This window comes from Cyrtonyx montezumae, unplaced genomic scaffold (genome assembly GCF_038088225.1).
Source record: "Cyrtonyx montezumae isolate F1298 unplaced genomic scaffold, pur_monq_1.0 scaffold_13, whole genome shotgun sequence".
NCBI classification, from domain to species: Eukaryota; Metazoa; Chordata; class Aves; order Galliformes; family Odontophoridae; genus Cyrtonyx; species Cyrtonyx montezumae.
This window is the reverse complement of record NW_027071859.1, coordinates 30,556,598-30,616,429: the sequence shown is the minus strand read 5'-3', so window position 1 is coordinate 30,616,429 and position 59,832 is coordinate 30,556,598. Positions and strand designations below refer to the sequence as shown.

Here is a 59,832-nt window from a genome sequence, read left to right as displayed (position 1 = left end):
CTTCAGCAAAGGGAAGCATTCTTGATTCATAGAGTAACAGACTTCTGATTTATTGAGATTTCCTCTCCCTCTCTTTAATTAAGATGAACAAAACATCATCTAGCAAAGAGAAGAGCATGACTAGTCACTTACTAGACAGTCTAAATTTGCTTAGTATTCCTTTAAATATTTTAATGAGAAGAGTGGGAGGGGGGAGCTTGCTCTCACTAATCAGTACGCTGAAAACGTTCGTGGATAAGCTCCTGAGGGAAGAATTGCTGGATGTAGGTTATTTTAAGCAGCATTTGTCTGTCTATGCAGCTCTGAAAATGTGTGTGATCTACTACAGTTGACAAAAATTTGGCAATTATGTGAAGCCAAGGAAATATCTCTGTGCTGGTTTTGTCACGGGTGCTCTGATCGTGCTCCTCTGTGACTAACGGCTGCTGAGCTTCATCCAAATGCAGGTCTGCTTCATATTTCTTTCTCTACTAGTCAGGGAAGCAGGATGCCATCTCCTGCCATCAGTAACTTACCTCACTGCACTCATGGTTGTGACAGTTACAGCTGTGTGCTGCAGGAGCTACACGGACGCCGATGTCCTGGAGGGTTAGGGCAGTGAGTCCCGGGGTACACCAAGAGCAGTGCTCCAGGTCCAGGAAGTTTGTGGTGGATTTCAGGCACTATAACACCTTCCCCACCATCAGTCCAGACTACAGAGCTCTGGCAGCCATCCCGTTATCATCCATGAAGCCAGCTCATGCTATCTGTGATGTTAATATCAGCCCATGGGTAGAACAGAGGTAACAATTCTTTCTTTTTTTTTTTTTTAAATAACCTCATCACACCATATATCCCGGGTAACCATAAAGGAAAAGCTTTCTGAACATAGTGATGATTAATAGTAGGCAGGAATGCATTATGCATTTTCCCACTATAACAATATACGTCCAAACATAAATACTCTGTTCATAAAATGAAGTGTTAACATTATTCCAACAAATAATTTATTTTATTTCTGTGGGGATTAGTGCCTGTAAAAGCACCCAAAGCAAAAACAATTCTGTTCTATCCCCAGGGAGTGAGGAAATGCTCACCCATGCCTCCCAGCCCCTGCTTCCCTCACCCCTGCTTTCCTGCGCAGCTGTGCCTCCCTGGGGGAGCCTGGCACTGCTCAACCGCTCTGAGCTTTATCTCCTGACTCATCCGCAGGAGGATTTTCCAGCCAGGCATCTCCCACCTGCTGTGCCTGCAAGGTTCTGCCGACCTGAGAGTGTTCTCAGAGCCTGCCTGCTGAGCCAGGCAGAAGGCACAGGTGCTCTCCCAAATCATGCAAGTATGATTTTAAAACCCTAGCTTCCCCAGTTCAATATTAAACATTTGTCCTTGAAAAATACCATCCTCAGGTCTCTAGCTGGCGTGTGCATCCCCATCTTATGATCTGCAATGCACAAGTGACCATTGGCTTAAGGGATATCTGATGGGGGCCAGCTCCATGCCCCTGATACTGTCATTCAGACTGTCTCCTGAAAAAAATAATTCTACTGCATATGTCCACTCAAGTAAGGCAGCTTATGTTCTTATCCTTCTCATTCATTGCTTAAATTCTGCTTTGCAAGCAGATGTATTTTCAGATTCTCTCAGGGCTATCATCCCTCAAGCAACTCACAAACACAATGAGCACAGTATGTCTCCCAAAACAGTACCTAAGTCTGTGTGGCCAGCTCAGGCACCTCCCTTCAGGCTGAGCCCTTGTCCCTGGAAGCTGCCCTGATCTGGATCCAGAGAAGTATCTGGCAGAGTTTATTGGACAGTTTGGAGGTTCAACCAAAGGCATCATTTACATTTTCAGATGCATAATTCTCGTTAGAAATACTGCCCCAAAGTAGGCAGTGGATGGCAGGGCCTAGGTGGAAGTTCAAAGCTGTAGGTGGGGAAAATAAAGCCAGCTATGTCATGTTATCTAAGGATTCTGAGAGAATCAGAGATGAGATCAGATATTGTCAAATATTTCATGTATCACACAAGCTCAGATTGCTCACATAAACCATTAGATACCGTTGCAATTCCAAATAACACTCAAGAACAGTACACATTTCTTCTAGGATTCACATCAGAATAAAACAGCATTAATATTGTTGCAGTAGGAAGCAGGGCCACCCTCAACGTGACAGTGAAACTTAGAGGCACTTGCTCCTAGAACTGCAGTGTGACTTGCAGTTCTGCCTTTTGCATCACCAAGTCTCCTGCTAATTCAAAGGTCTTGGCAGGACAAACAAGGCAGGTTGGTAATGATATAAGCAAAAATAGCAGCAAGCGCTGCCTGCTCTTATTTTCAGCACTCCCTCATTCCCTTTATTGGCTCTCAGAAGAGTCTATGCTGAAAAACAAACACCACCAGCTATCACATCTGCATCTAAGATTGTAATACCTCACATCCCCCTTACAATGGCAGGGTTGTCGTGAGCCCCCAGGCGCTGCGCTGATGCTCCTCATTCTGCCATCATGTCCCTGAAGAGAGGATGGGACTTTGGAGCCCACTGAGCTGCCTTCTGCTGCACCAGCTCCATGCCAGTGTAGGAGGACTGTGGCAGGGGCCAGACTGTCCTGCAGTTCCCAACTTATATTATTAAAGCTCCCTTATCACATATCTTACTGTTATGGAAATAGAAAAATAGTTCCAGATAGTTTGCTTTTTCCATGCAACCATGTCATTCAACTCTGGGCTCTGCAGTGAGGATGAGGCACTATTGCAGTCTAAGAGAAAATGCACTTGTTTTCATTCACCAGTGGCAGAATCTGCAGGCACAGGACACAGTTGCACAAGGGGATGCTCAGATCAGACAGCAGGAAAAACATCTTTACTATGAGCGTGGTCAAACACTGCAGCAGGCTTCCTAGTGAGGTGTTTGATGAACCACATCTGTCAGTGTTCAAGAGGCATTCAGACAATACCTCCATTATGTGCTGTAACTTTTGGTTAGCCCTGAAAAGGTCAGACAGTTCAACTTAATTATATTTGTGGTCCTTTCCAACTAAATAATTCTGTTCTAATTCCAACTTGGCTGGTAAGTGCAGGAGGATTTGGCTGCAAGTCTTCCAGGCTAAAGAAGGCTGACATTCCTCTAAAGTTCTCAGATCCTGCTTTTACTTCCCTGACTAGAAAAGAAATGCAAAAGAAAATGCAGGAATTCAAAAGTGCACCTAAAACCCCAGAGAAATGGGATGCAGATCTCATAATATAGGGCTGACCACAGGAAATATATGAAACATAAGCATTTTGAGTTAAAACAGAAGTTGGTTTAGGAGTAGGCACTGTGGAGTAAACTTTTTCATACTACCTACTTCAGAACTAAGATATTTTACTTGAAATAAGGTGCTTTTGCTCATTGTCCTTCAATGAAAAGCAAGCTCCAGCCTTGCCGTTTCTTTGTGACTGCATTAAGAAATCCTCACGGGGCAAATCACCCAGAGAAGCAATGTGACTGTTTTCCAGCAGAGATAACACATGCTAATAGAGCAGAGCTTTCAGTGAAATGCTGGGAGCAGGTTGCATCCCTCGGCTTTATAAAAGATGCCTTTCAATCACATAGCTTACTTTCCTGCTGCTTTATCTGTGGCAGTCAACTAAAAATCATGCAAAATGGATTAGAAGTATGGCATAGACTCCATCTGAGAAGCTACTTTTTGAGTTACTTGCCAGAAAATGGAAGATAGAAGGAACTGTAAATGACAACTGGATTTAGGATTTCAAAGCTGTAATTATAAAAGATGGATGCACTTGGAAAATCGAGAAGTCTTTTAAAGAAGCCTCTCAGAAGAGGAGAGAGGAATGATCAGCAAGTCTGCAGGTCTGCAAGTGTTACCCAAAGATGAGTGCAGAAGGACAGGACGAGGAATGTATAAAAGTCTATCAAAAAGAGAAAGAGAATCATCCATTCTCGTGTCTACTGTGAAAAGGATGAAGAGCACACACCTTAGCCATAGGGATCTGGGAAGCCACAGCTGAGAGATCGATCAGCAGCTCTCCAGCCTGAGGATGACAAAGCCCTGGCACCTAGGGAGCAGGAGGGGTTTCCACCAAGGAAAGAGATATCTGTCAAAGATACTTTAGGCTGGAGGGTGTGTTAAATGGTCTCCCGGGAGAAGATTTTTGTAGCTGTATATTCTTAATCTTCACCAGCTACAGTAAATCTGAGTACATCACTGGAAATAAAAAGAACAAAATATATCACTAATTTTAGCCATCTTAGCTGGTACTTGGTCATTCAGGCATCCTTGGCACTTAGGCATGAGAGACAGGACTGAGCTAGAATATACCATACTGTCCTTGCAAAAGACTCATGGTAACAATTACCAGCAGCACAGATCAGTCCTGGTGATCAGCCCATGCTGTGCCGCCCAGGCCACAGCCAGATTCCATCCCCACACAGAGTGCAGGCCACTCACTTAACCTCTGTGGTCAAATTTAAATTGTAATAGTGACACAAAATTCTTACACATGGTTCTTACGCTGCATTAATCATGAAATATCTTCCCATGCTGTCGAGACGTTGAACTCACAGTTCTCATTCTCACATGGCCATTACTATCTGAAGAGAAGGAATTATGTACCTAAGTCCTACTAAAGCAGAGTATGTTTTTTGACATTATAGCAATCACTATGGAGAGCAAATGAGAGAAAGGAGACAGGATGTAAATCACGATGTAAATCATATATTTAATTTTCACTATTTTACATTTTTTTTTATTAAACTGTGAAATCTTCTTTGCAAGTTGAATAAAGTGGCCAGGACTAAATGAATTTCATTGTCTTCTAAAGATGTCCAAATTGATTTTTGAAATTGATTTATGCTGTAACAGCTTTGAAGTAATAAGTCATCTGCACTGCTCTATTAGTAGTATCTTGATACAGAAAATCAATCCTGTTTTTAAACTAAAGTTCATCTAATTTAGAACTTGAAGCAACCATTTATTTATAAATGTATATCTGATTGTGCTTATCTAGTCCAGAAACTCATTATGATTTGAAAAAAAATGTGCAGTGATCTCCATTTGCAAATGCAGTCAGTGACACTCGCTTTTGGGACACTCACTTTCTGGGACACTCACTTTTACCAGCAGCCAGGTTTTTAACACCTTTGCCCACAAGGTTTCCTCAGTTTGGGAGGAGCAGGCCTGGCTGCCTGAGCAATATAACACAAATAACTTCTTTGCCCCTTCACTTTGAACTCTTTCATCAATTACATAAACAACGTTGAGAGGCAAAACAGAAATTTTGTGGAAACTGTCTGGTCAAAGGCAAGAGAGTCACCCTTTATCCTCTGGACTCACCCTTTATCCTCTCCCTGAAAGACTTGGCAGGGGATAGGCTGAAACATACATGTGTGGCATTGAGGAGCTGGGAGCAAGATTGTTGTGTTAGTTCTGCCACAACAACATAGTTTCAGTATAAATAAGAGATTTCTACAGAAGATGGGAAAGGAAACTAGAGGCATATTTCTAAAAGTTAAAAACAACTACAGTTATAGCCAGCATTGTCAAGTGCAACCTGACACAGAAAACTGCTTGAAATGCTTACTTCAGCTTTAAGACCTGTATCATTTATAAACCAGAAATTAAAATTCTGTCTATAAATGAGATATTATTATATAGAGGAGAAACACAAGTGTTGTATGATTTACAACAGTTCCACACACACCTCTCACCTAATGAATATCTTTGTGTCTGTGCAAAGAGAAACTGAAAGAGATGTCATTACATAGGATGGTGGAAAGCCCCTGTTGTTAGTTAATAAATTGTAAATTAATAATAACAAAATATATAATAATTATACAATATTATTATATTTATTAATAATAAAATAATAAGAAACTGTTCATTAATGAACAACAGAGTGCCATCAGGAATTCAACCAAGCTCAGAAGACTTTCACAAGTCTTGCAGAAACTGTTTTGGACATTGCCTATGGGAGATTTCCTTGTGCTCTTTTTGTTCTGTTTTGTTCTGTTCTAATAATTGATCTGAATGCTATTGGAGACTGAAGCTTTCTACCTCTGGAGAAATGTAATTAGACATTACATACACCAGGTTTTAGATATTGAATTCACTACACTGAATGTCATTTCCTCTTGATGCCAGGGAAATGAAGCACAAGAATATAAATCATAGAAACACAGAATGGTTTACTTTGAAAGGGAGCTTAGAGACCATCTAGTTCCAGCTCCCCTGGCATGGGCTCTGACACCTTCCACTAGACCAGGTTGCCCAAAGCCCCATTCAGCCTGGTCTTGCACACCTCCAGGGATGAGACATCCTCAGCTTCTTCATACAGCCTGCTTCTGTGCCACATCACCTTCATAGTGAAGGATTTCTTCCTGATATCTAACCTAAGTCTACTCCCTTTTAGTTTAAAACCTTTGCCCTGTCACCATGCTCCCTGATATAGAATCTCTCTCCAGCTTTCTTTCAGAGATCCTTTAAATATTGTAAGGTTGCTGTTGTCTCCTTGGAGCCCTCTCCAGGCTAAACAACCCCAGCTCTCTCAGCCTGTCTTTCAACATCTCCACATTTTTCTTGTTCTGGGAGCCCAAGAGCTGACCACAGTACTCTAGGTGAAGTCCCACAAGAGCAGAGGGTAAGAATCATCTCCCTTGACCTGATGGCTTATAATGCATGTCAGGATATGATTGGCTTTCTGGGTTGCAAGATCTCACCATTGACTCATATAGAATTTTTCAACCACTAATATCCCCAAGTCCTTCTCCACGTGTCTAGACTTCATCCATTAATCCCCAGCGCAAACTGATGTTTGGGATTGCCCCACATCAAGGTGCAGTACTTTGTACTTGGTCTTGTTGAACTTCCTGTGTGGGCCAAGATTACTAAAATCAAAGTGGAAATATCAACGTGATAAATAGTCTAATGAGGGCTAGAAATGTAGTGAAAGCACAAACATTACTGGAGAAAATATATTAAAAGTAGTCATCAGTGTGTAGCTTTGGTCATTAACTGCAGGAAAAAAAAAATTGAAATGAAGATGTAAGCAGAATTCAAAGGAACTAGATTTACACATGTACAACACTTCCTTCCCTGTGGATATTTAGGAAGAGGAGTGTGGGCTGTCTGCAAGCAAAAGCATATTTACCATGTCAAGACATAGAATATCAGAACATGTAGAGTTAGTAAAAACTAAGTGATTAAAAGGAATTAATCCATATGCTTCTGTTCAAGTATGAGCCTTAAGTTAACTTAGGGTCTGTATACAGACAATTAATAAGAGATTCCCATCATGCTGTTTTGGCTGGGGGGTTTTTTAGAGCAAATCTGTGTGGGACTCCTCAGAGAGCTACATGGAGTACACCTTTGCAATGTCTGATCCACCTCCAGCCTCTCAGCAGAGAAGGTACAAAGAACAATGGGCCATCAGGCAGAGCCCCCAAAATGATGAAAGTAATACCGTTTGTTTTCCCACATAGCAATGTCTCGTATTGTTCAAGATATCACAGGATGTCTGAGGCACTGTGTGGTGTTGATGGCAGTGGCCCAGGACCAGGGCAGGTAGATGTCTGGAGCATCCTGACACACCACACATATGTTTGTGAGCAACCAGACAAAGGACAATCCGACCTGTCAAGCCAGAATAGCACAGACTTGAGAAAAATGTCTGTTCTTTCTAGAGAAGTGAGGATTCTTCAGGAAAAAATCCAGTAAGTATTTTTAATAAAGGAATGCATCCAAAGGCAGCAAGGCAGTCCGGTTTCCTTGGCTTCTCAACAGCTTTCAGTATTTCTGCTGTGAAGACACTGGAAGAATAGAAATACAATTTCAGAATGGCCAGGGGGCTGTTGAAACATCAGGAATCGTAGCAGGTGCCTGCCCCTGCATCTCAGGATGTCTTGAACTTTTCTGATGGAGTACGTACAGGTTTTCCCCCACAGGAACCTGTAAGGAGCAATGTGTTACATCTGGGCAAGCCAGCAGAGAGAGAATGGATGAAGTTTGCTATGAGCAAAAATAATTCAATCTATTTTCAGAGCTGAATGGCTAAGATACAACGCTTTGAAGTTAGGAATGGAGTTATAATTCTTGTAAAACCGTGAATAAATCTTGCCCAAATCTTTGTCAAATACAGCTTAAAAAAAAAACAGAAATCAGAAAATAGAACAAATATCACTCCTGTCCTCAAGAAGAGCAAGAGTGAACATCCAGGGACCTGTAGGCTCGTCAGTCCCCATGATGGTGATGAAAATGATGAAGCAATCAATGTCTTCTCTTCTTTACTTGAGCTTTATTAGTAAAACTGGCCTTCAAGGACCCCTGGGATTAAAGGCAGCTTCCTTTATCCATATCCTGTATCCATTCAATGGATAGGAGACCTTATGTTGATACGTTAGTCAGCTTTATCAACCTCCTCAAGTTAACAGCACAACTTACTATGGCAGGGAAGTACCTGCTTTAGCAGGGGGGCTGGTTGTGAAGATCTCCAAGAGTCCCTTCTGACCTGTGACCATACACAGACTTCTTCTAAATACTTATGCAAGCCAGAGAATCTCTGATTGACACACTAGTAGCAGTTCTGAGTGAGGCCAGCATGCCACATCTGTGCAGTGTGAGACTCTCCGAAAGTGGTGTGTGGACTGAGATGACCCACTTGGCAAGGTCAGCAGGAACTTGTCTGCCTGATTCCAGACCAGCTTAATCAGTAAGCAGATTATGGGCAAGCTTGGAGAGTTACGGATTGCTTAACCCAATGAGAGCCCTGCAGCATTTTGCACTCTCAGATACACTTTGATGTGAAAGACTTCAGGGACATTTGTGTTGTCGATAAGATGATGTTGAGTGTCAAACCATTATCTGCCAGAGCAGCAGGTAAATAAGGAACATGCTATGTTATTTGTTTACCAGCCAGCTTAGAAATAATAGATGCTGCTTCCATGCTTTCTAAACGTATCCATGTTTCACCATCATTCATGGTAAAGAGAAAAATACAAATTAACTGTGTATCTGTCAACGAATGTTTCACCTTAACTGTCTATGCATTAAGAATTCTGTGCTGAATGACAAGATGGCTTTTTAACAGCAAAAAGGATCTTCAAAACCCTATATTTTTTTTAAATAAGTGATATGCTTTTTTAGATTTTTCTTATTAGAACAGGTGATAGCATGATGATTCTGCAGGGCCTGACTATGGTTTTATTTATGAGACTGGAAGTTCTAGAGGGAAGCTGTTACTGTCTGGCAGATAATACCTTAGCCACTTCCATTGCAGCCTGCTCAGGCACTTGAGACTCACCTGCTACTTCTGAGTAGCACTGGTCTCCCTGTTCTCAGATTCGTTTTATCATTGTATCCCCATCTCACCTGCCTCCACCCTGCTGGTGCAAAACTGCTTTTGCTTTGAAATAAAGAAATAAATATCTTGTCTTTACTGCTGACTAGTTTGTTTTTTGTGGGTTTTTTTTTTGTTTGTTTTTGTTTTGAAGGGATGCTTTACAAACACTGGGCTTGCTGCCCTACCACTGCCTCAAGGGCCAACTCTCCCAACTATTTTGCAGGCTTGAGAGGGAGATTTCTGAGAGACTATAATGCTTATTGACTAACCAACACAGTACTAATAATCTAATAAACCAATTACCTGATCAATAAACTAATTAAATAGGAGCCCAGCACTTTCACTGATTTACAGTTCTCATTCTTTACAGTGGTACATGTAATTTCTGAGTTACAGTTTATCACCTTCATACTTGCTCATTAAACACAGTGGCCACTGAATACCCACTCTGCTTTCTACACCAGGCTGCTATGCAGTCCTACTCCCTTCTCTGCCCTTCCACACTCAAACATATACCTGATGAAGAGTCCAGCAGTTCATTCAGGGTTTTCCTCTGGTGTCCCAGAGGGCTTTGGATGTGCCCAATAGCTTCGGTCCACACTCCCACCGTGATCTGTCATGCCTCTTGCTCTACAGCTGATTTAGAATCATAGAAACACAGAATCATTTCAGTTGTAAGAGACATTTAAAGGCCATCTAGTCCAACTCCCCTACCAATGGACAGGGACACCCACAGCTACGTCAGGTTGCTCAGAGCCCCATCCAGCCTGGTCTTGAATGTCTCCAGGGATGGAGCTCCCAACATCTCTCTGGACAGCCTGGTCCAGTACCTCACCATCCTTACTGTAATAAATTTTTCATTATCTAGTCTAAATCTCCTCTCATTTAATTTGAAATCATTTCCCCTTACTCTATCACAGCAGACCCTGCTGACGATTCTGTCCCCTTCTTTCTTACAGCACTCACTTTAGTTACTGAAAGGCCACTTTCACGTCTCCCTGAAGCCTTCTCCAGAACACACAGCTCCAGCTCTATCAGTGCTTTTTTGTAACATTTGCCTCCTTGTCTCCACTCAAGCTCTTTCTAAAAAAGCAACCTTTTAAAGCTTATTTTGCCATACTATTTACAAATTCAGTATTTCTGATAGTATTACTTATGCAAACTCAGCATTACATGACATTAAAGATTTGGTTTCCCAGGCACTCATCAAAAGAGCCTCTAAATTCCCCCTGGCTGGTTTCTCATTGCTTGTGTTACATGTTTTCTGGGATGTAACATGCTACTACAGCCTTGATGCCCCTGGTTGGTTCCAGTTAAATTCCAGCACAGTCTTTCCTCTTGTGCAAACCAGTCATGTGTCAAAGCTCATCTAGTAGTATGTTTTCCATTCTTCTTGTGCTCACATTACATCCTGCTCTCCCTTAGCTTCTCCATCTCGAATTGTTGCCTCAGATAGGCTAATGGGATACCATCCCACCTCCTGCAGATTCACCATCTTGTCTGGGTTTGACTAAAGGGAGGAGTGAAAAGTGAAACATTTTCCTATATTATTTGCCATCTGATGGGAGCAATACAATTTCCCTTTGTAAGCATCTGAGAAACGTATGTTCTATTTGCAGTTATTTTCCTCAGGTTTTAAATAATTTATTATAGCAATTTCAGGAGTATAAGCTTTGGGTGCCCTCTCTCATCCCTGCAGATCAGCAGTGGTCTTCTTAGAGGCCACTTAGAGGGTGATGCCTCTGATAGCAAATCTGAGACCAGCAGTTACGTGAAGCTGAAAATATCATTTGGTTATTACCAGGATCACCAATGGGAGAGTAGAGAGAAATGTGGGTGAAATTGGGCCTCCTTTGAAGCAAAAGTGAACTGAGAAAAATAACAGAAGGCAGTGATATTTCATTTCCCAGGTGTGGGTGGGAAGAACTTTGCTTGACTGCTCTTATGGAGAAACTTTATTCCTATGCATCATCGTTTATAAAGCATTTTATGAAAGCAATTGGTCACTGGGAAGGAGTGCTTGCTCCATATGCTTGATCTTCCTTCCTACCAGGAAAAGCAGGTGAAATGCCAGCTCTGCCCACATCAGACTTCTTTAGTGTTGGTGTTATTTCTGTTGGTCTCCTGCTCCTTCCTGCTGCTACTGATGCACTGTGGAGAGGCAGCTCCATCCCCAGCAATCTCATCCAAAAGAAGGTCGTTCTGCATTGTTTATAGTTCAGTAATTCCCTGTGATAAAAAGACACAGACAATGGCAGTATCTATAGAGGCATTTAGAAAAGGGAGACTAATTAAAGGTCATTTTGAAATGATGGTCCCACTGCTTTGAAAATAAACCAAACACCATGCAGCTGTAACTGCTCAGAATGGTCTGCTTTCACTTTTAAGGCAGATACATCTGATGTCATTTAATTATGAATAAACCAGAATGGCTGGATGCTATGGGGAATCTGCTGTCAAGGCAGATGTCAGCTGGATTGTTTCAGTTCCTACAAAGCATTTGTAAACTCCATAGGGCTGTGGTCTCTTTTAGTTGAACCACAGAGGCAGTAGCAGATGCTGCTTGCTGTCCATTATACAGCTTGTTAAAAAGGAACTGCTAAAGGAATGCTGGCTCTGCTCTTTTCCCTGGCTCTCCAATCTTTCCATCAAGAACAACTCAAAGACATTCTGCATTTCTTCAGTATGTGAAGTCAGGTACAACTCTGTTAGTGCTTTGTTGGAAGCAAGTCACATAGAAATTCAGCTCTGTGCAGAACCACGTGTTTTTATTACATAGCTTTTAGGTTCTGCTTTAGGAACCAAGTGCTGGGAACTTCACTGCCTGCAAATGGTGCCACAGCTCATATTTTGCTCACGTTCATGCATTGCTTATTTTGGTGTAAGGACAGCAAGGGGGTGAAAGTCGGAGTCTTTCACAAGTGTTATGGGGAGGTACTTTTGCATCTGGTATTGGTGGAAGGGTATTGAGCAGCAAAATCCAAAGGCCACGTTTGGTTCTTAAAGATGCTTATTTGAAGAAAAGGATGATGGATCCATTAAGTTTAAGGCAACTGTAGTGAAATAAGCAGAAAGAAAGTGTATTTCTGGAGGTCTGGGAGCTATGACAGTGGATGCACCAGAGCTGGACCTGGGATGGTGTACAGTGATAAGCTATCTTTCCTGTGTTAGATAAGATTTTGGACCAGGTTTAGGCATCTAGATTCAGGCAGCTAAACTGAGCATTCCTCAGAATGGCTGTGATGGGAACTTTGTTACCTTGCTCACACTTCAGAGCATGTATTTAGATACCTTAGTATCAAGCTAACAGGCATCCACATTTCTTGGCATGTATTTTTAACTGGATTAAAAAAGAGCCAAAGGGCACACTCAGCAGCTATTGACTACACTCTAGAGCGGTGAATATTTATTCAGTGATAGATTCTACTGATGAAATAAGGAGATCATAGAATCATAAAACGGCTTGGGTTGAAAGGAGCCTCAAGGATGTTCCAACCCCCAGACCTCAGGCAGGGCTGCTAACCTCTAGATCAAGTACTAGATCAGATTGCCCAGAGCTGCAATCAACCTAGCATTAAGCACCTCCAGGGACAGGGCATCCACAGCCTCTCTAGGCAACCTGTTCCAGCAGCTTACCACTCTCTCAGAGAAAAACTTCCCCCTGGCATCTAGTGTAAATCTTCCCTCCTTTAGTTTAAAGCCATTCCCCCTTGTCCTATCACTATCTCCCCTTGTAAAAAGCTGACTTCCCTCCTGTTTATAGTCTCCTTTTAAATACTGGAAAGTCACAACAAGGTATCCCCAGAGCCTTCTCTTCTCTAGAAGGAAGAAGCCCAGCTCCTTCAGCCGGTCTTCATAGAAGAGGTAATCCAGCCCTCTGATCATCTTTATTTTCCCCTCTAGACCCTCTCCAAAAGCTCCACATCTTTTCCACATTGGGGATCCCAGACCTGGATGCAGTTGGAGACTCACAAGGGCAGAACAGAGGGGGACAACGACATCCCTCATCCTACTGGCCACCCATCTTCTGATGCTGCCCAGGGTATGGGCTACAAATGCACAATACCAGATAGGTCAGGCATGATCTTCCCCTGGTGAAGCCATGCTGGTTGTCTTGGATCATCCGCTCAACCCTTGTGTTCTTTAATACTTCTTCTGGAAGGATCTACTCTGTGATCTTCACAGGCACGGGTCAGTTAGGACCCTGGGATTGGAATAGTATTTACAAATTTGCTACCATTAATGTTGGAGGAAGGTGACAAACATCTGAATATTTAAATAATTGAAAATGGTGCTGTTATCATGGTTCGCTTTAGAACAATTTCAGCCCTCAAATTCTGTTGAATTTTATATCCCTCAAGTGTCAGACTATGTAATTCTAGCCCAATGCATCTAGGAGAAGCAACTCTAATGTCAGCATAATCTGCTGCCTAACAACAGCAGCACTGAGATTCTCGGGGTGATCCCCATGTCTGTGTGCTGGTGCAAGGAAAGGTCTCTCATGCGTGCCTTTTCTTGGCTCTGTCAGGAGTTCAATTACAATTGCTCTAAAAATTTTATTAGCTTTCTGCAAAATGTTTTACTCATCTGTATGGGAACTGCTAAATCACGGCCTGAACGGCCTTTAAGGATCCCACCTAAATGCTGATGTTTCAGCTTTTGGCCTCTGAGATACCAGCACTGCTACTCTACCTGAGATGAGCACTGAGTCAGCTGCAGGAGCACAGGTGAAGGCAATGCACTGTGTGACCTGAAGGGGTGGAGTCTGGCTCCACATCTCCCAGACCCCATTTAAGGACTGACCACCACTAGGGAAGGAACTCTTGTTGGAGATTGCTCCTTTGGGGTTTCGTATCTCAAGCCTAGGATACAGGTGAGTATTTTTTCTCTTTATTTCAATTGTCTCTTTTCTATAGTGATAATCTGTCTAACTATATAATCTATAACATATATTGGCTATAAAACTGAAGTAGCCACCGTTTAGCCTGATTTTCAGGTGGTGCTCTGTGGATCCCTCCCAACTCAGGATATTGTGTGGTTCTATGGTTCCATTTAATCTAATGGTTTCTTCTTGGTGGATTTAGAGGGAATCTGCAACGTTACTTTTCCTGGTTATTATTAACCATGAGGGATGTTTTTCCTGGGGGGGTTTGAAGAGGACAAACCCTGCAGCCCCCCACAGGCAGTGATGTATCTGCTCCGTGAAACATTAGCCAATGATCAGTGAGAGATGGTTGTGGTGGATGGTGCTCTGAAATGGTCACCAATACTTCCAGGACAATGTGTTCTGTACACTTCTGCATACTTCAGGTCTCCCCAAGATCTTCGTTTTAGCCCTACAGCTGGTGTAAGTTCAAGGAGCACATCCCTGTCTATTGATTTTTCTGGCACCTTGAATTAATCAAAGGTTAAAGTGTGTCAAGAGAATGTTTAATTCGTGCATTTAGCAAGTGCAGCTCTTTCATCTGCCCTCATGGTATGCCTGGGAAATATGCTAAACTGGAGCATTAGCTCAGTCAGTGCTAAAATGAGAAACTAAGTGACGAGGCTTCTGCCAAACACTGAAAGCAAAAACTGACACCATCTCTGCCTTTGTTTCATGTTGAAATTATGAGATCTGTACACTGCAGTAATTAAAGCACCCGTTAAGTCCTTCACGGTGCTACTGTTGTACAAATAACTCCTCACCCTGGGGATCTGATTTCCCCTGGACAGTGGTGGTGGCAGCAGCCTGCTGCAGGAACACCTCAGCCTTCTCCACCACCTTTTGATCTCCCACGTGCAGCGGTCCTATGGCACCACCAATGAGTTTTGGTGGTGGCTGCATGTTTTCTGGCTCTGGGGACAGAGTGTGTGACATCTGTACTGGGTTGAGCCACCAGAAGCAGAAGCAATTGCCTCCAGGTGGGCTGGTTAGCACAGCTGTGAGATGTCAGTCCCCCGAAGTGCAGTCACTTCTGCTTATGTCCATAGGTGTGTGATGAGTCCCCGAACTGCTCAGGGCTCTAAAGGACTGGAAATGGCTTTCTGAGGGCTGAAGTGTTTCAGTCCTACTGGAGCAGCACTGCTGCTGCAGCGAAGTGGTGGGAGTAGCCAGTCTCACCTTCAAGCCTTCTCACAACTTGAACCAAAACGTGTGCCACTCGCAGAGAACACCAAAAAGGGAAAGTGCAGTGAGAAAATCAGGAGGAAAATGGAAAGAATTTAAAGGCTGTGAAAACCCTGAGGAGAAAACATGGTGAAGGGAGCTTATATCAGTGGTGCTAGTGATTATAATGGTGGGCTTGAACACCTCTCTTATGAAATCAGGCTGATGGAGCTGAGCTTTTTCAGCCTGGAGAAGGCCCCAGGGGGATCTCAGTGCTACCTGGAATGCTGAGTGTTGGAAGTTCTTGAAGGGAGCTTGTAAGAGGAAGAAGGGGATTGACCTTTTATACCATCTGATAGTGATAGGACAAGGGGGAAAGGCTTTAAACTGAAAGAGGAGAGATGTGGGATCGATGTTAGGGTAAATTTTTCATTCAGAAGGCAGTGAGGCACTGGCACAGCCGCTCAGAGCTGGGGGTGCCCTATCCTTGGAGGTGCTTGAGGCCAGGTTGGATAGGTCCTGGGCAGCTGAGCTGGTGGGGGCAGCCCTGCCCACAGCAGGGGTGTTGGGACTGTGTGAGCTTTAAGGTCCCTTCCAATCCAAGTCATTGTGATTATAGCGTGCAGCCCATTCCAATGGGTCACAGGACTGGGGACAGCAGATCCCAAGGGGCACCTGAGAGCCTTCAGAATAGCAAGGGACTGGGGATAAGCCACAGGGAGAGTTCCATCACCAAGCAGCTCCCAAGCCTGCCTGCACTGACTCCCTGATCAGCTTTGCCACTCCATCTGGGTGCCAGGAATAACTCTGAAGTCTTCTCCTGCTGCCACTGCTGCTTTTTAAATCATTTTGTGACAAGTACTCACAAGCAGGTTGGTTCTGCCAGACTTGTTTCGTGTCTCGAGTTGTGTGAGCCTGGGCTTCCCCCATATGCAGAAAAAACATAGTGAGCAGAAAAGAGCTGTGCATCCTCTGCAGTGCTCATCCAAACAGAGTCACAGTGGTTAAAGAGAAAGGGAAGCTGAGGCAGAAAGTATTGATAGGACAAGGGGAAATGGTTTCAAACTGAAAGAAAGGAGATTTAAATTGGATATAAGGAAGAAGCTCTTTTACAGTGAGGGTGGTGGAGGCACAGGTTGCTCAGAGAGGCAGTGAATGCCCCATCCCTGGAGACACTCAAGGTCAGACTGGATGGGGTTCTGAGCAACCTGATGTAGCTGTGTCTGTTTGTTGCAGGAGAGCTGGACTACATGACCCTTAAGGTTCCCTTCCAACTCAAATGATTTTATTATTTATTATTATATACGTTTTATTGTGAAGTTATATCCTCTCCAGATATAATATTTATTTGGAAGTTTATAATTAAATGGTAGAAATTGTATATATGAGCATATTAGTATGCTGCTCATACCATGCTTAAAAGTAATTGAGCTGTGTTAGTTCTTGCAGCCAAGAAGCTGATGGGTACATCACCCACCTATGCCTCTTCACAACTATGTTCTTCCTTCCTCTTCTTGTTAGCATACAAATCAAGAGCAGCAAGAAGAAAACAAGCCTTCAGCCATATCTTCTCCAGGCACTGCGGCACAGGGAGGTGCTGCAGGTGCTCCCAGTAGACCTGCTGTCCCAGGCCACCCACATTTCCATAGCAAATATCAATCATCCCAAGTGGAAAAAGTAGAAGACGAGAAATGATCTTTTTTTATTTCCCTTCACTGCTGTGGACCGGGGGATGCCCAAGCCCATCCCCACAGGTGCCCTGCACGCTGCTGCTCATCCCCGATCACCAGGTCCCGAAGCAGAGCAGCACTTGGCAGCCCCAGGTCCCGCCCCGTGCTGTGTGCAGCTCTGCGAGGCCGCAGCAGCGGGCTGCCACCAGAGGGAGCTGCAGCGAGGACCAGGAGCTGCGTTTCGCCATTGCTTTCGTTGGCGCGTAGAGCACAGTGCAAACGCCTCTCCGAATCACATGTTTTATTAGACGAGCACGGTTTTAACACAATTTTAAACTCCACGTGTACACAGTCTAGGATGCAACGCGCTCCCTCCCGCACAGAGCTACAGAACAGCGAGGCCGTGTCGAGGTGAGCAGCAGCTCTGCTTTCGCAGTGTTACAAGCCGTGGGGAACGGGAGCTTTGCACGGAGGCCTGCGCAGGACGGGATGAAGCATATGAGGAGGAGGCAAAGAGCGGGAAGAAGGGAGCGAGGTGGATCTGCCCTGGCTGAAGGAATGCCCTCAAGAAGCTGCTCTCCATTTCCCCTCCCAAATTCCTCCAGGTGAGGGGCAGGCCGCCCTGCCCTGTGCAGGGTGAGCAGCGTGCTTCGCCCCGTGCTATGCACACCAAGCTCTGGTGAAACGGGTGGGGAAGTTGCTCAAGACTGATGGGTTTGGCACTACCGGGTGAAGATCCTGCTCTGGTGCTCCTGTGAAGGCAGTTCTCTTGCCACAAGGCACTGCCTAAAGTCTCAGGCTCCCACACTATCGTGGGATTTCAACAAGAACTGGACTCCCAGAATGAACGGCCTGACCGGGGTGGGGGGGACAACCAAGAAACCCACAGAGAGCTGGCAGCCTCTCTGTTTCAGTGGTAACACTTGAGCTGCTCGATGCTTCCATCAGAGAGTAATTTTAAAGCATCAGGATAGATCTAGGGGCTTTACTCCACGTCCACCTCCTTGGAAGGTTTGATTCTAGACAGCCAAAGCGTGTGCCTCTTGACTCAGGCCACAAAATCAATTTACTGCTTTATTACAAAAATAGCAATAGAAACTACCCCTTTGTGAGTTCATAGCTGAGCACACCTGAGAAGACTCTACAGTGACAGTCCCCTCTCTGGCAAGGCACTATCCAGCAGTGTGTGGCACAAGCAAAAACATCTCTATAAAGCCACTGATACAGTGAACGTGTGTGTGCACATAAGCCCACACAACAAGCTAGGTACAAAGATTTAAAGTTTAGCTCACACTACTCTCCCTAAAAAGGTAAGTACAAACTTTAGCTAAAAACTGGGATCATTTCATACCTTTATATGCAAAATATTTTAAACAAAACTAGGAATTTCTTCCTTCTTTCAACAAATGGATCGTTTCCACAGAACTCTTCCGTTATCCAATAGCTACATCTCATTATTACAAAACTGGTTTAAAAAATTTCAGATCATCTCGTGTAACAAACTAGAACTCTACTTGCTTTAATTACAAAAATAAGGCTGCTGCACAACAGACAAAACTCACATTCAAGCAACATATATACTTTCTGGCTTTTAGCTAGCCACTTGTAATTTGAAAGCAAATGTTCTAACTTACACTGCCAATCCATGCAAACAAGCAGGATATCTTTAGAGCTAGTGTTGTCCTCCGTACAACCACAGGGATGCTCTGAAATAAGCTACTTTCACCTTTTGGCTGCAATGGAACTTGTTCTCCATTGATGGAGATTTCTATTCCACCAAATTTTATTACCAAAGTTCAAGAGGAATTCTGTAAAACTAATCTAATCCCTGGAGAAAACAGTGAGATTTTGCCTTTTGCATCAGGCATCCAGGGACATCCCCGAGGATTATTCAAGTGGATTTACTCACTCGTGTGAATTCTTCAAAACTGGGACTTTGGGCAGTTTTGTAAGTTTACAACATATCAAGTACATGATAAATCCAGGATGGCTTCTCTGTAATTAACTGTATAATTATCTAAATTTAAATCCATATTCTTTTTCAAAGTTAAAGAATCTTCAACTTAAAAAAGTTATATAGAGCTTGTTTATGTACATCTACCTCATGTCACATTCCCTTAAAGTAAAGCTCAAGTCTTGTGAAAATATGGGATTGGTGACAAGAGTGAAAAAATAACTTACTACATACAACATAAATCCTAAAAATGCATGTACATACACTGGTATACACACATACATATGAATGTTATCAACTCCCCCATTAAGGGGTTCTCTAGAAAAGGTGCTCTAACCAGGACTTTGATAGTAAATACCACCATGGATGTGAAATCTGTGTGTGCTCTTGCTCCATCTAGCCCCTCTAGCTGAGCTGAGGAGGCACTCAAGGGTCCAAACAGGGTCCAAAGATTTATGGATGGATATCATTTTAAAGCTTAACATCTCCTTTTATAAAGCTTTCTTGCCTCTGCACTAAAGGGAAAAGTCACACAGCTGTGAGCAGCTTGTAGCTGAGACAACACCAAAAGGAAACTAACCTGTTCTTCACTCCAGAAAATGGTAGTCATGAACATTGTTCAAGTCATATCTCTATAGTCTTGAGTAGGCTCTTGTCCAAAATCTGAGAGGTTGAAGTTCTATCATTCAGCATCTTTGGCAGGGACTTGGGGAAATATCTAGTGTATGCTCTCAGTAAAACTGTGAACAACGTGGAACTTGGGAATTTCAGCAGATGGTAACAGCTGGCAGAGCTTAGGTCCTGGTGGATCCCAATAGCCATGGAGACTGGGCTAACTGAAAGCTCCTGAATTTTGAAAAGGAGGAAAGCAAAGTTCCGTCCTTGGGGTGGTAAAGCATCAGCACAGGCTGGGAACATCTGACTGAGAAATACACCTACTGAAAGAGACTGGGGGATTTGGTGAAAGGCAGGTTGGGCATAAGCCAGCAGTGCACTGTTCAGTACAGGGATGAGTGCTACTTCTGAAACATTTTACCCACTTTTTCTGTGGTTGAAGAAACTGGAGAGAATAACCCTCCACCAAACCAAAGCAGCCAGGGAGCTGAAGCACAGAGTCTAAGAACAGAGGTTAACATAGCTGTGTTTGTTTAGTCTAGCAAGAAGACCAAGAGGTGATCTAACAGTATCCTACAGCTATCTTGGGGGCACAAAAAGGTGGTGCCAAACTCTTCCTGTGAGAGCTGGAAAAGCAAGCATAGGAATAGCCACAAGTCACTACCTGGGAATGCAGGCTGGATGCTTGGAGATTAATGCGGCATCATCACTGGTTAAATAGAGGGTTAGGAGATCTCTATCTCTAGATGTTTTTAACACTGCTAAACAAACCCACATCTGACCTGAGCTAGTGGTGGTATTAGCCCTGGTTTATAGAAAGCTGGACTAAGTGACTGCTAGTTGTCCTTTCCAACTAGCTCATCTAGGATGCCATGGTTAATAATTTTACTAGAATGTGAGATTTGTTACACAAACAGGGCTCATTTCTGATAAGTTTTAGAAGATGTTGGGCTTCAGAGATTCTGTGATTGCAAAAAGGCTTCCCCACATGATTGGTTGTCCTTCATTTATGCAAAGACATGAGGATGTGTATTTGAGTAGCATTATCCCATCATTATGAAGTCACGAGAATAAGATACTTTACAGGACAGCTCTTATTTTAACAGCCAGATTGAATCAAAATGCAGAATGCAATTTGACTTCATTCCAGAACATGTTTTGTAATGGTTATTGGCGAGTCACTGGCCTTATTTCTGCTATGTTCATCAGCACAGTCCCACTGAAGTGATCTCTACCTGGCACCTGTTCCTCAGTTGAGCTGACTGCCATGGCCACGTCCAGCAAAGTGCATGCTCAACTTTCTCAATGACTTTGAGGCACATCCACATTTCCATACATGGGGGCATAAGTAGGACAACAGCCAGACAAGTTAGGTGTGCTGTTGGACAATGGCAGTGTGTTTAACAATATAGGAGACTGAGTGCTCTCTCTAAAAGTATCCCTTTGACTCTTACGTGGCTAATGGTGGAGCTGTGTTTAACTACAGATCAACTCAGTTTTGGTTAAATTTCATTTTTAGACAGTTCAACTATAGAGCCTCAATTTTGGGTGTTAAATTTTTCTCAGTAAAGAGATAACTATGTCATCTTTAGCTATGAGACTTCTTCTTTTGAACTAACCAGCACAGTTCCACCACATGATTTCACATGCACTTCACCTTCATTTGGAAAAGGAACCACATCAAAATATTTTGCTTTGGCACCCCAATGATGATAACAACTGTTTTTAAAGAACTGGTATCAAGAGGCAAATCAAGCTTTCATGAAAAAGGTTAGCAACTCATGTTTCTTCCAATACAAATGATCTAGCATAAACATAACAATAAATAAATGTAGAATAAAAATACAGCAGTTATTGGCTTGAACTGAGATCTTAAGATGTTAAGACCAACAGTTTTTAATTTCTGGATAGTAGTTAGCACATTCTAGTAACTACCAGCATTTTAACTTGCTGATGAGGTAATTTCAAAAACAGTAGTTGGTAGATTTAAAAACATAAGGAACCTGTCTGTATGAATTTATTCATGAATGACAGAAGCCCTGCACTTCCACTTATTATCTTTAAACCTATGGGACTACTAGAATATCAGTGCTAGTTGCAAAAGCAATTTGAAGATAAAAGTGATACCATCAATGAGTGTTTTTAAAAAGGTAGATGCGTAGCCCAGCCTTAATCCTATCTCATATACATCTTATTAACCTCACACTGGTGGGAGAGCATCCTCTTATAGCAAGCAGACTACTTCTAAGGATACATTTGCTCTATCACAGTGATCCATAAGTGAAGCTGTCGTGTGCTAAAGAACAGGGTCATTCATCCAGAAGATGCAGTTGTTGATACTTCAGAGAGGTTTTCTAGGGTTATGACTCCTATTTAAAAGAAAAGAGAGGGGGAAAAAAAAAGATTATTAATGCTATAAATACATACTCATTTCCTGTGTCTGTGACTCTCACATATAGGGTGTTCCTAACCCTGGTCCACAAAACAGCTAAGGACACATCCCTTTGAAACAAAACCAGACTGATACAGTGTTCCAGCCAAGCTTATAGTGATAATCCTCCAGGTTTAGAGCAGGTTCTTTCCCAAAAATGTAACTGCATACAAGCTGCTATTTCTGATTGCAGTAGAACATCTTTTCTTCTAGGGCTAACTCTTCAAGCTCCAAAGCAAAGCAGGCTGCCAAAATAACCTGCTTTGTGGTTCTCTGCTGAAGTTCCCTCCTACTCCTCTCTTCTAGGAGGTCCAGAAATAAATTCCTGACAGAAGTGTAACTCTGTATATACCCAAGAGCTACCATCCAGGCCTGAAGCAGCACTACTACCAAACACAGTAGAAGAAAATCCTCTCCTGTGTTTCTAATCTAATGCCTAAAGGGGCACTATGCAGCCATTTGAAAGTGTGTCCATTATCATTCAGGCTTCCAGTTGGCAATAAAATCTCATTTGTTATACTATCCTCAACAGAAATATGTTTATTTTAAATGCTTTACTTCCCTCTGCAACTCTTTCAATTACCTCATTAGCATGAATATCTACCATGATAACTGTGCATCTAGACGTAAAGTTCATTCAGTTTAAGGAAAGTTCAGTTTCAGTATTTCAAGAATTCCATGAAAAGTCTGCTATTTTACACTGACCTTTGATGCTAAACTAGGTTTCAGTCCAAGAAAGGAGAAGACAGTGTTGCTCTCCTTTGATTCAAAAAAGCCATCATAATCCTAGAGGGAAAGAAAAAATAAAAGATGAGTCAATATCTGTATTCCTGTTTTCCTTCTTGATCTTCCCACACTATATATGAGAGTAAAGGGTGATATGTAATAAAGCTCAGGAAAGTACTGATTCTTACCCATTTTCTCCTACTGAAACTTATTCTGAAAGGTAGTGACACCTCCAAGTCCAAAGGAAATGAAAAATGCATAGATCATCTAACTGAAACACCTTTCACTACTTTATTTGGTAGAGAAATATAAACATGGATTTGCATGAAAAGGAAATCCATTGCAGATATATTTTAAAAGTAGTTATGCACTTAACAGTGCAAAAAAAATTCTGATGAGGTTTCCAACTTGCATTTCAGCTAAATACTTACTAACATGGAAACCTCCAAGGAGAGGCAACTGACCTCCTCAGTTCTTCTGCGGTAGAAGAGATTTCACCACCACTCTCATCCTTTGAAGTCAGCAATCATATCTCAGATTTGGACACATCACATAGTTACAATGATACCATAAAGAATTTTGTTTTATAGAAAGGTTAAACAAAAAACAAAAAACACCAATTTTCATTATCATAAGTATGTTCCTTCTAGGTTTCAGCTGCTTAAAATCAGGTTCTGATCTCAAAGTCTTACTACTGCTTTTACTGTTACATTTATTGTGTAGGACAACTGCTACTCTTCTGTCATCAGATAGACTTCAGTTTTTATAGGAAAGAGTGAAGAACAGAGCACAATATAGTGAACTGATTTGGCAAATAGCAAGAAGCTGTAAAGTTTCAGGTTCTCCTAGCAGTTTAGTAAAGATTTTCTCTATGGGCACAGGCAAACAATAAAATCACCCAGTTCAGATCCCTCTCCTCCTCTACATGTCTGTAAAGTGGAAACATTAATCCCTACTTAACTACTTCTGACATGCTAAATACTATGTAAATGTCAGGAAGTTTCAGCTAGTTGAAATCATCAACTATTCATCATTAAATAGCAATCATCTCTAAATATCTAAAATCAGTAGTTACTCTTAAAAACATTCAGTAAGAGAAATCCCCTTAAATATTGACTGCGCACATACGCACTTTCAATACAGAATAGTGACAGGTTGTCTCTCTACCTCCACATACTTGCCATCTGTATAGTAGTGGTTTGCAATGCTCCTGACCTCAGAAGTTAGCACTCCTTTTGCTCCTATCCTCTGATCTTGTTAGTTTTTGAGACTGATTTCTCACTGTAACAGTTACAGGTGCTTTCTCTGGAATCAAACCTCAGTTTTTGCCTAGTAATACCTGCTTTGCCCACTTGTTTCCTTCCAATTCTGCCTTCTCTTGAACCTGTAACCTCACAAGCCACCCACAATCACAAGGGACCATGTAAGATAAGCAAAAGAAGTTCTAGTTGAAAAACAGAAATCTTTCTTTGACCTGGCTGTTGTTGGAAGGCCATAATGGGATGTGTAAGATTAGGAACCTTCCATCTTCCAACCAAAGTTTACTTAAGTCTACCCAACAGCCACTTGTGTTTACATTTTGGCTTCTCAACTCCTAAGTAGGAAGCAAAAAAAAATGTTTCTCCCAATGATAGCCACCTACTCACTTGGCCCTATGAGAAGAGCTAAGTTTATTTGCTTGCACTGCCAGAGGAATTAAGTGCCTGAACGAATAAAACCACTTTAGAGCATAGGAGGGTACAATCTCCTGCACTGATCAGCATCGTGGATTGGAACTTTGCAGACAGATGCTGCTTATCATTATGAGCACAGAACTATTACTGTTACATTTTAAAATGCTAACATATGAAGATTAGTGTTATAAATTGAGTTATAAGTCCCCTCTTTGTTATTTTTAGGTACGGTCTGTTCTATCTAACTTTGACATTAAACACACAATTAAACAGAGGAATTAGACACATTTCCATCAGTGAAAAAGCACTGAGGGCGATGAGCTGATGCTAATTTTTGATTTAACATGTATCTAAAATTAATAGGCAAACAGTAAACCCAGATAAAGTAGACAGATCTCACAACAATCGCATGAGCTGAAACATTATTGGAAGAAACCCCAACGATGCCATGGATGAAAAGAGAATAATGTAATCATTAAATACCTAGATGAGTAATAAGTAATACTGAAGCTCTGCCAAAAGATGATCCATTAAGCCCTTGACCTCTAAGAATAAAAGCAGAAAATTGCACGGATGCAGTTAAATCTGAAAAAGATCTAGCCTGGCTCTGCTAAAGCAGCTGAAAAGCCATGAGGAACATGAGCTGTATAAGCAAGTACATGTGAAGACAGCATCCAATCTGAGAACTAGCCTTTATTTTCACCCCGGGTTTATCCTCACATGTGTAGCTCTGTCTCTGGAGCCAAAGGTAGGTTAACAGTGGATGAATGCAACTCACAGTGAGAAAACTGATAGCACCCTTTTGGCATTCAGGCAGGTTTAAATTGGCTCAGTCTAGCCTTTACAAACCTGTAGACTACAAGCAGCAAACCTGCAGGCAAGCAGCTAAGGCAAGCACTTCTGCAGCTGCATAGCTCAAGGCAAACATCCCTTTCACTGCCCACCAGGAGTTTTCTTTCCTTTTAAGAGCACAAACAGTTTTCATGAGCCCCCAGTGGCCTGTTTGCCCCAGCAGTGCCCAGGAGAAGACTCTGCTCAGTTGAGTCATCAGCTTGCATCACCATTTTCAAGTTCTGTTTTTTTTTGGTTTTTTTTTTTTCCTAATCCTGATGTTTCAATTAGCTTAAAATCCATGACCACTCTAAGACCATGTTCTTTTCACATTTTCATAGGAAATGTGAAAGAGAAACAAGGTAGGGAAATAGTCACAGCCTGAAAATAGCATCATAAGAATTAGAGTTGCATTCCTTGCTCTTACAGTGACACTGTGACTGACTCAAGCATCAGTTTATACGAACGTTAACCTCCATAAACCAATCATCAAAAGATTTCTGCAAGTGCTAGTTATCAATTTTTACTTCTAGAAGAACCCATAAGTTCTTCCCACATTTTTGGTGACTACCTAATCTGGATTCACCCTCTGAAAGGAGCCTGAAGGTTAACCAATGAGCTCAACTAAGAGTATGATTGAAAGAGCACAAAATCCAATGCATTCATTCATTTTAAAATGAGCATAACATTGAACAACAAAAAGATGATCAGCTAGAAGACACTCCCTCCATGTTCTGAAATATCTGCATTACAAAGCTCACTATAATGCTACTGACACTTTCATGCTTTACTGGGGGGTTAGGAAGAAAAAGCATCATACTTCCAAATAAAACAGCAGTAAAATTTCAAACGGGAGTTTTCTTATTAATCTTTGCAATGGAAATATATGACCTCAAAATACTTTGGGAAAAAAATTATAAAAATTCATAACAATTCTATAAAATTTGACAGGAATCACTTTGGTAAGATAGTTTCTTAAGATATTTTTGAAAAACACTACAATCACAAGGACTCATCAGTTCTGCTTTACTCCTTTATGTGGCAAGAGTTCAAAGTGAGCATTGCTGGCTTTCCTGGTAATATATGCAAGGTGACGTGTTCCAAACACATTCCACCTTTTGCCTGATCTTTATAAGGAGAAAGCGTGGTTATTTGGGCCACATGGAAAGACAATGACTGGGGCTGAGGAAAAATGGTGCCAAGATCAGGCAGGAGCACAACACACTTGCAAGCTAAGGGGTTTTGCTTGAAAAATCTCCATGAGATGCGCTGCCTCCTACAGATGAAGTGACCCACCATCCACTATTTCTGGCAAGGCAATGGCTCCCAGCTCTGCACTGGGCTTCACTACCAGTGGCAGGTTGCTACCATGTCCTCACCACCACGCCCACAGGCACAGTGGCTTTGCTGGGGCCAGGAGAGCAATACTGTCTTGCCCTAGCACAAGGAAGTGGCTGCCACCCATGCCCCTGAAGATACCCAGAAATCAGCTGATAATCTAAAAAATGCACAGGTATAGCAAACTGGCACCCACTGCCCCAGCTGCAAAAGGCAGCTACATGCACAGACAGATAAGTGGCTGTATTATTCATTATGATCCTCAGTGCTTCCCAGAGCTGCTAATTACACTTTATTAACATCTAAAACCATTGCAAGTTTAGTAGCTAATAAAACAAAGGGGACAGTGGACATGAATAATCAGTGACATGGAGATGCTTGATCCCCCTGGAAAACCTGAAAAGACAAAAATATCAGTGATAAATCACAAAGATGAGGGCATGAAAGGTTGCAGAGAATGAGGAATGCCACACAGGATTAAAAAAAAAAATTCTGAATGGTTTTGGGGATAAGGAAGTGAAGGAACAACAAATGGGGTTGGTAAAAGGATATTTCAAGGCAGAAAATGCTTCTTAACATGATACCAACCATATGACTGCTTCAGACTTGGCTTCTCACCAGTAAAGGCAGCGGCAGCTTGACTACCAAGTAGTCTACCAGCAGAGCAGTTACAGCAGTAAAGATGCTGGAAGGTCTGCTGGAGAATAGATTAGCTGACCTAATGAGCTCTTGCTTCATTTAAAATAAACAAAGTTAATAACATTTAAGTTTCGACTGCTCACCTTCAGACCAATGCAAGACCTTGCTGGTATTTCATGACAGTAGCATATAGCCCATCTTTGCTTTCTCTGCTACTGCTGAGTGATTCCATACCAGGACAGAGGCAGACTGTGGCTGAAAAGGTCTTTAGGAGTAAAGTTGCCCGAGGTGGTCATGGAAGGAAGGCTGTGAAGCTCACCATGGTAGCAGGATGGTTGGTACTAGATGCAGAGCTCAGGGTACTCATGAGACTTGTTGATGAAACATGCTAACCATGCTAAATATGTACATGGCTTTACTGAATACAATAAGAATTACTAAATAAATTAAAGCAATATATTTGTTTCAGAAAAATGGGTATTCTCCCTGACTCTAGCTAACAGAAGTATTTATTTGACATCTTTGTAGCCTTTCCTAGGCACATGAAACTACCAGGACAGATCCAGGCTGGATACACCTTCAATCTCACACGGTTATAGTCACTGGTATTATCTTAGGCTGTATGTTGCATCAAGTTTTCTAACAATCAAAGTCAAGAGATGGGCTGGTAAAAGAGCAAGCCTTGCATTTTCACATAGCTTTGCTTTCAAACTATGAGTCCTTGTAGTTTATCTTGAAACTAAAAGATGTCACTGTTGCTTTGCAGCTCTTTAAAACCAGACTAGTCAAATGCAAGAAACTATTAATGTCTTAGAGCGTGCAGAAATCCCAACAACCAACCACTGCCTAAATGCTCCTGTAAAGCAAGAGCTGCTTAGTCTTTGACATGGTGGGCAGGCATTCTGGTAATTGAGATTTGATGCATTATTACAACACAAATACCTTACAGCATCCTGGCATTTATGTGGGTTTTCTGTCAAATTATTTTCATAGGAAAGCTGCTGGCCCTTGGGAATTCTCGGCTCTTTAGTAGTTCCACTTCCAGGATAGCTCTTCTTCTATCAACAGCAACCACCAAGTTGCTCAACCTGACTTCAGGGGCAGCTGCACCTTGATGATGCTGCAGACCCCTTATGTGTGCTGTATTCCTATTGCTACGAGTCCAGATCATTGCAGTTATGTGATTACAGACACTGCTATAAATAATGTGGCTGACCATTTGTTAAGCAGGTAAACTGAGACTTGTTTAAATAAGGCTATCATTATTGCTACAAACTATTTGCTGTACATCAAAGCAAAAACTGACAGTACTGTAGATCAGCATAAATAATTGTCCTTCAAGGACAAAAGAGTGGTGGCACTGGGCCAAACTAAAACTTTAACACAAAGCAGATTTTATCTACCGGTCAGCAATTGTACAGCTACTGTCTACACATTAATGCAACTGAAAGCAAAGAACATTTTACCTACTGCAGTTTCAAAGATGGTGAACAAAATTCCTCTCAGTAAGTTTTTTTTTAAAAGAGCAACTTGGTTTTGTTCATTCTTGCTTTTAACTTGCAAGAAGAGAAAGGAAAGAGGAAACCTGTTAAACATTTCAGACAGATTCTTATTGTTTATCAGGTGTTCACCACACAAAGAAGTAGAAAAGCAAGCAACCTGCCCAAATGTAGCCTGCACTGCTTTTTGAATTTGTTTAGCAATCATTTTTTATATATAATAATGACCTCTCTATTCTTATGAAAGGGGCAAGGTACTCCTATAAGAAATAATGGGTAATTCATAATTTAAATGCATTGAATGAGCACTCTGCTACTGACTGAGTGAATACTGTAAGCTGTTGAGAACAAACTGTTAGCATCCTTCCTGAAAAGGGCAGCTCAGTTCTCTGGGACAGATGACATTCATTCACTGATCTGATTAGGATTACAATGGAAAGCCTTACTCAGCACAGCTCTTCTTGGAGCATATGTGCATGTGTATTTTCAGTATTATACAAATACACAAAAAAAATAAGAATCTTGTTTGCACAACACAGGACAGTCTAAACATTAGTTTTCCATTAGCTAACATTCTGATAAGATCTCTGGACAGGATTTTTAAAGAGCTTAAATAATTGATTCTACAAAGCAATTTGTTAGTCCTCTCTAGTGAGCTAAATATTTATTTCTGTAATCTCTACAGTCATATGCTTCCAAAAACAAAGGCTTTTACAAAAAGGAGGCCCATGTCAGCTACAGCTCTATTATTTGGACAGTTACATGCCAAAATCAGGCTGTTGTTAGGTTTGCCATTCATTCAACAACCATGAAAAGATACACAACCATCAAATATCAAGAACTGATATCCCTCACCTCTGCATAGAAGTCCAATTGCAGAAGGGCTACTCAGAATTAAGAGATCAAAGTGGCACAATGCAAACCTGAGTAAGAAAATATTGGAGTGTACATCCAATGTCTGTGGATGACAACAGGTACCCCACTTTTGTTATCTTACGTCATCCAGCAGCTTTATAGATAATCTTGAATGAGATCACATGGCATGTGCAGGACAATGGGGATATCAGGCCTGGCCAGCACGTGTTCATGAAAGGCAGGTCCTGCTCAACCAACCTGATCTCCTACACGCAAGTGAGCCAACTGGTAGATGAGGGAAAGGCTGTTAATGTAGCCTACCTAGACTTCAGCAAAACCTTTGACTATTTCACCCACAGTATTCTCCTGAAGAAGCTGGCTGCTCAAGGCTTGGGCAGGTAAACTCTCTGCTGAGTAAAGAACTGGCTGGAAGGCTGGCCCCAGAGTGGCAGTGAATGGAGTTAAATCCAGCTGGCAACTGTTCATGAGCGGAGTTCTCCAGAGTCAGTACTGGGGCCCATCCTCTTTAATGCCTTTATTGACAATCTAGATGAGGGAATTATGTACACCCTCAACACTTGCAGATGACACCAAGCTGAGAGGAAGTGTCAACTTGCCTGAAGGTAGGAAGGCCCTTCAAGGGGAACTTAGCAGGCTGTTCTGGTGGGCTGAAGCCAATGGGATGAAGTTCAACATGATCTAGTGCTGAGTCCAGCACTTTGGCCACAACAACCCCAGACAACACTACAGGCTTGGGGTAAAATGGCTGGAAGACTGTGAAGGGAAAAAGCACCTGGGGATGCTGACTGACTCTTGGCTGAACATGAACCAGCAGTGAACCCGAGTGGCTAAGAAGGTCAATGGCATCCTGGCTTGTATCAGAAATAGTATTGCCAGCAGGAGCAGAGAGGTGATTGTCCTGTACTCAGATCTGGTGAAACAGCACCTTGTTTTGGGCCCCTAACTACAATAAATATACTGAGGCCCTGGAGTGTGTCCAGTGAAGTGTAACAAAGCTGGTGAGGGGACTAGAGCACAAGTGTTATGAGGAGTGGCCAAAGGAACTGGGATCGTTCAATCTGGAAAAGAGGAAGCTCAGAAGAGATCTTATTTCCCTCTACCTCTGAAAGGAGGTTTTGGTGAGGTAGAGGTCAGCCTCTTCTCCCACATAGACCAGAGGGAATGGCCTCAAGTTGCACCAGGAAAGGGTTCAGGTTGGAGAGTAGGAAAGAGTGGTCAGGTACCAGAATGGGCAGCCCAGGGAAGTGGTTAAGTCCCCATCCCTGGAGGTGTTCAAGGAAAGAGTAGATGTAGAGAGGGATCAGGTGACATCTCAGAGCACTGAAAGAAAAATAATGGATTCCCCTCTTCCATTTGTTTCTTTTGTGAATTAGAGTCTGTCAGAAGAATCTTTCAGCCCTTTCTTTGTTTTCTGTGGTCCCCTCACAGAAGAACAGAAATGGTGAGGTATTAAAGAAAATAGAAAGCCACGCAAATTGTAATGATACTGTGATGATTAGCATAATATTTTGCAATGAATTACCATAATGTTTACTTACAAGAGTACTATAACTGCTGCATTTTCAAAGTGCTTTTTGGAATTCAATTATACTAGCAAAATTACAAGTGGTACAATAGTGCAGTGAATTACTTCATTCTTGTTCTCTGACCACAGCCATGACATTCTGAAGGTACTGCTTCAGTACACTGCTACACCCATATCCTGCACTATACTATGTACTCTCAGTGTATTACTGCCACTTAATGAGCTTGCTCATCCTTTCCTCAGCATATTCTAGAAGCCTGGGTCTTTTACAAAAGTCAGTAGTCAAAATCGTTTTGATCCACTCTAGAATAAACCTCTTTTCTCCAAGAAAGCATATCACAATATGAAGTTTTGGTTTCATGAAAAAAGGAGAGCAAGGATCCCAAACAAAACTGCTAGTGACCTATGTCTTCAGAACATCAATGTAATTAAAACAACCAAAACAAACAACAACAAAAAAACCAACAGTATTTTTGCTATATTAATCTAACAGTTCTAATTTTACACTGGTCATGTTTAATTCCTTTAAACAACGTGAACACTCTATATTACTATATTTAAGTAATATCTGAAAATAGACTAAGATATCTCCAAAGATGTATCCAATCTTTGACAGCTATTACCTTTAAATTGTGGAATAATTTACAGGAACATACCTGTTTCTTTACCTTGAAACAACTATATGAAGTTTGGAAAGCAGAAAGTACAGGTAAAAACTGCAGTGCTCAGCAGGAATTTACTCTCTCCACTACAGTGAAGAAAATTTAAGCATCATTAATCTAAATAGACACTAAATGATGTCCAAGCTGTTCACTTTAACTTCTATCTGTTTAACTTCTATCTAGTGAGATTATCCCTCCTCTGAAAGCTAAACTGGACTACCAAGATACTGAGGTGGGTAAGATCCATGCAAGGAATCATATGTAGCTTTGCTGGATACCACATAAGCCTCACAACTGTCCTGGCTCCTGAACTGAACACTCTACAGCAGTCATGTTAGAAGGGCATTATGTCACTTTGCTTGAGGACCCGAAGAGACAGTGTTCAAGCTCTGCATAATGAGCTCCACAATGGCAGGCCAGGATAGAAATTCTGTTTCTTAAGCCAGTTTCCTTAAATCATCTCTTTTCTCCTTATCAGAAGGTAGTTACTGGTTTGTCATTTTGAACACATAAAAAAGACGAAAAAAGACGAAAAAGCACCTTTAAAAAAAAAAAAGAGGAATTTAACAGTGTGGAGAAATCACTGCAACAGTATTTGCCTGTGCACTGAATAGATTGTTGAGAACACCGTCCCCCTTTCAGTGACCTATTTTATTTCTTTCTTGTCTATAGGCCTTCACTGCTTTGATGGAGTTGATACTCACCTATTACATTTCAGGGAAGGACAATAAATATCAAATATCTGTCTCTACTGCTGTGCCCACTAGACAATCTATCAGTGCTTACCCTAACACTCTAAACCATCTGAGCAGCTTCCAAGAAAAAAAAAATAAATGAGAAAGAGTCAGTCTGCTATATAAATATTTTTCCTTCAACTCTAACTCCCACCTGGAATCAGATTTTCTTTTAATTTTGGTTTGCCTAAATTTCAGACAGTTTCACATCAGTGGCAGATTTTCTGTGTAGAAATTGTTTCAAAGTGCTAACTTGAAGCTTTATAAAGTTAAAATCAGAGTGCAGCTTCACTTGAAAAGAAGAGACTTCTGAATAGGTGCAGGATTTGCTTCTAGCCTTGATAACGCATCAATGGCTATTATCCAGCAGTGCTTGCACAGCATTAAGGTCTTTGTTTCTAACTCTGCTCTCCAATGCTACCTGCAGTGAAGTTGGAAAGGGACACAGCTGAGACTATTGCCCACACTGGTCATTGGGATATTCCATACCATATAAACTACGTGCCCAGCAATAAATGCCAGGGAGAGTTATCTTCTAAGGCAGACATTGTTCAGAGACTTGCTGGAGATTGGTCTGATTTTGGGATGTGGCGAGTGACTGCATTTGCATTATTTGGTGCTTTTTCACCTTTCCTTCAATTAACTACCTCCCACGTCCTACAAGTTCTTCTCACTCTTGCTCTTCCTGTTCTCTCCCCTGACCTGCTTGGAGTGTGAGATGAGCAAGCAGCTGTGTGGCTGTGGGGTCAACCCAGAGCAGTCCGCTTTGTCTCCTGAAGAGGGACTCAAGACAATTCAAGATAGCAACAGGGTTGATAGTAGTGTGCTAGAATAAACATAAAGCTTTTTACCTAGCTGTTACTTGGCAGGCTCCAACTTGCTGCTGCTGGTCACAATGCTGACTTGTCTGCATTGTTTGTTCTCTCACTTGCTCCTCTGTACATCAAATGTGGAGGGCTGTCAATGGCTGCTTTCAGCTTCTGCTGTGTTATCACTTAATTTTACTTCGCCTGGGAGAGTTATGATAAAAGCATTGGCCTTGAGCCTAGTTTAGTATGTGGCCCCTGCACTGCTGCCATCCCAGTATTCTGGGAACCATCTTGTGAAGATAATTAGCAAATAGTTCTTTCTCCTCTACTCCAGGAACCACTTAGTGAAAGAAGGAAGAATGAAATCAACTGCTTCCCCAGGGCAGATGCTTCCACCCATTCCACCAGGCCTTTTCTGTTTCTCATTGTGCTCCCTTCTTATCCCCCACAGTGTGTAGGCTGGGGGTGGGCAACAGGCTGGGAGCTGACACAGCTAGGACAGCCAATCCAAACTGCCCAAATAGATACTGAATGCCATACAACATTGTGCTCAGCAACAAAACTGAGGAGGGAGTGCTTTTCTTTCAAGGTAGCTATTGCTTTCAAACTAACTTGGCATTGGTTCACTTTTCAAGCTTGTGAGTGATTGCCTTTGCACCACTGTTTTGCTCCATCCTCTCCCTTTTCCTTCATCTATTAAACTATCTCTATCTCAACCCATGAGTTCTTTCACTCTTGTTCCTCCAATTCCACTCTCACCCTGGGCAGGAAGCTGGAAGGGGGTGGGGGAAAAAGGGAAGGGGGAGATGAGCAAGGAAGAATCTGTATGGGTTCTTAGCTGCTATTGGGCAGGAAAGGGGGGTCAGTAATCTGCCCTCCATTATTGTACAAAGGACGCTGGTAAAATTCATTTGACAAATGACATAGAGGGATGTTTCATGTAAAATTATAATGTCAGTCTACACTCTAACAGTGGAGAGAACTGGAATTGTGCTGTCAAAAGGCCACATGGTACATTCAGGGGGGGGAGTTCAGTTTTGCTCTTTCCGAAGCATCTCAGTATTACTTTTCCACATGCAAAGTGCATAAGGAGCGTGCACTTAAGCACTGACATTTCCTAACACTTTTGTGGTACTAGCTAGAGCGAGATAAATGTAGTCATCTCATATTTACACAACTGTATATTAAATGACATTCATGTGTATGGTGTCTGAAATATAGACTTCTCACGTACATACAGTGTTACAGTAATGTCACTAAGATCAAACTACAGATTGCAGAGTCACAGAAACGTCACTGTTATGACAACACTGGATTATCAGTACAATGATTTGTGTTATTTTGTGCTCACTGCTCTTATCTACCTTGCTCACAGGAACTAAAAAATGATTCTCACTGAAAAAAAGTTATTTCAATATCCCATTAGCAAAGCTTTTTTTTTTTTTAACCAAAAAACTGGAGAGTGGATGTGAGAAGATTAAGAAAAAGACAAGATAGATTAATGATCACATCCACAATTGCATCAGATGAGAAAAATTTCACTGTCTCACTTATGCATCAAGACATGGAGTTTTGTCTGTTAGTATTTTGTGTGTCTGTATGGGGAAGGAGGGGGAAGAGTAACCTTTTCAAACATTTTTTCCCCTCTGTACCAGCTATTCCATATTCGAATGGCCAGCACCAACACTCTGGGGATACTAACTGAAACCACTAAAGACAGACTTCAGTTACATTCTGCAAAGTTCAGAAAGTTTCAAATAGTAATGACCTTTCACAGAAAGAAAAAAAAAAAAAAAGAACTGAATGGCTATGAACATGACATACTCAAGGATCCTACATCATTTTCTCACGAATCTCTCTTGAAACTGTGAAGAAAAGTATATCTTGCTTTTCCTTGTCTAGCCCTCATACTTTTATGGAAACAGCAAAGGACCTGATTGGTTGGTATTCTAAGTCTGCATTGTCAGTAATAATGTGCAAGTCAGAATGGGTAGCTCTTGGTAGCATACAGAGACTGTAGAACTGCCAGGGAAAGAGACAGTTGATTAATACAGCACATTGGATTAGAAACTGTCTGGATACAAATCAGGAATGATAAACTTCAATTTCACAGAATTAACAGAATTTTTTGTGGTTATTTTTTAGTTTGTTTTTTATATTATATAAAGGATTCTGTTGTTGTTTTACATTGTGTAAAGATTAGCCAATGAAAAAAAGGAGACATGATTTGCAATTCCTGCTGATTTCATCTAACTTCTATGATATTATAACCTCCTTTCTAGCACTGACCTCCTTTATCTCCTGCCTAAAGTTCTGCCTCCCCTCTATAACCTCAGAACTTTAACTAATGCCAGCATGATAACTGATGAGCGTTGGAGATATAGCACATACTTTTCCCTTCATCCAAGAAAATATGTTTTCTTCAAAGCATGTTTGCTTCTTGAAGAGGTTCATGTAGCCAGTGAGGTCTAGTAATAGGATTAACTCTGCTCAACCAAAAGAGCTATCAGCTGAGCAGACAGATTAACAAGATCATCTCACATGTTGCATGACATCTTCTGCCTTGCTGATTCCAAACTGCAATTTCTAAGACTTTTTTAAAACATACTATTAAGAAAAGCTGCAAAGATGCAGAATTGGTAATGGGACAATTGCTTAGAACATTGTATTAACCAAGTTCACTAAAGCACTGAACAATAGAAATGCTGTTATCTACAACTGAGGAGCTGCTACATGAGTGTCAAAATCCCTTCCATGTCCCAGATAATATTCTTTAATGAACATCTCATATCCTGCAGTAGGAAGGTGTGAGGTAAATAGCTGAGGTAGGAGGTCTTGTATTGGTCTTTTTTACCTATCCAAGGGATGTTAAATATCTTGCTTCAAAACAGCCAATTAGCTGCTGATGATATACAATTTGGGGAAAAGAAGACTGAAAGGGGATCTGATTAATGTTTATAAATATCTAAAGGGAGGTGGGAGGCAAACAGATGAGGCCAGGCTCTTCTCAGTGGTATGTATCAATACAAATGGCCTAAAACTTGAACATGGGAAGTTCCATACATACACGAGATGCTTAAGACACGTCTGGATGCCTATGTGTGCAACCTATTGTAGGGAACCTGCTTTAGCAGGGGTGTTGGACTCAACGATCTTTTGAGGTCCCTTCCAAGTCCTGCAATTCTGTGATTCTGTGTTATTTGTTTGTTTCAGAGGATCCTGAACCAGTTCTTGTGCTCCTCCTGCATTAAGCTAGCCATCACAGTGGAGCTGGCAGGTTCTCAGCAGACCTGAATGATTCATCAGCCAGAGGCAGCTTACTTGCGCTACAGTAGAGTCAGACAAGAGTAAGTCAGAACTAGCTTGGATGTCTCATCATCTCACTGTATCCACATTTACCCTGATCCACCTATTACAACCCAGACACAAACTTTCCAGTTTCATCCTGGCAGTCCAGTAGGTACGTTAAACCCTTCCTCCTGAAGGATATACAAGTCATACAATAGAAGTACAAAAGAATGTAGCAACGCAGAGAGGACCCAGTTATGATCTTCTTATACTTGGTTCAAAGGAGAGTCTAAGTTCTGGGAAGGCTTTCCCAGATGACAAGTGTCTAAGACTCAGGGCTGCAGGCTAAGTAGGGAGGTAAAATATCCTTATGGTGCCATTCTTAATGTATCTGTCCAAGGTTACCACAATGTTATTGCAGCTCACACCATCAGAAAAATCAGTCCACACATCAATCTGTTGTCAGATTCACAAGCTATCAAGCTTATTAGTTTTTCAGCTGAAAAAGCGTCAAGCTGCTTTTCTTAAGGGAAAAATAAAACTATTTCACAAATCAAGTAGCAAATAGAATTCACTTTTCCTGGAGACTCAGACTACAAAGGCTCTCTGAGAATAAATGAAGTTTACACTATAACAGCAAAACAGAGGGAGCTTGATTATAATTACAATATGACTCAATCTAGTCAGTGTTTTCATTTGCTGTACCAAAGATTTCCTTCTGAATTTTCACACTTGGGTTAGCCTCAAGTAGTACAACTGGAAATCACAAGATTACAGTGGTCTTATGAGGGAAATTTACCATCAACAGGTAGTACACAAATCCAGGTACTACCGAAGAAGCTCAACAGTAAGCTCTCTCTGTTTAAAAGGCCAAGAGGATATACAATGGCTTTGATGTGGTCCCACACTATGCTCATATCTCTAAATTAGAGAAATACAGATTTAAAGGTTTACTAAGAAGTGGATAAAGAATTGGTTAGATGGTTGAAGACAGAGGACTGTAGTCAGCTGCTCCACATTCAGGTGATGGGGCCCTGGGCAAGACATTCTAGTGCCTGATTTAGTGGTTGGCAATCCTGCCCACAGCAGCACGGTTGGAACTAGATAATCTCTAAGGTCCCTTCCAACTCCAGCTAATCAACAATCCCATGATTCCAACATACTAAGGTATTAAGATATACTACTACACTGTCTGTTGGCAACTGCAACAGCTACTTACCCCACAGTACCGGTCGTCACTGAATATCTGCGGTGGCAGTGGATTGCCTTGCGCAGGCTGCCTGTCCTCAGGAATATTTTTATACATCCACTGTCTTTTCTCCTCTGACATTGTGATATCCACTTCTTCAAACTCAATGCGATTGGCTTCCAGAAACCTCACCACATCTTGTTGCCTCTTCTTTATCTAGATGAAAGAACAAAAACAATACATCAGAGCAAGTCAACCATAACCCAGATATGCTTACAGACCTGAGTACATTCCTTCTCTCCGGGCCTACTTCCACGTGACAGAAGGTCAAGAACTTGGGAAGAAAGAGAAATTTTCGTTTTTCACTTTTAAGTTCACAGAAGTTAAACACTGCTGTTTCTCTATATGTTGACAGAAGTTAGACTTTCCCATCCCATTCTTAGAAGGCTGCCTCTCTAGTTCCATTGTGGAATTTTCAGCGTTTACTTTAGATGAAGCTTTAAAAAGATAAATAAATGAACTGTGTGAGACTAATAAGTAAAAAGTTAAAAAGATATAGATGGTTTTCAAAACCATTAGGGGTTACATTTTTGAAGCATAAAGGCAGCTAGAAATACAAGGTAGACAACCTGGCAAGCCCAAGAAGAGTCCACTCCTATAGGCGGCCATTGAAATAGATAACATCGGTACATCCGGGGAAGATTTAGATTAGACCTGAGGAAACATTTTTTTTCTGAAAGAGTGGTCAGGCACCGGAATGGCCTGCCTAGGGAGGTGGTTGAGGCACCATCCCTAGTGCTGTTCAAGAAGCGTTTAGATGAGGTGCTAAGGGATTTGATTTAGTAGTTGGGTAGGGATAGTGATAGGAGGATGGTTGGACTAGATGATCTTGTAGGACCTTTCCAACCTTATGAACCTATGTACATGTGAGGGAAAAAAAAAAAAAATCAGTTGCACATATTTGTTTTCCTAGACACCTATCTTTTAAAAATGCAGCTCCATGAACCCTGACAAGGCTTGTTGGTCTCTGGCTGCAGTGAGTGCCTGAGCCTGCTGCTGCTGCTGGGGAGGGTAGCAAGGATTCCATCTATGTGAGGTACGTAATCTGTCAGACAGATCTGACACATGAGGAGGGTTGGAAAAGAGCCCTGGCTCAGTATCAAGGGTGCATCCCCTAACTGCCTACCCTGCTTCCCCAGGGACCCCTAAGCAATAGGTTTGGGGTGCTGGAAACTGAAGAGGAGGTGAATGGGGAGGCGAGAGAGGATCCACCTAAGAGGGGCATTAGGGAGAGGCAGTCATCCCCACACTTTGAGACTCCTTCTGCCAGAAAAGACAGAAGGGTAATTATGGTAGGTGATCCCCTCCACAGGGGAATGGAGGATCCCATATGCAGACCTGACCCAACCCATAGGGAGGTATGCTGCCTCCCTGGGGCCTGGGTCAGGGATGATGCCAAAAAACTCCCAGGTCTGGTTCATTCCTCTGATTATTATCCATTACTGATAGTTCAGGCATGCAGTGATGAAATTGCTCAGGGAAGCCTGTGAGCTACCAAAAGAAATTTCAGGGGTTTAGGGAGGTTAGTTGAGGGAGTGAGAGCACAAATCATATTTTCCTCTCTCCTTTCTGGGGTAGTAAAGGATACAGAGCTGCCTGGGAAAACTCAGGCCCTGAATAAGTGGCTGAAAGGCTGGTGTCACCACAGAAACTTCGGGTTCTTGGATCATGGGGTGGTTTATTTGGCACCTGGTCTGATGGCTGTGGATGGGTCTCATCTATCTCCAAGGGGAAGGTTGATCCTAGGCCAGAAGCTGGCAGGGCTCACTGAGAGAGCTTTAAACTAGGTATGAAGGGGGAAGGGAGAAAATATGGCTCACTAGGGTGGAGTGAGTAGTTCAGAGATGTCAACTAGATCTGCCAGGGAAGAGGGTGGAGGTCAGCAGGACAGAGAAGGGCTCAGGGATATTGTTGAAGGAGATTGCAGGGAAATTCCCACTAGGGAGTAGCAGAGGTTCTGATTTCTTTTGGAGGGAGGGCCCCTCTAGAAAGGTAGTGTGGCAGAAAGCCCAGCTGAAGTGCCTTTACATCAATGCACACAGCATGGGAAATAAGCAGGAGGAGCTGGAAACCATGACACACTTAGAAAATTATGACCTGGTTACTATCACAGAAATATGGGACAAATCTCACAACTGGCATACTGTGATTAAGGGCTACAGGCTCTTCTGAAGGGACAGTAAGGGTAGGAGGGGAGGGGGAGTTGCCTTCTATGTTAGGAAGTAGGTAGATCGTGAAGAGCTGTGTCTGATTAACAACCACGACCAGGCTGAGAGCTTATGGGTTGAAATCGGGGATCAGTTCAGTAAAGAGCTGGCTGCAGCCAAAGCGTTTTGATCAGTGGTTCTATATCTGGGTGGAGGCTGGTCACAAGTGGTGTCCCCCAAGGGTCAGTCTTGGGACAGGTGCTCTTGAACATCTTCATCAATGACACAAACAATGGAATCAAGTGCACCCTCAGCAAGTTTGCAGAGGACATCAAGCTGAGTGGTACAGTCAATACAGTGGAGGGAAGGGAAACCATCCAGGGGAACCTGGACAGGCTGGACAAGTGGGCTGGTGCGAACCTAATGAGGTTCAACAAGGCCAAGTACAAGGTGCCAGGGGGTTGCCCAAAAGGCACTCAAGGCTAGGCTGGATATAGCTCTGGGCAGTCTGATCTAGTGGTTGGCAGCTCTGCCCACCTCAGAAACTAGGTGATTGTTGAGGTCCTTTTCAACACAGGCCATTCTATGATTCTATGAATCTTTAATTAAGAGCATCTGTCTGCATAATGCACATGTCTAAAAATAAGCATGATTTCATCTCTTGAAAATTAATTTCAGCACAAAATAAATGCATCAGGTACATACTAATGGGGTTTATTCCCTTCAAAGAGATCATCTTTATACAAAAGCATAATAGAGGCAAAATACTGACTGTTTTTAGCTCATTGCAGCTAGCTAAGGTCAGCTCAAAACAGCTTGCAGGGCTTCAAACAGATACACCAGCTGAAGAATACCTCTGCCTCAAACAGCAACCTTTGAAAAGAAAGTCTGTAGGGCTGAGGAAAACTAGCTTCACTCATTTGTCTTAGTCTGCTCCTCATTCTCTTCATTTTGTATTTTTTGCATCTACTTAATGAAACAGTTTCCTTCAAAAGGAAGCTACATGCTGTATTTTTACAGCTACCATCAACAGCATGATTTGATGAAAACAATAGCAATTTAATAATTTTACAGTATTCCTGGAGTGTTGTATCCACACAGTTGCTGGTTGGCACGAAGCGCAGATGGATGAATCATGCCTGTGGGCAATATATGACCCAAATACTATTTGGAAATTGGGGTTTTTAAAGTGCACGTGCTAGCTCCTCTTGTCACAGAGCCCATTCCATCCACCTAAACAAAGCACAAAAATACACAGCTTTTGGAGGTTCAAGTGAGCAGTGATATCATCACTAAGAGTAGCCATCTCAACCAACCAGAAAGACATCTTAAACGATTACTGTCTTTCTAAGTGGGTTTATAGTTTTGTTTCTTTGTGTGTGTGTGTGTTTTCCTCCCTTTCTTATATAAGCTGTATTAGTTTTTAGACATACCATGTAATCACTTTTTCACACAGAAGGCAGCTCCAAAAATTGCTTGATACCTTATCAACAACAGGTAAGTTATTGCATTGTCATCACTGCTGGCACCAAAACATGACTTCTACTACCTCCCTAAAAATTATGATAAGGAAATCTATGGTCAATATAGAAACAAAGCTTCAAGAGGGCCCCAAAAAAGAAACATTTTTTTTCCCCATGATTATTAAGCATTTAATAAAATAGAAACAAGACATCTAAAGCAACATGTGGAAAGGCCATTTGTTTGCTCTGTAGTACTGCTAAAACCATCTTGAATTCTGCCCCTATGGAATTCATCAGCTCCACAGGTTGGGCAAATGACAGAGCAGCATCTCAATGCACAGCAGCCTGCCCTAGCCAAGTCTTTTGGACCTGCACTTCTGAGTAGCTGTGCACTGACTGCACTGGGGTCAATCCCTGGCACACTGTGACAACCAAATCACTGCCTTAAGCTGTTTGTGAGACTAAGTCAGCCTTGGGCAAAGCTCTCCATGCCCGGGCCACATACTGCTGTGTATGTAACCTTTTTGTCTGCTGTCTTCCAGTACCCTATGAAGTGAACACAGGTTTCACTGCAGCTCAGTTTTAAGCAGTTCCCTCACACTTTACCCTTCACACCATGAGAATTCTCCCACAATCACTCATTTCCTAATCTCTCCCTTTTATTTTCATAAAACTAATTAAGATGTTGAAGGGAAATAAATTGTTGGGGATTTTTGAGCCAGAAGCTTTGCAATTCTGCACACAACATCTGCAGGAGTTATCAGCTGTGGATGTGCCAGCTGTATCAATTGAAACAAAATGCCCTGAAAAATTTTAGGCAGAGAAACCACATCCTCTCCTTCTCTGAGTGATTTGCTTGAAGTTTGTAAACTGAATCAGGAGAAATACTTACATTAAAAATCCCATTAAATTATGCCTTGTTGTTTAAGATTAATGCTCAGAGCATCTGCCACAACTAAAGCCAGATGATTGTTCCCCAAGAAAACCACAGGATCTTTGTCTTCCCATATAACTGGATCTGTGCCTCAGGCATGCGTCAGCCTCACAATCCTGCCTGTAGTTCTTGTTTGCAATTACACTAAGCTATAAAAACCTCCAGCATTCAATCAAATGAAGCCCTCAGCATGCCAACACTCCCCAAAGGGCAATGTCAATCTCTCCTTCCTCACTAGCCTACACTGAGGACCTGAGCTCCTGCCCAGAGCCCAGGGAAGATCAATGCAGCCTCACATGACAGTCTAGGTGCATACTTTAGTTCTCTTCATACAACTAAGCTTCACACCTCACTTCTTCCTGGCTTTCCAGAGCCTGATGCAACTTAAAGGAAATAGAAAAAAATTGTTCATACAATCAGAAATACCATGATCTCAAAGCCTCAGTTTATGGCTATTTATACAACAATTTGTGAAAGCATTTGTATTCTTATGCAACACGCTGCCTTCACACCAAAATATTTTGCTTTTAATATATCTTAACATATCAGAAGATGCTGAAAGATAAACCATCAAAATAAACACCCCTTGTGAAGTCTCAAACTCCTCCGCACTTCATTCTGCATTTCATGAGACTCCAGCTTCTTTATGCATCCTAATCATCTCATCTGGAAGCATGCAATTCAACATAGATTTGTCTTGTAAATTACCTTGTGGTCATGAAATTAATATTATCCATAAGTACAAACAGGAATAGGCACTATCATCTCTTTTTATTAAGCAGCAACACTGATTATGAAACAAAATCAGAATAATATCATGTAAAGAGATGCTAATCTCTTGGAGAAAATTCTAAGCTAACAGTCTGCAATTATAATCGAGTGGCTGTCCTCCATGTTCTAAGCAGGCTGATTGTTTTCTGAACTTCTGTTTTCATGGATTTCATCTTGCTTTTCATTTACATTTCTATTCACAAACATAAGAGAAAAGAAACTCGAAGACATCTCCATTTTATATCAGCATTGGAGGCGGTTTGCTTAGGTGGACTAAAAAACAGCAATAAAGCTGTGCATTCTGACCTACAGAACCAATGAAAGGAGTTAACCACTAATTCAGTGGCTCAATTTACAAAGAAAGCCCACCTCAGCTAACGTACACCAGCCTTTTCCTCCAGCTTTCATTTCTTCATGCTGATATGCAGCAGATACAGGAGACTACACCACAGCCTGTTTTGCAGAAATGCTTCAAAGGCATTCTCAGGCCAGATGGGACCATTGGGATTATCCAGTATGACCTAGCATCCCTTAATTTCTCTTAGGAGTAGGAACTTTCTTGCAAATTGTTTTCCCCTAAGCTTATTCCTGAACAGCTAATGACAGAGAACCTACCAGTTTTTTAAAGTTGTTCCCAAAGTTAGTTAATTGTCTTCGCTTAAAATCCATTCCTGCCTCAATTCAGAATTCACCTCACCTGCAGATTTCAGCCACTTACACTTCCAAATTTTTTTTGTGTGTTAGACTCTTCTACCATAAGATCACTGTTCCCCATACAACTTAAACGAGCTCAAGTCAATACTTAACTATCCCCCAGCTAACCTGAACAGTGACCTCCAGTAAAACCAAAATGCCTATTTCTCCAGCAGAATAACAAAATAAGGATGTTGTCATCACAAATCACGCCCAGAATGGTCTTGGAATTCAGCAAAATTAGATGAGATACCACAAACTTACTTCAGAAGTCTGTCAGTTAAAAAGCCAAAACACATCCATTGAGACCTGGCTATCTCAAGACAGAGGTGGCCCTGCTGTTTCATTCCTTTCCTTCTTCTCGAAACTGGTCACTCTCTCCTGATCCATGACCTTACCCAAGTTCTACAGCAGCTGCACTGTCCCCTCACTGACTCAGCTGAGAATGGAAAGCACTGCACTGGGAGGGGCACCTCCAGCGTGCAGCACAATGACACAGCTAAGCACATCTCGGGGCTGTCACAAAGGTGGTGCAATTTCTCTCCCTTCTGTCAAGCAGCTCCTGCAGCAGCATAATGCAGGAACCAGTGGGACAAGGAGGGAGAGGCAGTCGTGTCCATACCACCATCTGCTCAGTCCATATCAACAGCAAAAACCACACCCCAAGAACATGGCTTAGCAGAAGCTAGAGCATGACAAGCTCCAGGTCTCCAAAATACAACTGCAAAAGCAGCATTTTGTAACACAAACACATGAACCAGCTCGCTGCCACAACTGAACATACCAGATGCGGAGCCTTTACCTTTTTAAGTCATAAAAATAAAACCAAAGGAATTGTTGTACTGTGAAATGCCTGTGTCATGTTGCACACTCCGAGGCTGACACGCAGATCCTCACAGTTCCTTTACATTTGCAACATGCAGTACCTGACCTGCTGAGTGGCTCTTTCTCTGTCTGGCTGGAGAGCACAAGTGGCCTTGGCAATTTTTACTGCAGAGAGATGGTAGGACAGCAACACAAAGATTCATATGATTAACTCATTGTTCTTGGCACAGGAAAACAGAGCCCAGCCACATACACAGGGAAAAAGCAGAGGAGAAACCGTAGCTTGATGGAGGAAGGTAGGAAAAAAAGATAGAAGTCAGCATTCCTTTTCTGGTGGGAATACTTACATAAGCAGCTAACTGCTGTAGCATTTACTGCATTACACATGATAGAAGAGCCTCCTCAGAACAGACCATCACATAGCTCAACACTTCATCTCAGAACTTATCAACCTGAAAATAAATAGTGCAGTCCCTGAGCAGCAGCCACATTCAACCTGCAGGGCCCTGGGCTACACTAGCAGCAATCAGCCACTCGCATACAGAGACATAATTAAGGACATACCATATGAAATACTTAAGAAGCTGGGAGGCCAATCTGCTCAGCTTTATATAAAATAAGTATACAGATCCTTCGGATCTGCTGAGACACTGCTTTGCCACGCAATATGCACAGCTTCACCTCTGCAATATGTGGTAGGCTGCCACTGAAGGAGTCCAGCATTTCCAAACTGCAGTTACAGTTTGAGCCAGGTTCAGGTTTTAAAATTCCTCACCACAAGCAGTCAGCAAAGAAAAACATCAGCTTTAGTTTTGTCCTGTAAAATCACAGACAGTAAAATTTGCTCCATGCCCAGTACCTGCTATCCCCATCTTCATATTGTTAGATGCTGAACTGTGATAAAATGCATTGAAATCTGTGTAGACATGTTTCTACTACAAGTTGAAGGGGAAAGTTCCTTATTTAAGGCAGTTCACAAACTTTTATTCTCTGTTCAAGTAACAGAGAGGAGTCTTCAAAACAATTAAAGGTGAGTGTTTGCTCAGGAGGGGTTTCTTATTTCAGTGAGTTCACAGTGGAGAAGCAGAGATAGAGACCAAACAGAAAGGGGAAAGACCAAGAATAAAAAAAAAAAGAGAAGGTTCTTCAGAGTTATCAACTATCAGCAACACTAACACTTCAAACCATGGCTGGCAGCTAACTTCTTCCAATAGATAGATGTTTTTGTTCATGATTTACCATATGTTTTAGTGATTCAAGAGACTGGCTAAAACCAAAGCGCTATTTTCATGCATTTTTCCAACAGACATCTCTCAAAGTTGCCAGAGAATATTTTAGCAGTCCTGTTTAGTATTCTACACTAAACTCCTTTTGTACCATTCTCTTTTGTCAAATTGGCATGTTTATAGCAAGTTCCTTGCATCGTGAAAGAAACCCTTCCAACAAGCAACATCCATCTCCCCCTTTAAAAATGTATGCGTAAGCACAAGTATGACAACTGAAACCCTTACTCATTCACCTCTCTTAGTGATAGGAGAGTTTGCCCCCTAAAAAAAAAAAGTAACCTGTTCTATGACCTTTGCATTATATCACATTTATTGATATGTTAATTTCTTTCTATTTCCGTAGGTTGATTCTGAAGGATCTCTTTTCTTCCTAGTAAAGTCCCAGTCAAAGCAAGGTGTTTGAGAATTGCCAAGCTTGGAACTATTGTAAACTCAGCCCTCAGCCTTACAGTGAAAAACTGATTTTTGAATCTCTCAGGGCCTCCCCCAGTTGGTACAGCAGGAGTAGTTTGGTCCAATATTGCTATGGCTGAAAATCTTTGGTGTTTTAGAGGTATCACTTCCTTCATGTGAATCATTCTTGCTTGATAGAATTATCAATTTTTTGTAGGAAATAATAAGTGATCTCTGTTTTGTTTATTTTCTTAAACTGTGTTAAATATCTGATAAGTTGTTCAGAGTGAAAAAACACTGAAGAGAGCCATTTTATAAGCATGCTTTGGAGGACATGCAAGGGCTATAATACTCAAATTCTGCAAAGTAAAGTTTTTACCTTAAAAACCAAAAGAATCCCCTAATAAATCCACATACACATCCTGTTATATAGTATGTTTATCACCTAGACTTTTAAGATGAAAACACAATTGTCTTCTCTTTTTTTTTGACATGATGAGTCAGCAGAGCACCAAATGTGTTGTGAGCTAGTTCTATGTATTTATCAGCCACATTGTTTTGTAACAATGAAGAAAAGCACTCCCAGCTGTATTTTCTGTATGTAATGCAGATGGGATAGAAAAGTAAACTTTTTTGGAACAGAACAAAAAGTAGGTCATGTTTCTTCCCTCTCATCAGCTTTAAGCATCAACCCAGTGGTGCAGGAATATTTATCTATTATTGCACATAAAAACTCCTGGGGTGGAACAAGTAATTAAATTAGCTTTGCTTTGTCAGGGCAGGATCTCTGCAAATCACCTCTCAGGACTTGCAGTGCAGCACCCAGCTGCAGCTCTTGTTTTTTTCCTCATCAGTTTGCTGTTGTCTCAGAACATTGAGAGACAAGATGTCACAAACAGAAGCATCCTCACAGTCTCCTAGAGCTTCAAATAGACATTAAGGCAAGCTGCAAGACCAGTGGGCCTGTTCAGGCTGAAGTACTGCTTAGCCCAGCAGGACACCCTGGTTTCACAGAGAACCTTGTCCCCACATCACTACCAGCTTATATTCATACTTCTCCCACACAGCCACCAATCCTCCTCTGTGCATTCAAGGGCCTAAGACACCTCAAACACTCAGAAAAGACATCTCACCTTTCCCTCTGAAAGACAATGCTTGTGTTTATATGCTTTCTGATCCTGAGATATCAGAGACATCAGGATCCCAAAATGCTCCAAAGAATGTGAAAAATAAGTTTGTGCAATGAAGCTCTTGGTACTTCCACCCTTTTCTGAGAGCCACTATCCATGCAGCACAGACATGCCATTGCCAACTGGATACACACACCCCTGATAATGCACTTTAAAGTGACAGCAGCAACGGTAGTACCAGTCATTCAGAATTGGTTGTGCTAAATTTATGGATATTTACAGGTTTTCTCATCAGTATACGGAATAGCAACAGAAAAAAAAAACAGTGGCTCCAGATAAATGTCAGGTTTTAGATAAAATCAGACTAAATTAACAAAAAGTTCTAGCAATGTGCTTTTGTGAGGCTAGGATGATGGATTTTGTTGATATCAGTCTCTAAACAAGAGCTGATTACCACTGCTAATAGCAATAAATCAATAACAAAATTACTTCTGCTTCAAGTGAGAACACTGTGAGGCTTCTAACTTTGTTAACAACCATTTTCCTCTATCAACAAACAACTATAGCCATGTAGGTTACATCTTCTAACAGCTCCTGGATGTGCTCATTACGTTCTCTTTTATACGCTTGTATAAATGAGGCACCCTTCTTCATCCCCCCAGCACAGCAGCCACCTGATGACTATCCCACAAACTCCTGGTACACCTCCTATGAGGCCAACTGGAGTCATTTCCACACAGCCAAAGTTATCACTCACTCAGTACAACCCAAATATTTCAAAATTCCCCCCAGGGCCTGATGCAGGGCACCTTTGCTACAAACCAGACCTTGCTGCAAGCAAGTCAGCCTCACTGAGCAGGAAGGACTGCCTGCACAGCAGGGCCACGAGGCAGCTGCCTTCTCTGATCAGAGGCTAGTTCTGCATCTCCTTCCTAATGAGCGCTGGCTTCCTACAAGGCTCCTCCTGAAGAATTTGATACTATCCAACTCTTTCAAATGCCACTCCTGTCTCTGCTTCCACATGAACGTATCAGATCATTCCAACAGAGATGCTTCAGAAAGATTGTCTGACCTTAGGAGATGCAGATACAGATCAAATGTTTCACCCATACTTGTTTGTTTAGGTCAGACAGGGGTGATAACTTCACTAGCCCTGCAGTGATATTAAGAGAGGTTTTGGCTGATAATGCTTTATTGTCCATCAGATCAAAGGAAGCTTTCTTTCAAATAGGCATAATGAAAATTCATTTGCCTTTGTCTGAAAAACACAGACAATTCAACAATTAAGAAACCCGTCTCTAACTAATTTGTACGTGTTGAGTTTGAAAGTGTTTCTAATAATCACTCAAAACATTTGAAAGCACAGATAATACCAAATGTCATACTCTGCAACATATGAAAACATCAAGAAATCAAGCAAACTAAGTTGTGAGTGTTGTGATGGAACTTCCATTGATGAAAAAGCGTGAATATTTTTCCTGGTGAATTCAGGGGACTCTTAAATAAGATGGGTAAAAAGGATCCCAATGGGCCTCACCACCTGGCACACAGAGGTAAACAAAGCTTTGTCTTTTTGTAAAAGCTTGAAAAGACAAAAGCAAACAGGAAGAACTTATCGGCATGTGTGAAGGACACATTCACAATCGTGTTTCCATTTGGGTTTAATACATCCCATCAGTTTGCAGTTTCAGGGCTCCACCTACAAACAAGAACTCCAACAGTAACACTGCCAGCAGAGTTTGCAACAGAACAGCCCATAAAATAGGATGTTCAGAAAGCCAGACACTCCCTTCTTGCCAACAGCTATCACTTACCCTGCAGCAGTGGCAAAACCGGACATGTCTTTGTACTCAGATGCTTAGTTTCACAGCCCGAGGTGTTACTAGGCTGTTTTCAACAGCTGCAGAGGCAGACACACAGGGCTGCAGGAAAAAAGGCACTTCTCTCCAGAGGCTTTACAACAGGCAGAAAAACAACCTTGAAGTTATCAGCAGTAAGGTCTGAAAGTGTCACTGCTAGATATGCCAGAGCTCTTCAGAACACTAAGGTATCCTTTCATAATGGTTATGCCACCGTATGTCCCTATCAGCCACTACAATTACAACTGTGAATTACTTAAACTTGTGTAACTATTATGACATTTTGAAGGTGTCTCATTATCTGAATGAAGCTACGTAAGAAAAGCTCTTAAGCACAGGCCAGGCTCTTGGAATAATAGAGAGCTGAGTGAGCACCTCAGCTTTACCACTGCAGTTAACACAGAGGATGCACATCCATGCTTACAATGCTGTAAGGTTTAGCCATTCAAATAAAAGAATGGTCATTTTTGGCAGGTGCTGGTGCATCTTTGGGCAACCAACATGAGGCAAGACTTTTTTTTTTCCACTTCTCTGAGGATGTAAAAATCAATGTTTGGATTTTACTAATTTAGCAACTATCAGCAAGAAGCATGTGCACACGTATATATGCAGATGTATATGTGCATAACATACACACTACATACATACACACCAAGATAAATCTGTGTGCATGCAAAAATCCACATTTACATATAAATACTCAAAGGCAGATCAACAGATCACAAATCTTGTGGAGGTTTCTCCAGGCATTAATCTCTACAAATTTACTCCTTGTACTGAAATGAGACATCCTACAGTTTTCCAAACTCTTAGCAGGAGCAATGGAGATTAGTTATCCTGAGGCAGAAGAACAAAACTACCAACAATTCCTGGAACTGTTAACTGCCAGGACAAGCTCTATGCTACCCAGGGGAGATGGGAAGAAACAGAAGGGCATGCTGTTATTGATGATTAACATGAGTCACTGAACAACCCTTGCCTCCAAAAAGCTTCTCTTCATAAATTAGCCAGCAACACAGCTACTCTTTTCTCTGTGCCAAATTCAATTACTTTGCAGGGTCATGCAATATTAAACATCGGTGAAACATGCTTGTTTACTGATCTAAAATCCAGCTGCTTCCCTCTTCTGTCACTAATGGGAAGATAGAAATAACTCATTTTTGGAAGGTTCCTCAATCACTATAGCACCTAGTCACCTGAGAAGTATGACATCTTTAAGCTTTAGACCCAGCCCAGTCTGACCAGTGATAAATAGCTCTTACAGCAGCACACCTGAATGGAAAGACTACCACAGCCTTGCAAGACAAGAATAAAAAGATTTCACTCTGAGATGTTGGTCCAAAAAACAAGAGGGCTAGCTCTGTGCTCATGGTACCTCTCTTTGAGACAAACACCACGTTCAGTGAGTTCCCATGCTGGTCTTGTACCTCAGTCACTCCTTTCTCCAGCCAAAGCGCTTGAAGTTGGCCAGCATTTCAAGAAAAATCAATTCATACTGCTCATCTACCTAAGTGCCACTGAAATTAATCTGATTTTTGTTATAAAACATGAGAGTCAAAAGTAATTGCAATTTGTTTTCATCGATAGTCACAGGGAGCAAACACCATTACTGCCTCTACATTTCTCTTCACCTCACCAAGAATGCAGTGTGCGAGCTTCAGAGGCTTGCTAAATGTTAACAATCTCCTGTAAAAACTCTCTAAATGCTAAACTGGTAGAAAATGCTGACCTACTGAAACATGATGGTGGTTTTGGACAAAGTAGATTTTAACTAGGAATAGTTTCCAAGCACTACCACATCCCTGTGTTCATTACTTTTCTTATCAAGATTTCACACCATATGCAAAACAAAGATTGCAGTATTTCATTTGAGATAGATCCCCTTAGGGGTCAGCACTGGAGGCTGCAGCTGAGGAAACCATTGCCCTTAGTGAATTTGCTGGTAAAACAATATGGCCTAGGTTACCAGCTTAGTAACAGCTTCATATCTCCAGCTTGAACTCAGTTTGCTGAAGACAAAAGAGGTCCTGATTTTCTGCAGTAAAAACTTCCTTAAATGCTGACTATTTCTCCACAACTCTTAATTTCTTTTACATTTCCCTCCTCAGATAAATATGAGTATAAACTGTCTGAAATAAGTAAACTGGAAAACACATAGTACAGAAAAGTAGCAGAAAGAATTAAAGAGAGGGCAAGTGACAGGATGCATTCTAGAATAGATTTTCAGCTTGATTTCAATTAAAATCAATAGCTTTCATATAGCAAGCGAAATGTACTTATACAGGACACTTCACCTCTGACAAGAATACTAGAACCTGAATATACAAATATATCCGTTAAAATGCAATTTTTTAATGCACAAAGTAGTACTTTCTTAGTAACTAAAAGTACTAAGAAAAGTTTGAATACTTCGATACTTTGAGTAAGTTTGTCCTCTTGCAGTGCAGAGTTTTGTTTTCTGAGCGTTGGTACTACTCACTTCATCTGTACACTTCTATCTTTACTGGTATGCCCTCATTGTTTCTTGAATCTTACCTACAAATCTTTGAATAATAAAAGTGGGATGTATTCAGGAATGCAGAAAACATGTTTTCACAAGAACTGCAGTTATTTGTTTCTAGTCCACCAGACCCTTTACAGGAAATTAAGGTCTCATCCAGAAAGTAGCCTATAAATCACACAACCAGTGCTCCCTTGCTATTTTTTACACAAGGACAGAGACTCAGTAGGCCAATACAACCTTCCCATCAACACTCTTCTTTCAGCTTGAACAGAAGATTACATCCCATGATTCATTCCTCAACGTTAGTGAGGACACTACATTGTTTGCAGGTGGTATCAGAGCAGTTCAAAGGTGGAACCTACAGCCGTGTACAGTTTTACATACATAAATAAAAACAGTAGAACAATACACACCATCAATTCCTGAGCTTTCATACACACAAGATACCATTTATGTTTAGAGGAGTCACCTGACTTCAACATAAGCCCAGTTGAAAAATATTTTCATTGACCAATAAGCTTTAGATCCTGTCTTACACAAATTTACTGCTCTTGGCACCACACCCCAGTAAACACTTGCAAAATACGGGTTTCACATCAGACCAGCAGTGATTTAGATTCAATGGTCGGTCTTTCCTTTTTTTAAGCCCCCCTTTTGAAAATGAAAACAAAACTTAACTCCAGAAGAAAAAGAAAAGTGACAGCATAGCGCTTAGCTTACATGGAAAAAAATAAATGCTATCTTGAAAGGAAAGCCTAGAAAGGAAGTAAATATCAGACCTAGATTTACCGTATGGCCAAACAAAAAGTAGCTCTGCAATGCCCAAAAGTAACTGAATGTCAGCTGAATGTCCCCTGGCGGAGCGACCTTTGTAGCAACAAGTAGGCAAACACCAAGCCCATAGTAAACTGCACACGGGAAGCTCACTGCTTTCAGTCTGAATTCACCAGATGAGGTTTTCTGGTACCAAGAACTCCAGTTCAGCTTCACTGAAGCAAGCAGTTGCAGTGATGCAGTGTGCTCACAGCATGAGAGCTGCCTGACTTGTCCCTCTGTTGGAGCTTGACTCCACAGGAGTAGTGCTGGCAGAGAATAACGTGATGATGACAATTGTAAATGTGGTAGATTATAAGCTGGTGTCTTAGCACCAGATAACAAAACCAGGATGCCTGAAGGGTGGCATATGCTTCATTCCCTGCTTCTCCTCCTGGGCCGTGCCTACAGAAAACAGGCAGGTAAGCTACGGGCACAAAATAATTTTTGGTTCCTAAAACAACGCAGAAAATAAAATGTTCCAAAAGTTATTCATACCACTGAACTGCATGTAAGTCAGTTGTTATTTCAATAAATTCAATTACTTCAACTTAATTACTGTAACCAAATTCAGATGTATGCAATCTGCCACGATCACCAGTTCCATGACCAGGGTTTCAAAAATGCTTTTCCAGGCTTTGATGGTGTAGCTGGAAGATTAAGGAGAGCAGGTCACCATCACTTTCACACTGCTATACTCTATAAAAAAAAAAACAAAGTGTGTGTGTGGGGGGGGGGAGGGGTGACACGACTTCTTAAAATAAACAAGTTACTATTTATTACTTTTTTCCCTGCATTTCCTGAACATTTGAATGTATTCAAAGCAGTGCGCTGTCTTTGATGAGAATGACATTATATAGCAGTTAAAGACATTCAAACATAACTCTACGTGAAGCAGAGAGCCAAAGCACACGCTCCACTTTTCAGAAACCCTGTCAGAACAATACCCCCTTTGAAGTTTTACTATAGCTACAGTTGTAAACAAAGGTCAGTAACAGTCTTACTGCTCAGTGTTACTAGGTAGTTAGTCTTAAGTGTGTTCTACGAGGTAACATTGTTTCTGACATGATCTATTGCCAGGAAGAAAGGTAAATATTTGAAAAGCGCTGGAGCACCTCGGAATGGTGCAACAGTTAAGTACTGAATGCCACATACAAAGAGTCTGAATTCCACCTGTACTCACTCCTGCGTCCAGGGCTGCTGCCGTACGCATTCCTCCAGCACTGTGAATCACTGGAGGTTGGTGCTCTCCATCATAGGGAAGGAGGATGTACCTTGAACTCAGACTTCTCTGGAATACAGACTCGAGCAAGATCCAGAGAAGGTTCTTAAAATGAAGAGCAAACAAAGCCTTCAGCACTGACTTCCCCACCTGGCAGAAGTCAGTAATGAGCTCTCAGGGCTCCCTCTGCCCTGAGTCAGGTCTGACAGCAACCGGCAGAGCCATTTGAACTTCTGGGGGCACGGAGAGGCAAAAACAAGGTCAATAAGATGGTAAATACTCCAGAAGTTATATATTCTAAGTTAACTTATTGCATGCCACTAAACAAGAAGCACTTCTTCCTGAGAAGTGTAATGAGACATGTTGAGTTATAAGGACTGTACAAGTAAGGGTGGAGACATAACTCCTCATTATTGCTCGGAGATAAGCTTCCTTTTGAGAACGTTAGCTTTTGATTTGTCTCCAATTACATTATCCAACCAACCAAACACGATTGTGATTGCTTTGGCATTCTGACGCTTTATACTGTAGTTTAAAAATCATTCCAGAAAGCAAAAATTCCAACTTGTTTGCACTTAAACATTGGCCTACATAATATGCTTAAACAAAAGGAGAGTTGTAGTATCATAAAACTAATATTTACTACAGATACAATGTAACTGTAGCTACACTTATCAAATTTCCTAGTTAAATTACATATATATTTATTCATAATTTTCTTCAATAGCAAGAACCAAAGTTCAACCTTCTGTTTTTCAGGTATCGTGCTGTATTTTCCCAAACTTCCAGTTTCCCTTTAATATGTTCTCATGAGGAACATGTCTGAGCAGTGCTTACTCTCGTACGCTAAAATGAACCGATTTCAGTTGGTTTTCCACATCTCAAGAATACACAAGAACTTTGATGGGTACTCTCACAACTCAGAGTAGATTCTACACTCTGTTCCACTAACTCCCCTACAATATCTGTTCAGCTTAAAGGAAGTTCCAAAGCAACTAATTACTACTAGGCAGAAAAAAGTTCAAGTGAGACAGTTGTTTGAGGCTTCTCCATCATCTGAGAGCTCTTCAGTGATATTCCTTTGACCTGATCTTTGGTCCTCTGACTGCAAGAGGACTGAAGTCCTCTCCAGTTGTTTTTTCACACAGCTGCAGGAATTTCAGGCAGAGTTCAGTAATTTGCTCACACTACAGCTTCCTATCAAAGGTGGACCTAGCTTTAAAACACTGAAAACCATTTAGCTGAGTCAATACATACTGCATTGTGGATTTTTATTGATAGATGCAAAACATGAAGTAGATTAAACTACAGTCACCTTAGAATTATTTGGTGAAAAACAAGGATAAACTATTTCCTCAAAATATTAAAGCACTGTTAGGAAAGAAAAATAAAGACTTATTTTAAAGTAGCCTTTTCCCTAAACAAAATAACACTGCATTCATTAAGGAGGAGCAGCAAAGCTTGCCACCAGAGCCTACAAAGTGCCTGAAATTTGAGATCCTGCTGACCAGCAACAAATAGAAATTCAGGTCAGAAAAAGCAGAAGATGGTAAAGCTTGTAAAAACATGCCCATCTGCCTAAGCACAGGCTTCCCACTGTGATTCAGCTGGATCCATCTAGTGCATGCTTAAAACAACATGGTGTTATTTACAAGAGCACACATATGATGCCTCATGCCTCTCTCCTGTCTTCCCTCAATGAGATCTCAGGATCTTGCCTTCAGCATCCCCACAGGTAAACCCACAGTCCAGCCTCAGAAAAATACCAGGAATATCTCCGCTCAAGCAATAACTAGATAAGTAGGTTTTGTGACCCGTGGGCTCTATTAAGATGAACTTCCACTCTCAAGTTTTCTTGCACCGTAATACTAATAGTATTAACCTCTCAGTGATCTAAGAACATTCAGACGTGAGAAAGATGTTGCAGGGAGGAGGGAGTGAACTAAGGTAGGGAAAGTTCATAGTTCTCAGTCCCTCCCCATCCACCTTGATAACTTCCCTTCCTCATTCTCCATAATCACTCCCAAACCACTTTATGCACTGAACTCTCAGAACTAGGTGCAACTATCACATGTGTTTATCTTTAGCTTGGAACAAACTGCAGCAAGCAACAGGATCAATAAACATATCAAAGCTGACCAAAAAAAAAAAAAGAAGAAAAAAAGGTCATATTTATGGTTGTACTTTGCTGACTGCAGGACTAGTATATAGTTCAACCCCTGGTTGAACAGCATGTTGCCGGTAACAAAGGAGTCCAAAAGCTTGCTCTAGAGACTGGGTGAGCTTTTTGTTTTAAAATAAAGATAAGCAAATACAGCAACTGACCCTTTCTCCAGGTGTGATTTCCCACACAACTCACCGATAATAGCTTTTCCTTTGTCATTTTTCTCAGTCAGCAAGACACAGTCTAAATACAACCCCACTAAATCTACAGAAATAAAGCCCCTGAGATGCAACATTGAGCACAGCAGAACCTTAACCCACGATGAAAGTTAATAATGTTAAGGAAACGCTGATTTAAAATTAAAAATTAAAATTAAAAAAAAAAAAAGACAGAAAAGATATGTCAGCTCTGCTCCTGGGTAACAGTACGTTCCAGCACTGTTACTTATTCTTCTCTGGCTGGGTCACACTCAAACATACAAACATACTGTGACTACACAAAAATAAGATGATTATCACCAGCATGCAAACTGTTATATGTCACCATGAGAACATGTTGTAAAACGCGGGGGAAAAAAGTCAGCACAGATGTGTGTTTCTTTTCAAGCTCAGCTTTGTTGAGTAAACAGATGGGCTACCAATAGTATATGCATCTTGAAGGCAGGTCGTGCAAAGGAGAGGGCAGAGCCAAAAACTCCAATGAATAACCTATTTGCAGAGTGGTCAGATCTAGAGATATGAGTGAGCAAATGATGCGGCCCCATCCTCACCAAAAACAAACGATAACACCGTGCAGTACTGCTTTAGACAGGAGCACAGAGCAAAGTAAACCGCGCAGCGCTGGACTACCTGCATGAGCAGGGAAGGAGACGTTTCTGCTATGGATGCCTCACGGACACGACCTGGAGTTCTGAAGACGCTCTGAATTTACTCGTTGGTCATGGAAATGGATAACGAGTTGTTATTAGCTGTAACACACATTTTGCCCAAACAACTCAGGACACAGACCTGTCACCGCGCCTCTGAACTGAAAGCAAACAGCGCACGGTGGAGGACGAAAGGGAGGGAGCGCACAAAAAGCCTTCGGATGGGCAAACACAGCACTGCATCTTTTCCCAGGTCACGGACACAATTAATGCTCTCAGAGCTTCAGTTAAGCAGAGCGACTCAGCGCTGCATTTTAGAACGGAGTTGGGCAGGAGCTGGCCCTCCCCTAAGGGCTCAGCTCATTCGGAGATGCACTCCCCACCCGCCCCCGGCTCTCCCCTATCTCACCGCCCGCACCCGCCGTCCCCGGAGCAACTCCGCCCGAACCCCCGCGGGCTGAGCCCCGCTCCCACTCACCGCCACGGAGCCCGAGGAGGAGGCGACGAAAACGCGGATCACCATCTTCACCTCATCAGCCGCACCGCGGCCAGGGGACCGGGCGAACCGGCAGCGCGCCGCGGGGACCCCCGCTCCGCCGCTCGGAACGGGACGGGGCGCCCCGCTCTCACCGCCGCCCCTCGCGGGCAGCCCCGGCCGGCAGCGCCTCTCCGCAGCCCGCAGTCCACAGTCCTCAGGCGCGCCGCTCGGCGCTGAGAGGAGATAAAGGCGGGAGGCGGAGCGCGGCGCCCGACGGGCAATGTAGTTCTCCGGGGCTGAGGGAACGCCCCGCGTGCGTTGCGCTTTGTGGGGGGAAACGGAGGCACGCCGGAGCGGCTGCGTCTTAGGGGGGTTTACTGAACGGCCCTAACGCCTGGCGGTAGTGTGCGCTGCAGTACGCTGGGATGTGGGGCAGCGTGCTGTGCAGGTGGGGCACTCCTGCACATCCCAGAGCAGTTAAACACTATCTTCTCTTTTCATGCGCTGGTGTAGGCATACAGCCGTCAAGTACTGGTAGGGACAGGGCAGATGTTATTAATCAACGGAATAACCCCAAATCAGTTTATCAGTAAGTGACTGAGAGGAAACCCTGTGGCTCTCCTAAGCTTTGGGGTGTGTGAGGGCTTTATTTAAGGACTCAGACTCATATAGTTGGTATCCTTAAATGAGTTAGTATAGTTGTAGTCTTCATCCTCTTAATTCTCTACATACAGCCAGATGGTTACTTATTTCCTGTGATTAAACTCTCTCTTTCCACCATCTTGCCCTAACGGTGGAGCTCTTATAGACCTTTGCCCTGTCACCAGCCTCAGTAAATTTCCACTGTCTGAGCTAAGCACAGACTATGACTTGGCTTTTTGCTTCTGAGTCAAACAACTCTGAGTGCCAACTGTGTTCTTAAAGCTTCCTTTACATCTTAATTTTATGCATATATATATAGATGTCAAATTAATACTTACATATATATTTTCAAAGCATGACACGTCTGTGGAATGTTCCTAACAAAAGCAATAATCAGGACTCTCAGTTGCTCATTTTGAGCTTAATTTATGTCCTGTAGAAGTCATTAGAAAAGCTTTCTACTAGCTTCACTGTCCTCTGGAGCAATCTTTTAATGGGGCCAGCATTGAAAATGTTTATAACTGAGCATTACTTTGCTTTTGTGAGAATGCTTGTTGGAAACTGAATAAACTATAGTTTCCTTTTCCACCTGGAAAGCAAACAACTTCCATTTCAGTGCATTTGAGTCCATGACTGAGCTGCATAAATTATCAAAAGCCATGGAAAAATAAAACGAACATGCTAGAAAAATCCAAACCTGCTACTCCATTTTAAATGCCCCAAACTGATCCTCAGCCAGCTGAGGCAACATAAGTTTTTCTTACTGTTCTACAAACTGCCCTTTTTCCCTGCAGCTCTCTGGTCAGGAGGTTCCCAGATTCTGAACTTCAAAGCAGAATCTGAGCTGTCAAACTCATGGCCAGATATTATATTCCAAGTCGGGCTAAAGTGTCAAAGCTAATGAAGATCATCCATCCATCATATTTGACACTCTTAGCCAGTATTTCATCTTCCTTATTCCACAGTTATTTATAGACTCTAAGACAGAGAAAGGGTCATCCTGCCTGTTTCCACACTACTTCACCATAAATGGATCAGCTTTATCAAAGTGTCCTTTCAGACATCATCTGGAACAGATTTTCATAGAACCATGGACTGGCTTGGGTTGGAAAGAACATGGAAGGACATCTCATTCCAACTGCCCTCCTGGATCATCTCCCAGGGCCCATCCAACCTGGCCTTGAACACCTGCAGGGTTGGGGCATCCTCTGCTTCCCTGGGTGACCTCTGCCAGTGCCACATAACCTTCTGAGGAAAAAAAAACGTCTTTCTAATATCTCACCTAAATCTTTCCTCTTCTGCTTAAAAACAATTCTCCCCTTGTCCTATTACTATGTGCCTGTGTAAAAAGTTGGTCTATCTCCTTTTCATAAGCCCCTTTCAAGTACTGGAAGGCAGTGAGGAGGTCTCCCTGGAACCACCTCTTCTCCAGGTTGAACAAGCCCAGCTCCCTCAACCTTACTGTATAAGAGAGATGCTTCAGCCCTCTGATCATCCTCGTACCTCCACTCCAGACCCTCCCCAGCAGCTCCACATCTTTCTAGTGTTTCAGTGAATGTTCATGTAACTCTCTCTTTTTTTTCTATGCCATTTTCTAATATTTTGTGCTAAATATCTTGCATCTGTAATTTCTCAGGATCAAATGTGATGTAGCATGGACCAGAAAAAATTCAGAATCCAGACAACTTTTCAATTACTCTTTTTTTTTTTTTTTTTTTTTTGAT

General features: G+C 42.0%; 1 protein-coding gene across 1 annotated transcript; it reads right to left on the bottom strand.

The window, feature by feature from the left end:
- Positions 1-17,939: 17,939 nt before the first annotated feature.
- SH3BGRL2 (SH3 domain binding glutamate rich protein like 2) lies at positions 17,940-59,603 on the bottom strand. The gene is made up of 5 exons (XM_065730400.1): positions 59,441-59,603; positions 57,467-57,789; positions 37,891-38,076; positions 22,777-22,857; positions 17,940-22,009 (listed from the first exon to the last, which is right to left on the bottom strand). The coding sequence occupies exons 1-5, from the start codon at positions 59,601-59,603 to the stop codon at positions 22,001-22,003; spliced, it is 762 nt and encodes a 253-aa protein (XP_065586472.1). The 3' UTR covers positions 17,940-22,000.
- Between the last annotated feature and the right edge of the window lie 229 nt (positions 59,604-59,832).

Bases quoted from the DNA above. Each gene is read 5' to 3' on its own strand.
- SH3BGRL2 (XM_065730400.1), bottom strand. From the start codon at position 59,603: ATGATCAGAGGGCTGAAGCATCTCTCTTATACAGTAAGGTTGAGGGAG. The intron at 57,790-59,440 runs GTAATAGGACAA...CCCCCCACAAAG, and splicing joins ACTTTTTACACAGGCACATA to CGCAACGCACGCGGGGCGTT. The intron at 22,858-37,890 runs GTAAGTAGCTGT...CTTTCCCTCTAG, and splicing joins GTGACGACCGGTACTGTGGG to GATTATGATGGCTTTTTTGA.